We start from the raw sequence: 72089 nt of genomic DNA on the forward strand, positions 1-72089 counted from the left end.
ATAGTATTCATGAGCTGAATAAGTGGAGTACGCCTTTCTTACTGGGATCAGTTCGTCATTTCTCCATATAATGACTACTTATCCACCCTCGTAGTAAGAAAGAACCCATAGAAACATTACCCTCGGAGATACTTTCCGCAAAGTTCTCTGAACAAAATTTTTGGAATTTAGAGTCAAAATTTCCTGAGACACACTTTTAGTGTTGTAGGAATTCTTGAGTACTCTGTCAAATTATCCAAAACCGTTGGGAATTTGTCAGCACCGTAGTCACTGACATAAAGTTCGCCAAATTCCAGGTCTTACAGACCTACTATCATAGTCCATTCGGATCTCCCCACAAATTTCATAAACCCTTTCGACTTTGACCCAGCAAGGGATGGCCCTTGACTGGGAAGTAAACGAGAGGAAGAACATTTGGAATTCCAAGTGAGAGACCAAATTCTTTAGGAAACCTCACTCTGGGAACTTGAAACAGTATCCTTTAATTAGGACGTCCGTAATCCCTCTCGACGAGATCAAGGCTTACGAGATCCTTGCCTTCGTATTAGCACCGTAGTGACCCTCAACCGAGTGGTCAAGCGGAAGAAGCAACGTCGTCGCCCGATAGTGAAGGTTCGTTGGGATTCCAACCGAGAACCCGATTTCACTTAAGTGCGCTATAACAAATCGATTAGGAAGTTTCCTCCTCACGTCTCAATCATTCGTACATACTTCCTTGACTAAATTCTAATTTCGGGACGACATTCCTTCTAACGGGGGATGATGTGACAACCTGAAATTTCCTTTTGTACGAGCAATATCTATTCAATAGAAGCCAGTCTAGTTTCAGTGATTTTCAGACTTTTCCGAACAAGTTTGTGTACATTAGGGTTTACACTTCAGGAAATATCAGGAGAGTGGATGCTCTTGGGTTTGTGAAATTTGAACATTTCAAGTTTCATAATGTTTCAGTCCAAGTTCGAGAATAGAAATATTTTCTGTCAAAATATTTCAGGACTATAAATAGTTTTCTGAATTAAATTAATTCATTATTCACAATTCCAACTAGAGAAAAGCCATTTTCTCTCTGACGGATCTTTGGGTTTTTATCCCAGATTATGAGTACCCTTTTCTAGTAGTATCAGAATGCTTATTAGATGCTTATAACATGATTTAGATGGCTAAATCATTAGATCTAGGAGTTTACTCCCCAAGGTGTTCTTGGGCGGTAAACTCCCGAAACGAAGCCAAAACCGAAACTTGTGTTATGTTAAGGCCTAAGACTCTTATGTATGCATGTTAGGGACAAGAAAACATACACAAATCCACCCAATATTGGGAGTTTACGGCCCAGAACTCTCTTAGGCCGTAAACTCCATTTCCAAACACCAAATGGTGATTTGAGGACTCTAGGACTTTAAGGCTTGTATCTAGGCTATTTTCCCAAGTGGTATAAGGTCTTAAACACATCAAAAGACACAAACAAAAGGGATTTTACGGCCCAGAACTCTCATAGGCCGTAAACTCCATATAAATGGACATAAAGGGTGTTTTCATTGCACCTAAAGCCCTAGACCTTTACAAGAAATTTTTCCACTTAAAATGTAGGACCAAACCACATCAAAACCACTTAACCAAGTGAGTTTATGGCCAAGACATAGTTCTTGGGCCGTAAACTCCTAAAAAGGGCACTAAGGTGTGCCTAATGCCTTCATATGATAGGAATAAAAGTCTAGAACATATCCCACAAGTGCAAGATGCTTGAAAGCAACAAAAATAACACCCCAAGGGAGTTTACGGCCGTAAACTCCAAGGGGAATGGCCTTGATGCCGTAAACTCCTATTTGGAGTACTTCTAGACCTTAAACCCTTCCAAGGACTTAGCCACTAAGTTAGAGTAATTCTAGAAAGCATTTGGGACTTTAAAACACACCAAACACACATGTTTGGGAGTTTACGGCCGTAAAATCAAGAGTTTACAACCGTAAACTCCATGTGTGATGGTTAATGGAGAGTAAACTCTCATATAGGGTCCTTTGGAAACCCTAAACACAAATACCCTGTCCCACAATAGCTTAGATGAAATCCTTACGGCTTAAAACACTTATATAAAGTGTTAATTATGTCTAGGATGTCTTGACCATTATCAATTAGTCATTTGAGTCTAATTGAGTGCATATATGTGTGATTATATGTTCATTAGGATCATAGTGTGTGTACAAGTCCTCGCTTGACACCTAGCCATCTGATACCGCTCCGTTCATCCCAATCACCAACTACAGGTGAGTTCATACCCCTTAATCAATGTTTTAAAGGATTTTAAATGCTTTAATGGGGGGAATACAAGTAGAAAACAACATATTATTAAATCAATTTTATGTATTTTATAATTGTGTTTTCACTCAGTAGATTTCACATATTTCAAAAAGGTGTCACATGAAATGGTTTTCTATCTTAAAATACTTGGATAATAGAAGTATTAGTTTTGAAATGTATAATGACTTCAAGTCACTTTAAATTATTGTTCAAAACTCCTAGATATCTTGCAAAACCAGTATTTTTACCTTTTTGAATCAATCAAACTCTACTTATGCGCATATGTTCATATTTATGTTAAGAGATTATAGTTTTCATCCTTCGTTCAGTTGCCCACACCCTAGTGTAACGAGAGTGTATAAATCTACGTGAACAACCACTTACTTTCCAGTAAATTATCATAGGGATAGTTAGAAGATATCAAACTTTATTACTACTACAAGGAATCACACGAGAGTCAGTTCATTCATGAGTCTATACTAATACCTTACATGATACATGAGTACACGTACTTAGGATTACATGATACATGAATATGTTTATATATATACTTACATGATGCATGATCACACTTACATGAACACACTTACATGAATACCATACATGAAGACTGTTACTTAGGTGCATTATCCTGTATTTACTTACCTGGATACTTGTACTTAGAATTACGAGGATGATTTATTAGTATATACTGTGTAAATTATCTTTCCTGTCCCAGTTCAAAGGGATGTTTCGGCGGGACTTACCATTCCGAATCTCACTGATTAGCACCAGTGGTCGATGACGTCTACGGATGTCTAAGGTAGTCACTTGTTTAGTAGTCAGTGACGGGACTAACCATCCCACTGTCCACTGTTGCAACAGTGGATGAGATGTGAATCTTCGAAGGATCATTAGGTTGACGATCTGCATTAAGAGATCGATACAGGGACTAACCCTCCTTCCACCCTGCTGCTGCTACTACAGAGGATGAGGGGACACTCTTCGGATGTTCCATAGGGTCTAACGTTCGCTTCAGCGATGTCGTGTTTGTCCTGGTAACCCCATACAGTAACACTTACCTGATTATATTTTCCTGTTTACTTTATTTTGTGATACTTTCACATAAACGATGAGTTAGACTAAGTACTCTAGTACTAGTCAATAGAAAGCAAAAGTTATCATAGTACTTACAGAACATACGAGTCTTGGTAGAAGACTACTTAGCCATAACAGAAAGTACGAGTCTTGGTAGAAGACTACTTAGCCATAACAGAACATACGAGTCTTGGTAGAAGACTACTTAGCCATAACAGAACATATGAGTCTTGGTAGAAGACTACTTAGCCATAACAGAACATTCGAGTCTTGGTAGAAGACTACTTAGTCATAACAGAACATTCGAGTCTTGGTAGAAGATTACTTAGCCATAACAGAATATTCGGGTATTGGTAGAAGACTATCATATCATCTTCCTATTTTACTTTATTTTGTGATATATTCACATAAACGATGAGTTAGACTAAGTATTCTTAGTACTAGTCGATAGAAAGGAAAACTATCATTTTACTTACAGAACATTAGGATCTTAGTAGAAGACCATCATATCATCTTCCTAGTTTACTTTATTTTGTGATATATTCACATAAACGATGAGTTAGACTAAGTACTCTTAGTACTAGTCAATAGAAGGGAAAACCTGTCATTTTACTTGGTCATAACAAAATATCGGGTCTTGGTAGAAGATCGCATTTCATACTTATATCAACTGTTCTATTTGAGGATTTATACGACATTCTTAACAACATTCCAAAACAGGACAATATCACATAAATACTTATGAATTCACTAGCTTTAAAGCTGATACTCGCTTTCAAAATAACTTGTATTCTCAGGTCATCAGTTAGACAGGTGCGGTGGTCAGGTTTTTGAGAAGATGGAGCACAGACAAGACTCGCCTTATTTTGATTATTCATATTATTGTTGTACATTATGAAATAACACACATGTATTAAAACTCTACTGTTAATGCAATGGATGATGTTGTTGCTCGTTTATTATATTACACTGTTGTGATACTGTACATGACGTCCTCCACCCCCGAACGTTTCCGCCGTTCGTGGTTTTGGGGTGTGACACGGTTACACATTGATTATGTGAAAACGAACCAGTAACTTGGTGTTATAAAACACATATTTGCGTGTGATTTGATAAGTATATAGAGCAAACATATGAGTCGAACTTTATTCATTCTTTTTACCCTTGGAGGGATAAAAGCGATATATGTGGGCCCCTCGATGATTTAGTGATGACAAACGTAAGTGCTCGGTCGGGCCTGGACTGATTCGAATTTGTTCAATTACTCGGTCGTCATAAATTGGAAATCAGGAAACAACGAATGGACAAAGATAATGATTATAATCCATGTCTCAATCCATATGATATCTAGAATGGAGGAATATACGATCCCTTATCTAATCGACATGTCATTGACTAGGTCAGAGTTCGACAGCGGCTTTTAAGAGCTACGGTTGCTAGTCGGGATCTTGGAGTCATACTCAATAACAGTTTTAGACTTATCCGAATGGGAGACTGTTGGATTAGATGTCTAAGCCCATAACTATTATTGGTATGTATTCGACCCGAGAGTAGCATGGTCCATTTGGGTTGCATATCATCAGGAAAATTTGTTAGGATGGACTTTTGATAGAAGAGCTTATATATGATTTATTAATATATTATAAGTTTTAATATAATAATATGCAATCATATGTTTTAATTAGTGTTGATCAAGAATTAATTTGGAATTAATTTAGTGATTAAAAGATACTAATTAAATCTATGGGGACTAATTATGGTAACTAGTTATATTTATATGTGTTGGGCTTACGATCCATGTTGGACCAAGTTTATGTATGGATAGATAGAGAGTTGGGCCACATGAACCATGGATCATAAAACCCATGGGTATAGGTTTGGGTTATACCCATGACTCATAGAATTCAACACATATAGATACAAGGATCTTGACCTAAAACCGCGAGTCTCTTGTGTGTGTGCATGTTCTTGAAGTTCATGAAGGCTTAGAGTGCATGGAGATTCTCTCTCAAGTCCTACCTTTGTCCTTGATGTGTTGTGACTTCATTTGAGGCTTCCACGCTATTGGGGCTTAGCTCTTCAGGCCAAATGCATCAAGACTTCCAGCCACATAAAAGGTATGTTACACTAACCAGCATCTTGTGTAGTTTACATTTGTGCATGCTAGTTATAGGCTTAATACCTTGGAAAAACCTTTGCATGTATAATTAGTGAAAACATAGATCCAATGTATTTAGGGTTGTATGTGAACCATAGGATGTTGTATTATACCTAAACCCATCAGGATGCCACACTTGTTACTTTTCGGTAGAGTTCCAGCATATCAAATGGTTGGTATTGGAGTGACAGATGTTGTGGCTGCAAGGGCTACCACAGGTTGTTGTCTCTTGAAAAGCCTTTGAGATAATTTGCGCTCCTTTTTGTTCTAGAACTTTGGTTTCTTGCTCTTAGATTTGTGGTCTAGGGTGCCCTTGTTGACTACCACTCGTTGATTTCCTTGGTTGTTGCTATGGTTTGAATAGGCGACACTGTTCTCCATTCTCACTAGCGTTATTTGCATTGAGATGCGCCATGACGGCTGAAACTGCGGTTGTGACCCGTAACTTGAACAGTACCAGAGTCTATTTGCAGAAATGGCATTTCGCCAGCTGGCTGGTTACTTCCTTTTGGAGGCGTGATTCTTTTGCATGATATGAAATCATAAGTAACTATGGTCATTACTAGTTGTACTTTATCTATATATACATATAAATTTTTATGTTTCGTTGAACTATTCTCAAGGTTTTGCCACCATTTCTAAGATGTATTTATTGCAGTGAGTAGAAGTAGATATTGTACAAGTGTTAAGTTCCCTCATCCTAGTATTAATCTTGCCAAAGCACGCTTAAGTGTGTAGTTCTGATGGGATCCAGTGCATTAATGTTGGTATGATCGCACTCTATAAGTCTATGGGGAGGCATCTTTCTATAAGATGAAACTGTGGTAAATCTTTAGTAGTGGCTATAAGTCGTGTGTGGATTGAACTATATTTTCCTTGTTCTTTGCATATAATGTTTCTGACTTTTATAGAATTTTGTAAACAATTCATAATAAAGTTCTATACAAAATAAAATTATGAATTTTTAATAGTGATTGCCCTTATATGAAATTATGCGACTTAATGTACTAGTATTTGTTATTATGAAAAGAAGTGATAAAGTCTAACACATATTGCGAGTAATGAAATCACCAACTCACTAGGTTATATCAGTTTATAAATTACTAGTGTGACGCATAGAGTGCTTTCTAGTTTGTTCCTGATAGAGTAAGGTTCGTTAATGATCTCTCTAGTGTTTTTCATTTCGCTTGGTCCTTTCTCGGGATTCTCCTCTTGAACCCTCATTTGGTTCTTTCTTAACTCCTTTGTTGGCTATTGTGGTGAAGTGGTTACCTCTACCTATGGTTCTCGTGCAAGAATGGAAGTGTCTAAAGAGTTTATGAGATTAATAAAACATTTTTAAGAATAAATTTTAACGAAAATGATCCTTACCGGGTCTTTCTATAATCACTTAGTGTGTACAGATTATATATAACTAAGATCAAATAGACCTTCAAATATGTGATCCTACTCTAAAACCACAACCAAACAAGGAACAGGAAGTAGAGTGAAAATCACAAATTCTATGGCTATAAAATCTCAATTATATATAACCTTAATGTATACACTCAGTAATTATAAACTTACCAGTAAAGGTCTTTTAGTTTTCACATGAGTTAGTTATTGTGCCTAAAATACTCCTATAATATTTTAATTATATGTTTGATTATAGAAGTTATTGGTATACTAAGTTGATAAGTTTCTAGTCTTGTTGTTATTATATAGTATCATAAAATACTCCTATAGCATATTATACTTTAACTTTGATTCTAGAATTCCTTTGTATATGGAGTTGGTAAGTTTTAGACTTGTTGCAACACCACTATCACTCCCAAACACATGTTTTTTATCTCAAATAAATATAGTTGATCAGGATATATTTATCCTAGATATGATTACATAACAATCTAGGTTTGACTGTAGTGTCCAACATCTAAATGCTTTTGTTTTTTTCTTCTTGTGATACTTGGTCTAGTATGTAAGCATGTATTTATAGTTTTATATCTTTTATAGGTTGATATACTTAGTTCACTATAAACAATGCTCTGATACCAATCTGTCACACCCCCAAACCGGAACGGCGGAAACGTTCGAGGGCGGAGGACATCATGTACAGTATCACATTCATTTCATAATTGTAATCAAGTCAAAAACAACCATTGTTTTAATAACATATTATTTACATTGTGTTGAAAACATTTCTTGTATAACATTAAAACTATAGAAAAAGATAAGATGTAATTCCACTATGCTCCGTCTGCGTAACGCCTGAGTGGGTACCTATCTACAAACTTTCCTGAGAATACAAGTGGTTTGAAAAAGTGTCAACATTTAAGTTGGTGAGTTCGTAAGTATTTTGTTGGAAATGATATGTTATTTGTTATTAAAATCCGTGATTCGAGGTTCTGATTATTGTAATTAGTATGACCCATACTGTTACCTCCAATGATTACTTAGTGTATACAAATTATATATAATTAAGATCGAACGGACGTTCGATTGGTTAATTCTGCCTTAAGCCCACAACCTAACAAGGAACATGAAGTAATGCAAAAATCACATATTCCACTGCCTATCAGATATTATTTATATATAACCCTGATGTATACGCTAAAGAATCATAGAACTAACAATTAAGGGTCCTTTCTGTGATACTAGTTCATAAATAAGAAATGAATCTTTTGTAAAAATGTTCCTAGTTCTACTCACTCTATTGTAATGCATTGTTTTTGGTATGTAATCATATTTATTTTCAGAAAGTTGAATTGTAAACCTTTTGCTTATAAATAATGATGTTTATCCTGGAAAATTCTGTATTTTTCCATAAAACCGATTTGTAGTCTTAAGCGTTCCAAGACCGAAAAGTATAAGTATAATGGTCATACATATTTTAAAGATACCTAGTTTTATTCATAAGTAAAACTAGCTTAAATTGTATTTGCTCTGATATCCGAACACTACTTGAAAAACAGCCTTTTATGACGTGCAATGCTTGTCGTAAAACGCTCAGACGACGCGCAAATGCGTGTCAAGAAAGGCTCTGTCATAACGAGAGACGACAAGTTTTTGTGCATCGTCTATAGACGAGACGCATTTACGACGCTCATTTACAACACGCAATGCGTATTAAGGAAGGCCCTGTCATAAAGGAAGATGACGCACATTTGCGTGTCGTAACCTTGCGACACGCATTTACGACTCGCATTGCGTATCATTAAAACCCCTGTCAAGAAAGGTCATGTCATAAATGAAGATGACACACATTTTTGCGTATCGTAATTTTAAATGTTTAAAAAAATATTATTTATAGATTTACTAATTTTCAAATTAACTTCGCATTTAATATCTCATAATAGAAAATAAAATATCATATACAAAAAAATCCAATCCATTGCATAAAATTTAATGTCATACAAATAATCGTTGCATGGAAAGATAAAACAAATCAATAGAAGTTGTAACATAAATTTTTAAACTAATTAGATACAAGAAATATGAAAAAATTGAAATCCTTGAGATTAATAGTTCTAACAGAAGCCTCATGTGAGATGCATACAGTTGGACCACTAAGCAAGGATGTTCCCAAATCCACAATAGCGGCAAAAGAACACGTACACTATATCTTATGCTGGAAGGTGTCGATCCAAAACTAATGTTGAAGGTTGCAATGATAGCTGTGAAGATTTAAGCATAACAAAAAACCAATCAATGACTATAAGAAGTTAGATAGCAACAAATCCAACTTCTCAAAATTATCACAATGATAAATAAAAGATTCTTACATGCTAATCTTTGTGATGCAGAATGCACTTTAGGTTGATGCATATAACTCAAAGAATTTGACATTTTATAACTGACTGAAACATAGAAAAGATTATTACGTGCTAATCTTTGTGATGCAGTTTTCATGAATGGCCTTGCTAAGCAGCTTTCAATAAGAATGTTTCCTGAAGTATCAAGTGTTGCTCATGTCATAGAAGTGAATGATAGGATAAAACCTCTACAAATCAAGCATGGAACTTCAATGGAATGGTCATGCTTGGAAAGGGAACAAAGAGTAAATGAATTTTTAGAAAGGGGTTTAACCACTTTTATGAGAAAAAGATTTCATATTGGAAGCCATTGTTTCATCGAGCACTGATAACTATCCTTAATAAAGCATCCATCACACATTCGACCCAGGTGATGCTATTGGTCATGTATGAATCTTTTCCACCTCTGTCAAGCTCTGAAACAATTTTTAAACATTTGAAAATCTCAAAATGGTTAAAAAAAAGTAAAAGACCTCATATGTTTATAAAATATGAACCTCGCAGTTATCAACGATTAAGGATTTTAGCATGGGGCATCCACTGCCATCGCTAAAAACTTCACAGATTGAATTGGTCAAAGACTCACAGTCTATGAGGTCAACTTCTTGTAGACGTTGACATTGCAGCTCTAAGGAAGTCAAGCTTTCTTGTTTTTGTAAAACTAGTTTCTGCATACAAATAACAAAAATTAAAGCAATTACAATAACATTATATAAAAAACTAGAAATCCAAAAGGCAATGCACTTTGCATCAAAATTCCAACAACAACAGTACAGATACTGCTAAAGTGATAACTACAACAATTTAAATTGAATAAAAAAATAGCAACTTTGAGTTTCAAGAAACAAACCAATGACGTATGTACGTGTGTGTGTATGTATTTTAATCCCTTCCAATCTGTTCGAAGTAAGCTTTACCTACATTTGCAAGTCGGTCTTGGAACAATGCCTACTCCCTTCCAATCTGTGTCTGTATTTTAGTCCCTTCCAATCTGTTTGAAGTACTTACCCTGAATCACTTGAGTCTGCAAGGGAGGAAGGAAAATATAAATAGTAGAGTCATTTACAAAATTCGTCCCTGTGTTTTACTCAAAATCAAAAGTTCAGTACAAGTATTGAAATCGTCTCAATGTGGTCCTTTAATCTACATTACGTTGTCGATATGGTCCTTGTGCTTTACTCAAAATCACAAGTTCAGTCCAAATTTTGAAGTCATTTTATATGTGTCAGGGACCATATCCGCAAAGATATGCAAACTTGACGACGATATTGAGACAATTTCAAATTTTTGCAATTTTGGGTAGTGCATAAGGAGCAAATCTATAATTTACTACTCTAAATGTTAAGATGTAGAAGGTCTACCTGAGTCTGCAGCTCCCTAGCATCAAATTCCAGCAACCCACATAAGCGCCTTCTTTTAAAGATGTGCAATCATTCCTCACGTCTGTCAAATTAACAAATATTAGAGAAGTTAATTACATGAAGCAGCATTACATATAGTCATTCATATGTAAAAGTGTATGTGTGTGTTTGTAGTGAATGGAATGGTATACCTTTTGCGTTGTTCTCCTATGCTAGATCCACCTACCATAGAAAGCCACGTGGAAGAAGAACAAGGTTTCTATATGTAAAAATATGTTTTGGAACTTGCTTCAAGTAGGATTCTTAATAGACTTTCAAAGCACACTTTTTCCCTATTATGATCCACGGGCATCATTTTATTTATTAGAGAGGCTTAAATTAGTTGTAAATTGTTGGTTTTAATCCTTTTAGTGTTATGTTAATGAATTTAAGTTGTTGACTGCATGTTCTAATTTAGTTTCATGTTTTACCTCACATAACATGTTACAACAATGATATACTTATTAGGTTACTAATCACCATCTTTGCATCTTCCCTTCATTTCTGGCAAATTTGCAGTTAACAAAATCCATCATTACCAGTGAGTTAACATACACACGAAAGTCGCCATTTGTAAGTGGTTGTATATCATTTGATGCCTGAAGCACTTTGAAGGTTGTTCTGATGAAGTAACTGGATTTGTGAAGTTATATACTGATAGAACAACCATGTTGCCTTGTTGGAAGGAATTTAAATTTAAGTCGACTCATACCTATATGTCTTTAGAGCTTATGTTAAATATGGATTTACTTTTATAATAATCTAGAAGACATGGAAGATCCAAAAAAGAAGTTCCCTCTCGATGCAAAGGATTACAAGTTATATGAGGAAATTGGTGAAGGAGTCAGTGCATCTATGTACAGAGCTCTCTGTGTTCCACTAAATGAGACGGTTGCAATCAAGGTTCTTCATCTGGAGAAGTGTAATAATGACCTGGAATGTTAGTTCCTCTCTATGTCTTTCATTTCACCATTTGGTCATGTTTTATGTATTACATGCACAAACACATATATGTTGATGTATCTGTACATCTAGGACTCTAAAATGGAATGGTATAAAAGAATGTTGAAATTGTAGTTACATCTAGGACTCTAAAATAGGAACACCCTACAATCTGTACCTGTTGAACCAGTCACCAAAATTGTAAGAATCAAGATCCAAGGATGTGGAACGCTGGATGTCATCTCCACAATGGAAAAATGGAACATCCTATAATTTGTCATATGGATTAAAACAACTATGTTTATACAAGAAAAAATCACAACCTGGGAAAGTGCTATTACACTTGTTGCTAAATGGTTTATCACCACCTCTAGGCCATTTAAAGATCAAATCCACTAAAGCTTTTATGCCACCAGCTTCTGCAATAGCTCCCTAAAACAAAATTATCCATGTTCTTGAGATATGAAATAAATAAATAAGAAGTCAAAGGTTTGACATTTGACAAACAAATATAACCAAAAACCAACCTTGTGTTCTTCCCCAACAGAAAGATTCCAAAGCCCTCCGGCGGCCTCTTCTGCCACCAGTCTGTTCATAGATCTTGCTAAGTCTGCAAGAATGGTGATGCCGCCACCTGCCGCCATAGCTTTTGCAAAAGCATGATTCGCTGAAAGATTTGCTATTGCCTACAGAATTTAAAATTAAATGTTAAACATTTATGTTCTAACTGCAATAAACTTATCAAAAAGACAACATTTTATTCAAGAAAACATGAAAAAGGGTTTAAAGATTCAACCTTTGTGGCTTCAGATTGAAGACCCTATTTCCAAGATCTTGCAAGCCCTAAAAGAAGATGAATTCCACCACCTTTCATCACTGCTTCAGCTCTCCCCACATCAACATTAGCATTTATGAAATGGACATTTTAAGCATTGTAAATAAGCATACAAAGCCAAATTGCTTACATGTAAAAAGTAGTTTAAGCTAAAACATAATTAAGGTGATTAAACTGTCTTTTAATCTATTTTTTTCTTTTAAGAACTTTGGAAAAGTTCAGCTTTTTTCTATTTTTGATTAAATAGAAGCTATTTTTCCTGTTAATCACTTAAATATTAAGTTGTTTCTTTCTAGCAAGCACTTAAATTTTAAGACGGTTTTTCTATTAAGCTATATTTTAAACGATTAAGATATTATTTAACAATTAATTTGTGTTTTAACTACTATTACAACCAATCAATGAGCATGTCAAACCTATCAAGACACCCCTAATAATGTGTGAAGCCAAATCAATCTGCACCACCATAAACTGACAGTTTAATATTAGTAGAAAAACATCAGCTGAAATACATCACAAAATTTTGATCCCAAAATGCAGCACATCAAAGTCCTATGCAAACTGCAAAGGGGGGCATCAGTTTAGTTAGAAAATGCAAGCCTAGATATGAAATCCATGTAGTCCTTCTCACATTCAACTTTCAACCTCGTCATTGCTCTTTTGTTTCCATTCACATCCAAGTCCCATGTCCTCTTAAAATCATCAATACAATAAGTCACCATACGACACTACTAGAAAAACAGCCTTCAGATATATTAGAAGGCAAGGGTACATCAAGCCAATAAAAGAAAGATTGAAAAATACAATATGTAATAAAAAGAAATGAAAGAGTTATTTAGCCCTAAATAATATTTTGAGTACTTGTCGTGTATACATACCTTCAGATATATAAGAAGGCAAGGCTACATCAAGCCAATCATAGGATTTAACTTGCATTGATCCATAAAGAAGCTTGCTTAACACAGTCATTCTAGGATGATTGTGAAGGGGAATGATAGAGGAAGATGGCATGCAGAATATCCTCATCTACAAATTTACATAATTCATAATTTCTCATAATGGAAAACAATGTCAATGAGTCTATGTTAATATGTTATTATAGCTTTTAACTTACAGAAAAGATTTCAGATTCATGAACATGAATATACTTAATTGGTGGAAAAGATTGGAGGCCACCATTGCGCTCATTAACAGGCCCAGTCCAACTACGCACTAATTGGGCTTCCTGCTCAAGCCTAAAATTAGAAGGCTTAATTTTATCTACAACAACAAAATAAAAAATCAAAATGCATCAAGAGATTGAAAGTAGAAATATAATTCAAGAGGAAAATAATGGAAACATAATTCAAATTGATAAGTCACAATGAAAAGGAAATCCATGGAGGTTGATAATGAGATCTTCAACCCTCATGCACCTAAATAATCAACATCCATGCAAAGTAAAAGAAGTAGATTATACAGATATAAACATAGAGGTTCTTCAATTTTCCAATGAAAGCCAAATAAGTGAAGAAAATTATAGAGTTCTGTTTCAAATTTGGTACTTTACCACGAACCAGAAACCCTTACAGAGTAAGCACAAATAGAATCTTAATTTGTCGATTTGGAAATTTAAGATTTATCATTTTTGAGCCCTTTAAATCAAACATCATCAATTTTGCATTCTGACTCGAACGTCATCCACTGAGCGACCTAAATTATATATTTAAGATAACCAATTTTGGAAATTCCAATTTGGATGTACAACAAGAAACATTCATCCAGAGTTGAACAAGCGTCTAATCTATATCAAATAACAGAATTCATCTAAAGAGAATCTTACCAGCTTCTCTACATTGTCTGAAGAAGTGCATTTAAGGTTGGGTCGTGTTGATTAGGGAGTTAAGTCGCAGAAAATGAAATGAAGCCATTAGGAATGTCGGCTGGGTAGCTCTGCATTAGCAGATATAATTGATTAGAAAAAGGAATCAATCAGCAAATCGAAGTGCATATACACATCTTTTATGAAAAAACCCTAAGTCGTCGGCGTCTTAGTCGATACCTTGTACCAAAAGACCCTAAATCGTTATGAGAGAGGAATGAGGCCTGAATCGCTTTCGTGAGAATCACCGAGAACAAAACTGAGAAGAACCCTAAATCTTCGAGGAGTCGCAGTCTCCATAACATCCGCCGCACACTATAACAGATTCATGACAGACGGATTTTGTATGTTGATCAGGGCGACATTGGATGGTGAGACGTTGTTTCTCATGGAGAGATTTTATTTTGAGAACATGTTGAAGGCGGTGGAGATGGTATCGTCTTCGTGCACGCCTGAAGAGTCAGTGTGGGTTGGAGGTAGTGGAGGTGTGTGAGGGGCGGAGATGAAAGAGAAGAAGAAAGCGGTGTTTAAAATATTTGGGGATTTCATTTTCCCTTTACGAGGAGAGACGCGCGTTTCTTAAAAAAATATAAAACGACATTCATATAGGACGCACGTTTTAGATAAAGTGCCCTCCATGTTTTTAATTTTTTTACATGAGACACTGATTTAAGGGCACGCAATAATGCGTGACCTAAATCCTTAAATTTTTTGAAGAGATGACACTTTTTTAATGTGACTCTCTTTTGCGTAACATAAATCAATGAGTGTCGTGGTTTGCGCGTCGTAAAAGTGTCTTTTTCTTGTAGTGTAATGTAAAGTTAATATTCAAATAAAAATATTTCATATTATATTATTCGTAAATATGTCGTTGTTTTCTCATTGTGAGCTTTCATAACCATACTTGATGACATCGGAATATCTAAACACGGCGTTCTTTAGGCGTTGTGAATGCTACGACATTTGTCAACATAGGTCTGCCGACCTAGCTGTTGCATGCAGCTTTGGTACGGGATTGTCAGTCCCGTATAGATCTATACACAAGTGACACGCTCTCCTTCGAGGAGACTCTGGTTATAAATCAGGACTTTTACCTGTACTTAGATAAGTACACAAAGACGTCTCACAAATTGCTTCAACATGTTTATGAGTAATAATTGAAAACCCTTTAGTAAATAACATGTAACTTTGTAAAAATAGTATGTTTGTTCCATAAACTATACCTATAATAGTTTATAAGTTTATTTTCGTGTTATAACCTAAACTTCGTAAAATAGTATCTTTGTTCCATAAACTATACCTATTATAGTTTATATGTTTGTTTCCGTGTTGTGTGAAAATCGTTGAATCTTAATATGTTATCTATATCATTTGTAATTTCAATAGTAAAAATATTTTACGTATTTAGTAAATTTCATGTTTAACAATATGTTACGGTAACAAAATATAATAAACAATTTATATTTTTAAAATACAAGATTTCTTGTGTTTTACTTGTATTCCCCCCCCCCCCTAAAATAATTTAAAAAATCGTGAAAACATAGGGGTATGAACTCACATAATAGTAGTGGTGATTTGGACAACACTTCGTTGCTAGAAAAGACTTTATTGGTAAAAACTGGGCTTTGTGAGGGTTGGGTTAGAAACCGAAAGACTCTTTTCTTGTGGACTTCAGGTGCTTCGGGATGTTCTTCAGGTGTTAGATATGTTCTCTGGGCTTCGGGGGGTGGGGGTTGTAAGGAAGTTTAAGGAATTCAGAAATGTTAAAAAGGTGTGAAAATGGTGTAAAATTAGCAAAGGAGACGGGAGGGTTCGCACATATTATATTGGGTGCGTTGTCTCAGCCGAAAAGGGGAGGAGGGACACGCGTTGCCTCGCATGCGAAGGGGAGCGACAGGTGGCACACATCAGACTTCAGACGCGATACGCGTCGGAACCGGATTGGACCTCGCTGCGGATGTGTCATTAGGTCGGGCATGGGGTATGCTTGCGGGGAATGGGGCGATGTGGTCGAACCCGGGCCTAGTATATGCGAAAATTCTCGGTTTTTGTGTTCAAAAATTTAAAAATTCATAAATTTTGCATACGAGCTCAGTTTTCGACGTTCTTTCTATCCACGCATTCGTGGGATTATACTCTACAGCTTTCGTTTAGACTCCGTCGGCTAATTTTGAATTTATTTTTAGTATTATATTTTAACAGGTTGGGACAGGAAAATTCCTTAAAAATTCATAACTTCTTCATCCGACGTCCGTTTTCTTCTGTCTTTTTACCGTTAATCTACTATCGATAAGATCTTGAATTCTCGTTTAGGTTGTGTCAGCTAATAATCATTCGATCTTTAATTCGAATTTCAGGTTGTGTACTGCTATGTCGGATCTTAGAAAAATAACAACTTCTCATACGAAGTCAGATTTGGATGTTCTTTTTATGGTTAACCTAGACTATTACATTGTGAATTTAGAATTACAAGGGTGAAGTTTAGACCTTGATTGATCTAGAATTTTTCCAGTTCTGACAAAATGGTGTCATGACCACCCGTTGTCTTGGGCAACTTGGTTATGAAATCCATATTTATCTGCTCACACTTCTATTCGGGTATTTCTGGTTGTTTTAGTAAACTCGAAGGCTTCTGGTATTATACCTTGACTTTGGCGCAATTCAAGCACTTTCCTACATAGGTAGCAATTTCTGCTTTTTTGTTTGGCCACCAATAAAGTTTCTTGAGGTCCATGTACATCTTGTCTGATCAGGATGAACAGAGTATCGAGTCTTATGTGCTTCGTTCATGAAAACGTCTTTGTACCCACCGAACTTCGGTGTCCAGATTCGATTCATGAGGTAATGAACTTCGTCACCCTTAAGTTCCAGGGTTTTATCAATTCCTCTTAAGGCTTCACCTGCCACGTTCTCAGGTTTCATGGCTTCCAGCTGAGCCTCTTTGATCTGTATGGACAGGTGTGAATCGATGGTCATAGTTAAAGACTTGTCGTCCTAAGTACTCTTTTCAACTAAGGGCATCTGCTACTACATTGGCTTTTCCTGGATGATAGTAAATCTCGCATTCATAATCATTGAGTGGTTCTACCCATCGTCGTTGCCTCATGTTGAGTTATTTTTGATCGAAGATGTGCTGGATGCTCTTATGATCCATGAAGATTGTGCATTTCGTACCATAAAGTTAATGTCTCCATATCTTTAGAGCAAAATCCACTGCTCCCAATTCGAGGTCGTGCGTAGTATAGCTGACCTCGTGATTCTTAAGTTGTCTTGAGGCATAGGATATGACCTTTGCTAGTTGCATAAGAACGCAACCTAGCCCTTGCTTGGACGCATCACAGTAAACTACAAAATCTTTCGTCCCTTCTGGGAGAGACAATATTGGAGCGATGCATAGTGCTCGCTTTAGTGTTTGGAAAGTAGTCTCTTGTTTCTCTTCCCATCTGAAATTTTCACCTTTCTGATTCAAGGAGGTGAGTGGTTTTGCGATTTTAGAGAAGTTTTGAATAAATCTTCTGTAGTAGCCAGCGAGTCCTGGAAATTGACGAATCTTTGTTGGAGTTCTTTGGGTCGCCAAGTTTTCAATAGCTTTGATTTTGGAGGGATCCACGTGTATCCCTTCCTCGCTCACCACATGACCTAAGAAGTACACCTTTCGAATCTAGAATTCACACTTCGAGAACTTCACATACAACTTCTTTTCTCTTAATGTTTCTAGGACTTGTCGTAAGTGTTGGTTGTGTTCTTCCTTACTTCGGGAGTAGAGTAGTATGTCGCCGATGAAAACTATTACGAACTTTTCTAAGTAAGGCCGACACACACGGTTCATCAGGTCCATGAACATTGCAGGGGAATTCGTTAAACCGAAGCGCATGACTACAAAATCATAGTGACCGTAGCGAGTTCTGAATGTGGTCTTAGGAATATCCTCCTCCTGGACTAGTAGCTGATGGTATCCTGATCTTAGGTCGATCTTTGAGAAGAAACTTGCTCCTTGAAGCTGATCGAAGAGATCGTCGATTCAAGGTAAAGGGTAACGGTTTCTGATGGTAAGTTTATTTAATTCACGGTAATCTATGCACATGCAGAATGATCCATCCTTTTTCTTCACGAACAACACAGATGCTCCCCAATACAAGAAGATTCGTCTAATGAATCCCTTGCTAAGCAGCTCGTTTAGTTGACTGGATAGTTCCTGCAATTCTTCTGGTGCTAAACGGTATGGGGATTTGGCTACGCGGGTAGCTCCAGGAATCAAGTCGATTCTGAACTCGACTTGGCGTTCAGGAGGAACTCCTGGGAGATCTTCAAGGAAAATGTCGGGGAAGTTACAAACTTCGGAGATATCCTTGATATCTTTACCTCTTGTTTCTTATCTACCACGTGAGTTAAGAAGGCACATTATTCTTTGCGAAGATACTTCTGGGATTTCACGCAAGAAATGATTTGAAGGTTCATGTTGGGTTTGTCGCCATAAATGACGAGAGGTTTCGCTACTTGGCAGATTAAGATGAATGGCTTTTCGTAACATAGGATATCAGCACGCTGAGGACTTAACCAATCCACGCCGATGATAACGTCAAAGCATTTTATTGAGATCGGCATAAGGTCGATTTGAAAGGAATAATTGTTTAGAGTGAGGGTACATCGTATGTATATGTCATTAGTACTCTTTGTCTTTCCATTTTCCATTTCTACGGTGAATGTGTCTTTTAGTGATTTCGGATTTTGTTTAAGTAGGTGTTTAAACTTTGGCTCACAAAAATTTTCTCCGCACCACAATCGAATAGAATGCATGCATGTGAATTGTTGAGGAGAAACGTACCTATAACCATGGTAAGATCTGCTATTGCTTCTTTGTCACCTATTGCCAATACTGTTCCTACACCGCCAAGATTCTTTGTTTTAGGAAAATCTCTCTTGAAGTGTCCTGTTTCACCACAACCATAACAAGCCTGGCTTACTCCAACGACGAGGACTTGGGTGATTGGTTGTGCCGGCGACTTACAGAAACGGGCGGTGTGCCCTTTTCTGTTGCAGTTTTTGCAATGCATTTCCCTGAAAATTCTGGTATGATGGAAATTGTACTTATTACACTTTTACAGGGTTCCAGCATATCAGCTCGGAGGTGCTGTTGTAGCAGTAAGAATAGTAATAGGAACAGTAACAGCGTAGACTGCCACAGTTTATTGCTTCTTTGCGTAGACTGCCACAGTTTATTACGAAAATATTCCTTTGTTTAACATGTTGAAATAATTTGAATAATTATATATATATATATATATATATATATATATATATATATATATATATATATATATATATATATATAATTACGAGTTAAAAGACTGTCGAGTAAATCATTCTACCCTAAGCCCACAACCAAACAAGGAACAAGAAGTAAAGCAGAATCACCAATTCCAAGCCTGTTAAATCTCTTATATATATATATATATATATATATATATATATATATATATATATATATATATATATATATATATATATATATATATATATATATATATATATATATATATATATATATATTGGTAAAAACGATAATTAAAATTATTTAAACCAGTTTAGATATGAACACAATATTTCTTGTGTTTTACTTGTATTCCCCCCCCCCCCCCCCAAAAAAAAAAAAACAATGAAAAATCGTGAAAACGTAGGGGGTATGAACTCACGTTGAGCGTGATTGCGGTTAGATTACGAGATAGAAACGGTAATCTTCGAGTTTAGAATACATGAAGGGTGTTGTATCCTAATGGTTTTAAACACAAAATGATGTGTAAATATAATGAACTAACATAAATATGATTGCATAACACCAGTTTATAAGAACTTACAATGATTTCTTTGAGGAAATATTTTGAAGAAATGAAGTTCCAGGAGGTGTTTGATCTTTAAACTTTGAAAGGAAATGAGTTTGGGTTTGAGAGCAATTGTGGAGAACTTAACTGTCATGGTTTTGAAGAATGATTTCTAAATTATGTATTATATATGGCAAATAAGGGATAAGAGTGTAAGAGAAGTGACACTTACGTAGGTAAGTGAAATATATCACTTTTGGGAACTTAAATCAAGTGGTAAAATATCCAGATATTTAGGGAGCTTGCGGCCATAAGGAAGTAGATTTTGGTCCTAGTATGACCGAAATCATCTAATATCTCTCACACAAGGTAGTTTTCGGTTCTAGCTTCCGCTAATAGGAGTTTTCGGTCTTGTTATGTTCCCATGAAGTGTTTTCGGCCTTAGTGGGCCTTAGGGAGGTGATTTTGGTCATATTATACTTCTATGAAGGAGATTTCGGTCCTAACATCAAGTTTTGGTCCCCACAGAACCGAAATCCTAAGGCTTCATTGATTCCAAAAACCGAAATCACTATGGTGATGTGTAGTTCATGCTTTTTGATTTATTCCTTTGACTTGTGTTCACTTGATTTAGCTTATATAAGCATGGTTTTCAATATATATATATATATATATATATATATATATATATATATATATATATACATATATATATATATATATATATATATATATATATATACATATATTAACATATGAGCTTATATAAAAATGTATTCTTGGCATCCAAAACTCTTATTGTATTAATGTTATGATGTGAATTCACTTGTACACGGTTACAGTTTAGACTTGATGTAACATCCTGGTTCCGGGTATATCATTTCTATTTTTATAATGAGTTTCATGGGCGACTCGACGAGTTGGTGCCTCAACTCTTCGAGTAGGGTCGCAGTGGGTGATGAGGATTAATGAGCTAACTCGACGAGTGTGTGTTTCGACTCGCCGAGTCAGCGTTGGTAAAGGAAACCCTAAACTTTCGGGCCTATGACCTATTTAAAGGCACTTATAGCCACGTTTGCTGCTCATCTTCTATTCAACTCTCTTGTGTAAAACCCTAGGCGGCCATGGAAGCTAAGAGAGAGTGCTTGAGCTTGCATCAAGTGTTTTGATGTACCTTTTTGGAAGAAGAGGAGTGAGCTTCAAGAAAGGAGTGGCATGAGGCTGTGGGATCTAGCATTTCTTCTCTAAGAGCTTCCCTGGAAGGTAAAAAGCCCACACCTTTCTCATTTATTTAGTTGGATTTCATGTCTATGAAGATTTAGGCTTTTTGTCATTTTGGTTGGGTTCTTGGGTAGCATGGGTTATCAAGAAGTCTAGACCTCAGATCTGGACTTTGTGAGGTCCTTCGACTTTAAATGTCCCAGCTTTATTCATCCATATGAGGGTTTTTTGGCTTAATCATTCATGAAAGGAATGTATTAGCACTTTGGAGCAATAACATCATGTATGAACGTAAATGTCGAAGGTTTACGTGATTATTAATACTTGAGATGATAGATCTAGTGTTTGGAGTGATAGATCTGACTGAAATCGTCTAAATGAACATTTGGACTGAATTAACTCACCGAGTCAATGAGCCGACTCGACGAGAGTGTTAGGGTTTGTCCCGAAGAGCTATATCATGCGATAGCTGGACGAGTTGGGGCTCAACTTGACGAGCTGAGCTGGACTTTCACGAGACTTCTAAGGAAATAAGTGGACTCGACGAGTCACAAGGGTGCACTCGGCGAGTCGAGTCAAACAAGGACTGTTGACTCGATTTTGACTTCTGTTGACTTTGGGGCTTTGGTCAACATGAGTAATAGAGACCATGGAGGGGTAAAATGGTCTTTTATCCGTCGGTGATTAGAGTTGTGATTAGAGTATTACTTAGAGATATTTATCCATTGTGTTAGGCTGAGGCTAGTTCGAGATTCGGGAGCGAGGTTTTTACTTGCTGCTTGTCAGGTGAGTCTTCTCTCTATACCTTACCTATAGTGGTATCTATGTGCAGACCGGAGGGTCTTAGGTGTCATGTGTTTACTTGAGATTATGTGCATTGTGATTTATGTATCCTATGTGATATTTAGACCGGACCGTAGGGTCCAACGACTTACGAGGCCAGAGGGTCCTCATCCAGACCGGACCGGAGGGTCCAACGATTTAGAACGGACCAAAGGGTCTAACGAGCTAGACCGGACCGGAGGGTCCAACGAGCTACGGGACTAGAGGGTCCTGCTGAGATACACTGACCATAGGGTCTTACCAAGTTATAGCCTCAAGTCGCTTATGTGTTGAATGTGGTATTTTGGGGAACTCACTAAGCTTCGTGCTTACCGTGTTATGTGTTATGTGTTATGTGTTATGTGTTTCAGGTTTTCTCAGGATCGCGGGACGGCACCGGCTTGATTGTACACACCAGAGAAGGAATGATGTTCGAGGATCCCGGATTATTAATTAATTAAACATGGAGTGCGTTTGGTATATTAAACAAATGAGATTTTATGAAATGTGTCATGAAGGTTATATGATTTAGAATGAAAATTTTGTTTTGAAAATTTATGTCATTACAAGTTGGTATCAGACCCTTGGTTTGAGGGATTCGGATGCACCTCCAGGTGTGTTTAAACTCAAACTGAGGAATTGAGAAATATTTTCAAAAGTGAGAAATTTTTTTTAAAAAATGAGAAAGAGTTTAAGGGAAAACGAGTTGGAGCAGTGTGTACAATCAGCCAGAGCCCGAACAGTGATTTCCCAAAATACCCTTACTTTTGTATTATGAGACATTTATGAGATATGTTATGAGATATTATGCATGCTAGAGATAGGCTAGGTATTTCATATTTCAGGACTAGAGTGGCCTGATTTTGTGATGCCTTAGCCTAGGAGTTGTTGTTGTCTGTGATGTGCTTTCGAGTATGTGTTGAGTAAGAGTATCCAGTATGAATCCTTTTAGAGAAGGATTTGAGTAGAGGAGTAATCTAGGAGTGATTCCTAGATGAGCATTTGTGGAGCCTATTGAGAGAGTATTTAGATACCCACGAGGGGTAGAGTTGCTGAGTTCGGTGATATCTTTTAAGTATGAATTGAGCAAGTGGAGTTTATCACCTAGAGTGGGTTTTACGTGCTTATTCGATGCCCGAATGTTGCTTGCTTCATGCTTTGTGGAACTCCCAATGATGGGAGTCAGCTACCAATTGAATGTGACGATATCAGGAGGTAGATGACTGGCATCATAAGGAGTTTCTCAACAGCTGATGTCGGAGAAGTGTGAGAACCTAGGAAGAGCCTAGGACGTGACCTTACTTAGATGAGTACGCTGACAGAGTAGATCATTTCGTTGGGAAGCGAGCATGCGAGTTGGGATTGGTGATTGAGAAGGTTGAGCAGCTACTTAGGGACTCTGGGATGGTCCGTGTAGAGAGTATGGGTAGATGTGGCAGGTAGTATGGGCCCGTACTACTGAAAGCAGAGGACCCACACTCGATGCAGGGAGTATTCCGGAGGATCTAAGTAGCAGATCGAGAGGTGACGTCATGGTTCGAGTACCATGATTTGTAGCAGATCGATAGGTGACGTCATGGTTCGAGTACCATGATTTGTAGCAGATCGAGAGGTGATGTCATGGTTTGAGTACCATGATTTGAGGCGGATTGAGAACAGAGAACATGGTTCGAGTACCATGATTCGTAGCAGATTAAGAGAAGATAACATGGTTTGGGTACCATGATTCATAGCAGATCGAGAGGTGGTCACATGGTTTGAGTACCATGACACGTGGCGGTTAGTGCTTCTGGTTTTACCGGTTATTCCGTGGTGATTGTCTAAACTGAGATCAGATGTGAAAGAATATAGGGCCAAAGGGCAATGATGAACGAGTTTTAGTGGAGCATCCCTTGAGAGGGAAATCGAGTTAGATCCAAGGGATTGTTGGTGAAATGCCATTTGGAGTCGCAAGACTCAGGGATGAATAGGGATAGTGCATTATGGGAGAATACGGTCCGGGCTGAACGACTGACCGATAGTGGAGATGTCACTTTCTGTGACCTGAGTGGTGCTATTTAAGTTTTCTGTAGAAGCAAGAGAGATACTAAGTTTCTGATTCAGAGTGGAAGGTAAACCCTGTGGGGTAGCAAGCATGGTGACCTTTTCACCAGAATATGTGGGCAGTATGTTGGCTGCGAGGTATTCTTATACCAGGAGAGAGTCATTAGTGGGACTAAGTCGGATGAGAACAAAGAGGTGCCTTGTGGGGAAAATGTGCGTTTAGTAGTAGTTTCCGTTGGTTAAAAAGGAGTATATCGGGGCAGTGGCCCTCGGGGTCTACATTGTGTATCGACAATGAGAATGAGGTATGTGCTTTTATGATTATTCCCGATTTGGGAGGTGGGTCAAGGAGTTAGAGTCAAAGTGCGTGATAGGGCACTATTTCCGAATTAGAAACATATTGGATTCGGAACAGTGCGGTTTTTGGTGGTGTGTCAGTCTGATTCTTCAAGGTGACTAGATGCAGTCATGTGGGGAGGATTCCAAGATTTTGCCAGGAACAGGAAACTGGGGGAGTGTTTGGTTCCCTTTGGGAAGGCCCTGGGATGATCGCGTAATATTGTTCAGAGTCAAGTGTGTCATGACTGGTGAGACAATCTTCTGAGTAGGTTGTGGATGTGCCAATTAGTGATTGTTCGAACCCTGAGTGGGGGAGAACTGGTTTTCCAGTTAGGGGACCAGTGATCCATTCATGTGCGGTTAGAGAAATGGTTAAGGGAATTTACAGTGCAACCACATATTCCCGAGGATTTGGCGAGGTGTATGAAGGGAAGATGTATGAGTTTGTGTTTAAGAAAGGATGAATGGATTGGAAAATCCATTGTGGCCTGTGATTTTCGGGGATATCATATGTCGAGTTCGAGTGTGATCGGGTCGCTGGATTGAGGCTGCAATTGCTGAGATTTGCTAGTGAAGGTATAGATTGTAATCTATACCCCTGGAAGGGCAGCAGTTGATTCGTCAACCAATTTTAGGGTCGATATGAGTAGTTCCGTATGGGTAGTGACCAGTAGAGGGGATTTTTGGGTTTTCGACAACATGTTATAAGCCATTGATGATGCCTAGGTGTTTCAAATTAGGGGATGGAATACGCTGAGGTTACAAGTGGTGCGAGAGGAATATCAGTTGAGACATTCTGAAAGAGCAATGCGGTATCCAAGCATGGGGTCGTAAGTATGAGATAAGTGGATTGGGCAAAACATCGTGAGATTCTGTGTTGGTGTACCAAGGTATCCAGGTATGATGTCCTTATTTCTAGATTATTTCTGAGTTCTGAGTTGGGAGCTGGCAAGTGGTGTAGCAAGTATCTATGGTTCCAGTAAAGCACCTCGGCTAACTGATGCTAAACGAGATTATTTAAGAATGAGGATTGCAGTGAGAAAAGGAGTTTGTCATGTCGGTTGCCGTCAGGAGTAGTGACACTTACTTTTGGATGGGTATGTGTGCATCTATCTATGTTGGGCCGTGGAACGTGGGTTAATGGATGTAGTGTGTGGCGTCGACTTGAGGATGAGACCGTGGGTGGTAAGAGAAAGTGATGTAAGGCTGCAGGCAGCTGTAGCATCCATGAGTTAGCAAAGAGGTGTGGTGATACTATGAGGAGCCGTAGTATTCACTAACTAGTCAGTGAGAGGTTATTGTGATGCTGCGGGGATCCGTAGTACTCACTAGTCAGTGAAAGGTTGTTGTGATGCTGTGGTGAGCTATAGTAATCACTAGTCAGTGAAGGTTATTGTGATGCTGCGGGGAGCGGTAGTACTCACTAGTCAGTGAGAGGTTGTTGTGATGCTGCGGGGAGCCGTAGTACTCACTAGTTAGTGAGAGGTTGTTGTGATGCTGCGGAGAGTCGTAGTACTCACTAGTCAGTGAGAGGTTATTGTGATGTTGCGGGGAGCCGTAGTACTCACTAGTCAGTGAGAGGTTGTTGTGATGATGCGGGGAGCCGTAGTACTCACTAGCCAGTGAGAGGGTGTTGTGATGAGTACTCTCTGGTCAGAGCAAGACGCATAAGACTTTTAGGCTTGGGTAGCCCTAATATTTGAGTTTTTGGGAGCCTGGTGGTCGAAACTGGGGTTTCCATATTTGTCAAGAATCGTTATACTCTAAATTGAGTTGTGGTTGTCGCAACCCAAGGGAAGTGGAGAAGTGGTATACACGCGGGTTGCGGGTCATGAGTCATGATTTGGGTGCTTCGTTGGGTCGAGTGATTCGAACTCAGGGTCATACCAAACTCTCGAGTTTGAGTTTGGCTTTGGTGGTGCGTTGGGTAAACGAGATTAGATTTTGGATTCTGAGTTAGGTTCCATGTTGAGGGGTATTGTTTATCATATGACGTCTTAGACCTGTGTAGGTCAGTACTCGGGTACGAGAGGTACCGCGAGATACATGGAACTATGAGCAGAAGATGACAGAGGTCGTGGTTGAGTTGATCTCAGTTAGGAGTGTAGCATTCACTTGGGGTAAGGCGAACTTCGTGACTTGTGTGTCACAATGGGTTGATGTAGTTATGGTGAGAAGCAAACCATTGAGACGGTTGGGATGATGCATTGGATAACCTTGAAGGTTCAACTGTTGGGTCGAGATCAGACCTGGTACTCAGTGTTAAAAAGGGATATGAGGAATGGAGTTGAGGCTTATGATTTTTAGATGTTTGAGGACATTTCTGAGCGAGCATGATTATTCTCTTGTGTCTGAGGGCAGAGTGTTGAGAATTCATTGTTCGGATGGGTTCTGATAGCAGTTCAGTGGATGAGCCCTGGTGGGATGTGAACCCTACCGTTTCTTGGGGTGTGATTTAGATCGTTACTATGTTGGTATGAGTGATCGGTAGCCGATTGATGGATTATGTATGGGGAGAATCAGAGGAGCAGTGAGTTATCGGGATTGTTATTCGAGGAGCAAATAACGTAGTGATATCTTGAGTGGGCGGTCTGGCAGCAGGCCAGGCCACTAGAGCTTCCAGATTTTTGGGAGGTCAGAAATGGGGTATCTTAGCGACAGAAGGGTCGATTTTGTTCCGGATTTGGGAGTTCCTGTTTGGAATCAGGTTTCCATAGAAAGGATATCGGTGGGGTATGACGCCCTCTTCAGTGGTGCTTTCCGAGTTATAGGTTCGAGCTATGTGTGGATGAAGAGCGATTTCGAGGGCAAAATCAAATTAAGTGGGGGAGAATTGTAACATCCTGGTTCAAGGGTATATCATTTCTATTGTTATAATGAGTTTCATGGGTGACTCGATGAGTTGGTGCCTCAACTCGTCGAGTAGGGTCGCATTGGGTGACGAGGATTAATGAGCTAACTCGACAAATTTGTGTTTCGACTTGCCGGGTCAGCGTTGGTAAAGGAAACCCTAAACTTTCGGGCATGTGACCAATTTAAAGGCACTTATAGACACATTTGCGGCTCATCTTCTGTTCAACTCTCCTGTGTGAAACCCTAGGCGGCCATGGAAGCTAAGAGAGAGTCCTTAAGCTTGCATCAAGTGTTTTGATGGACCTTTTTGGAAGAATAGGAGTCAGCTTCAAGCAAGGACTGGGATGAGGCTGTGGGATCTAACATTTCTTCTCTAAGAGCTTCTCTGGAAGGTAAAAAGCCCACACCTTCTCATTTATTTAGTTACATTTCATGTCTATGAAGATTTAGGGCTTTTTGTCATTTTGGTTGGGTTCTTGTGTAGCATGGGTTATCAAGAAGTCTAGACCACAGATCTAGACCTTGTGAGGTCCTTAATCATTCATGAAAGGCATGTACTAGCATTTTGGAGCAATAACCTCATGTATGAACGTAACGATCGAAGCTTTACGTGATTATTGAGCCTTGATATGATAGATCTAGTGTTTGGAGTGATAGTTCCGAATGAAATAGTTTGAATGAACATTTGGACTGAATGAACTCGTCGAGTCAATGAGCCGACTCGACGAGAGTGTTAAGGTTTGTCCCAAAGAGCTAAATCATGCGATAGCTCGACGAGTTGGGGCTCAACTCGACAAGCTGTGATGGACATTCATGGGACTTCTAAGGAAATAAGTGGACTCGACGAGTCACAAGGGTGCACTCAGCTAGTCAGGTCCAACATGGACTGTTGAGTCGAGTTTGACTTTTGTTGACTTTGGGGCTTTGGTCAACATGAGTAATGGTGACCATGGAAGGCTAAAATGGTCTTTTATCCACTTCAAAGAGTTAAAGAGAGGAAGAATATTCATCAGCGATTAGAGTTGTGATTAGAGTATTACTTAGAGATATTCATCTATTTTGTTAGGCAGAGGCTAGTTCGAGATTCGGGAGCAAGGTCTTTAATTGCTGCTTCTCAGGTGAGTCTTCTCACTATACTTTACCTAGAGTGGTATCTATGTGCAAACCGAAGGGTCATAGGTGTTACGTGTTTACTTGAGATTATGTGCATTGTGATTTATGTGTGCTATGTGATATTTAGACCGGACCGGAGGGTCCAACGACTTACGAGGCCAGAGGGTCCTCATCCATACCGGACCGGAGAGTCCAACGATTTAGACCGGACTAGAGGGTCCAACGAGCTAGACCGGACTAGAGGGTCCAACGAACTACGGGACTGGAGGGTCCGGCTGAGACACACTGACCAAAGGGTCTTACCGAGCCATAGCCTCGAGTTGCTTATGTGCTGAATGTAGTATTTTGGGGAACTCACTAAGCTTCGTGCTTACCGTGTTATGTGTTATGTGTTTCAGGTTTTCTCAGGATAGCGGAACGGCACCGACTTGATTGTACACACTAGAGAAGGAATTATGTTCGAGGATCCTGGATTTTTAATTAATTAAACATGGAGTGCGTTTGGTAAATTAAACAAATGAGATTTTATGAAATGTGTCATGAAGATTATATGATTTAGAATGAAAATTTTGTTTTGAAAATTTACGTCGTTACACTTGATTGTTTTTGAATTTTTCCAGTTGTCACAGATAATCAGTTGTCAGTAGCTGATTATTATCCAGTCTTAGAAATGTATCCAAGTGTGTACGATGTTCCTCCTTAAATAGTTGAGTTGATAATATCATCATCTAATCAATACATAAAAATTTTTTGTCAAAATCTCAAAACTTATTATTAAAAACTTAATTATAAACACTAAATATTGTGTATTATTTATATAAAAATATTTTTGTAAGGCTGACTTATTTAATAAAAACATTTAATTTTAATACTTATAATAAATACATGTTTTTATTTTTTACTAATTCAATTGTATTAATTATAAATGTCATTTTTTATATTTTACTCAAATGCTTTTTCAGCTTCTTTTTGAAAAAAAAATAAATCATACTATTGCGCCAAAACTCAAATTTGTATTAAAACCAATTTTTATATTAAAACCATATACAAATTACTAATGTGTCACTATATTAAAGTTTTATTTTAATAGTATAACTCTTCAAATTCCAAACAGGATATATTTAAAATTAAATTGTTATAACTAATTATTTTATTAACGGTGCTTACTTTATATTTATTAGTCATAATTAAATATGATTAAATTGTTAAATTGTTTTTAATCAATTAAATAAAGAACATGATTATCTGATGTTTATATCAAAAGTTATTTAAAAAACCTCCTAAGTACTACTAAAAACATAATTATAATCATATAATATTATATGTGCATTATTTAAATAAAAAAAATTATATAAGACTATGAGATGTTATATTAAAATATTCTATTTTAAGCCTAAAATTTATAAAAATACTAATTTTACATTAACTCAACTATATTAATAATTAAATGGTGTATTATAACTAAAATGTTGGTTTAGACTATTTATTTGATAACTCATTGCCATTTGTTTTTGTATTTTACTTTAATATTTTTTATTTTCTTTTTTTTTTAAAAGTCATACTATTTTTTCCATAACTATAATTTCTATTAAAATCATATATGAGTATTAATATGTTACAATAGTGAAATTTAATTTAATATAAAGCTCTTTACATTCCAAATAAGAGTTATATAGAATTAAACCACGAAAACTCAAATATTTTGCTTTTGCTTATGATACTTTATTGATATATGAGATTTATTTAAATGAGATTTAATTATAAGACTCTAACATTTTGTGTGTATTATTTGTATAAAATAAATTATATAAAATTATGAGTTATTATATAAAATTGGTATGTCTTAAGCATGGAAATAAATATAAGTTTCCATTTGCTATTTATTCAAATATATTAATAATAAAATGACTCATTTACAACTAAAAAATATTAGTTTAGATTACTTATTTCACAACTCATTACCATTTTCTTCTTTTCCATTTCACTTGAATGTTGTTTTTATTTTGTTTTTAAAAAATGTCAATATTGATTTTTCATAACATATTGTTATTATCAGTCTTTACTATTATTGTGACAAAGCTTAAATTTTTTTTAAAACCAAATTTTTGTTAAAATTATATATAAATATTAATGTGTTTCAACTTATCATTAGTGATTTTTTAAAAATATGTTCTAATCACAATGGTGTTCATAAAAAACAAAATATTAAAAAGGCGTTTATGTATATGATCCAAAAAAGTTTTTTTAATGGGAAAATTAAATATTTAAAATAACATTTAATATTCATGTCAATATCTTAATATTTCCTAGCTAATTCATGTTATGTTATAAAATGGTAAAAGTTAAAGATTACATGTTTTAATAAAAAAAGATACATTTGAAGCGACAAATCATAATTTTTCAATAATTCACAAAGGTTAAAGTATATCCTTAATAATAACAATCGATTCATGATACAATTACCCCTAACATCTCTAACCTTTTCGCTACAATTATAACATTGTAGTACAAATAACAAATCATTGAGTTGATTGACAAACAAGACCGTTATACTCAAAGAATGATTCATCATCATGAAATATACATCAATGTTGATTGTTGGTTACTCTAAAATATTTCATGCCTACAATATAACACAACAATGCATTTATAGTATATGTTTATAATATATGAAACAAAAATATATCATCCAAATTAAACTTAAAAAAACATAAAAAAAAATATAGAAAGAAACTTGTGAAAGTGATTTTTATCATTTCCTTGACTTTGAGTCTTTCATATTATTTGCTTTAAATCGATCAAACGGCTTGATTCTTTGAACCTTTTATATACCCAAATAAGATCATATTACCACATCGTATTTCATCAATGAACTTTTTCTTTAAGACATATAACAACTACAACATTCTTCTCTATTTTTAATATTCTACATAACAAAATTTGAAAAAGAAAGAAATCAAGTATGACTAACCAAACATGATAAATCATGCTCTTATAAAGGTGCACTACTTCAATTGATATATCATTTAATTAGAAAAAGTTTGAAGGGTTTGGATGTTATCTTGAACCATATTCATTTGAATGACATCATTTATAAGATATAGATAGATACAAACTGATGTTTGTGTGACATCCGCATTTTCATGGCCAGAAAAAACCAATCTATGCTTATTTTAAAATCATAGTTTTAATTTACAAATGCAGAATTTTTCATTAATTTATTAAAAAATCAGGATGTCATAACTAATACGAAACATAATTATAAACGAAGACTTACAATATCTTAATATAGTCTAAAGTTCCTCAAAATTTCTCAAGCATCATCATTATTGTTTCCTGTGATAAAAAAAACATTGAGGGGGTCAGGTTTGGAAACCTGGTGAGATACATAGGGTTTTCGAGACACAATATTATAATTTTTAATTATATAACCATCAGCATTCAAATAACGCAATTAGCCCATTTCTCATCACACTCACTTACTAATTCTATTATGATGATCTTGAGGGATCTTTCCTAAAGGATCTTTATCCGTGGACAACTATAATTCATAGGTGATTAGGCACGACGGTACGATAATACTTGCGATATCACGACCATACATTAGTATTTTTTTGTATAATCATGGTAGCCACGACAATAAAAAGTACTTGGGTTTGACACGATAGTACAAAAGTACTTGGGCCTAGCACAACAGTACAAAATTACTTGGGTTTAGCACGACAATACAAAAGTACTTGGGTTTTGCACAACAAAACAAAAGTACTTGGGCTTAGCACGACAGTACAAAAGTACATGATGTAACGCCCGCAAATCCAGGCTAGTCAAATTAGAAGCAATAGGGGTCGAAAACGACTTTTCGACAAAAGATTATTTAGAATAAATAATCTTAACCAAGTTGTAGAATATGTCACAAGGTTTCCATACATATAAAGAACGCCGAAATCTGAGTTATAACGAAGAAGTTATGACCCGTCGAAGTTTCGCGACGGAACCGGCACGGCACCGGGAAGCATATATAGTGAATTTACGATAGAGCGAGATTTAGCCTTAGCGATATAAACGAAAGTCGTAGAATATGTTAAACTAAGAACAACGATAAAAAGAAGGCCCAAATCTGACTTCGTATGAAGAAGTTATGATTTTTCGAAGTTTCGAGCTAGTAGTTTACAACCCGAAATTCGAATATTAGATCGAGCGGTTTTTCGCCGACACGACCTGAACGAGAATCGAAGATCTCGTTAAGGGTAACGTAAAGAGAAAAAGATGGGCGAAAACGGATGTCGGATGAAGAAGTTATGAGGATTTAACGAACTAATCCTGTCCCGGCCCGTTAATAATATAAAATTTAAAATCGAGCCAAAATTAGCCGACGGAGTCTAAACGAAAGTTGTAGAGTACATTCCCGCCTTCGCGTGGATATAAATAACGTCGAAAACGGAGCTCGTATGCGAAAGTTACGAATTTTTAAAGTTTGTAGTCAAATTTGCGAAGCCTGTTGCTCTATTGATGATGTGGCAAAATCCTGACCGTTGCTTGCTGATCACGCCTCGCATCCGATGATCGCCACGAAGTCTCGCTTACGCCCCGCGTCCGAAGCTGGGTACGCCCAGCGTACTTTATCTTGTCCGGGTCCGAGAAGGGGTGCGACCCAGCTGGTGCGAAGCTTGCATTCTTATCCGAGGACTACGCCCCGCGTAGCCTCCCTACGCCCAGCATAATGACCGAAGCCTGGCACTATAAATAGAGGTGCGAAGTGCTCCGGATTTCACACACATTTCTCATATCTTTCTCTCACTAGTTTCTCTCTCTAGCTCATCTAAACCCCCCTAATCCCTAGTTAAACTCCTTAGCTCCCGAGGGAAGCCCCGAGGCTCCCGGAGTCCCGAGAAAAAGAGCCTTTCGGTTTCGAAACGATGCTCCAATTAAGTTCCGGTTTTCAATAAAATTCGTTGTAAGTGTGCTACGCTTACGCAATTTTTAATATAGTTTTCAAATAATTATAGGAATGTTATTAGGTCCTTAAAATAATTATTTAGGCTATTATTATGAGTTATATTGAGTGTTATTAACACTTAATAATAGTCAGACTAATTAATTTGTCGCGGTTATCGTTAGACTAAACCCTAATGGTATTGATACTAGGTTTTATCGAAGGAAAATCGTTTTGAGAGTATCGAAGCGCTGTCCAAGTGCTGAGTCGTCACCTTTCAAGTGAGTGCATGGTCCCTTTCATCTTACACATAGATATGAAGTATTTTATTATAAATTACGTGCTATGTGTGCATATTGTCTGAATACTTGCTGTCTATGCTGGTGAAAGATTTTTATACATGTTTTAAATGATGTAAACTGTATATATATTTTATATCTACGAAAATGTTGGGGTAAGACATGGGTAGATATAATAGATGAAATATGAGTTGGATGATGAGTTGAGAGGTAAAATAGACCGTGAGGTGAGGGTGAGAGGTGGACGATATGAGAAGCCTTTTTCCCAAATGATGGCCCCGTCATTCAGTAGAGTATGGATGACAACCACGGACTATTCTAGACAGTCCAGTGGAACACTAGCAGGCTCGCAACCTGTAGGTGTTTTGAACGACGTGTTCACTGGTGTACTCTAAAACCCTATTGATATGTATTGCGAGTGGACTCTCGAAAACGATACTGTCAATAAAACCCGACAGAAGTGCCTAAAGGACTCTATCGGCAGGAGCGCATAATAGAGAACCTCATAACCCCGGCAGATGCGCCTGAAGGACTATTTCGGCAGATGCGCCCCATAGAGAATGTCACAATTTTGGAAAATGCGCCCTAGTGATAGAATTAGTAGTTGTGTTTGACAGATGGGTCATTTACAACGATGGAATTCGTGTCTATTCCTTAGGATACTCCTTAGGAATAAATGAACGAGAAATAGCTGGTTCTTAGGGTAGACCCTAAGGATAAAGAAGATAATGGGGATGGGTAATTGGGTTGATTATTTGATTGTTTAAACATAATAATTATATTATTGTGGGTTGAAAACCCTATGTACTCACCAGGTTTCCCAACCTGAACCACTCAGTTTATTTATATCATAGGTGACGATATGAAGTGACATTACACTAAAGATTTAAAGAGATGTAGATCACTAGTGTAAATAGTTGTAAGTTCTGTTTATGCTTATGTTTCTATATTAACGATGACATCCCAAACGTTTTAAAATGAAATAAATATGTTCCTTCGAAAATGTTTTAATAACGTATTTATCATGTTTTTCTGGGAACAAATTCCGCAACATTTTTATTAAAAGAAGTACTCTGATTTTTATAAAGTATAAACAAAATCGGTCTTTTCTGGCCGTGAAAATCGTGATGTCACAGTTGGTATCAGAGCATTAGTTTAAGCGAACTAGGAATATGGATTTATTTCTAGACTTAAACTTAGAATGCTAAGCGATGATTGTGAGGTGTGAGCACTAGATTATTTTAGGAATTGTGCCTAAAATGCTTTTATGTGCTAAATGTGTGTGCCTGATATGCTGTTATTTGTTCGGATCTAGGCTCTATTGCCGACCGGATCTGGAAACCTTATGTGTTTCGGATTCTAAACGTACAAATACGATATTAGAACTAGCATGTAAACGTTTTGGGGTGATAAGGATGATTTAAACGTCAAATAAAGATCTAGATTCACCTTATTCGGTGTATAGATCATGATGGCAAGAACCCGTAGCGGAAACATGAATGCAAATGGAAACCGAGATCAACCCCCAGTGATTAAGCAAATACCGGTTGTGGTAGCCGCTGCTGAGCCAATAACAATGGTCGGAGTGCAAGCAATGATCCAGGTGATGTTGGATCGTCAAATGGACGAAACCAGATGTTTGCTCCAGCAAAATCAAAAGGAAGCGACCATTCAGATCGAACAGCCTGAGTTGAACGAAGGGCAGACTGAGGAAGGAAACCACAGTGGGACTGTTGGTCAAGCCAACCCACCGATAGTTAGGCAAAACCACCAGGATGGAGGAAATGATGGACGTGGATGCAAATACAAGGATTTCATGGCGTCCAAACCACCGAGCCTATCAGGAAGCCCGACGCCGGTGGAAGTCATGAACTGGATCTCTGAGATGGAGACGATGTTTGAGAGTTTCGAGTGTAGCAACAGGCAGAAGACCGCTCTCGCGGTTCCTTTGTTGAAATCTGAAGTACTAAGCTGGTGGAAGCTTCTAGCCGATTCAATGCCCAAAGGAGAAGCGAGCAAGATGTCATGGGAGGATTTTCTGGTGCAGTTAAAAATGCAGTACTGCTCTAAGCAGGATCTTCTGGAGATCAACAACGAATTCCAGAATCTGAAGAAGGGAAAAATGAGCGTCACCGAGTACGCTGCAAGTTTTACGGAGAAGATGAAGCTTGTTCCTTATCTAGTTCCAATAGAACTTTCCAAGCTCAACAGGTTTGCCAATGGATTACCAGCGGACTTTGGTCCAATCGTCAAACAAGCAACCACTTTGAAAGCCGCCATCTGGGCAGCTAAGAATTTTAAGACCCAAATAAGAGAAAAGGGTCTGGAGAAAGTTGAAGTTGGCGAGAAGAGGAAGTTGGAAGGATCCTCAAGACCTGATAATAAGGGAAAGTTCTCAAAGTCTAACCTGGACGATCGAAGGAATGGAGCCAAATGGTGTGAGAAGTGCAAGAAGAACCACTTCGGAAGATGCGATGGTGAAGTGACGTGCTATAAGTGTGGTAGGACCGGTCACTATTCCAGAGATTGTACATTCGACAACAAGAAGTGATACGAATATGGAAATGATGGGCATATTTCAAAGAACTGTCCAAAGAAAAACGAAGCTGCAAGACTAATGCACTGCCGAAACCAAGGGCATTCCACATGATCCTCGATGAAGCAGACAACATCGCGAGGAATCAAGAACGAGGACTTCTTACCCGAAGATCGGATTATGCAGTAGCCGTAGTTTCGTATGATGTAGCCTAGTAGAGGCATAGTCTAGGGTGAACTTGAACACCTACGTAATTGTTTCAAGAAATAATATAAAACCTTCGTTTTGTTATCTGATGTGTTGAATGATTGTGTGATTTGCTGCATGGTGACTTGGGAAACTACGAGACAATACTTGGGACGAGTATGAGTAGGTGTGAATGGTAGTAGAGGCCTATACTACCGGAAGCACAGGACTCACACTTGGATCAGGGAAAGTCACAAGGTTACCAAGAAGCTAGTAATTGATTTCGTTTTATTCAAGTATGTCGTTACCATTGTTTCGGTAATGACTAAGAAGATTGTTGTTATCCCGACCCTAGTGGTCATATCACATAGAGTCCGACTACGCTGAGTAGGTTACATGGTTTAGAGAACCAAGTTTGATGTAGCGTCCGACTTAAACCAAACGATAGAAATCAAAGCGATCAATAGAAGTATCGCGCTCTTTTTTAAAGAAGTTGGTAGCTAGAAATGCTACATGTTAAAATGAGATTATATCACATTAGACCATGAAGGAAGGCATATTCCATTCCAGAATTTGACTCTAACAGACCTGAGTCTAAATGTGCATCGCATGATGGTAGGTCATAATTTGGAGTCTAACCTGAGGTAGAGAGCAGGTGCACAATCGAGTACTGCTTACAGTCAATAAGTCTAAGAGATAGACTTGAAGGAATATAGAAGTTATAATTATTACCTAGGATGAAGAGATGACGTATGGAGCCATTATACGAGCCCTGTTTCGTTGACGATTCCGGAACGTAATCATCATAAGTGGGAGATAATTGTAATGCCCGCAAATCCGGGCTAGTCAAATTAGAGGCAATAGGGGTCGAAAACGACTTTTTGACAAAAGATTATTTAGAATAAATAATCTTAACCAAGTTGTAGAATATGCCACACGGTTTCCGTACATATAAAGAACGCCGAAATCCGAGTTATAACGAAGAAGTTATGACTCGTCGAAGTTTCGCGACGGAACCAGCACGGTACCGGGAAGCGTAAATAGTGAATTTACGAGCGAGATTTAGCCTTAGCGATCTAAAAGAAAGTCGTAGAATATGTTAAACTCAGAACATCGATAAAAAGAAGGCCCAAATCTGACTTCGTATGAAGAAGTTACGATTTTTCGAAGTTTCGAGCTAGCAGTGTAAGCCCGAAATTCGAATATTAGATCGAGCGGTTTTTAGCCGACATGACCTGAACGAGAATCGAAGATCTCGTTAAGGGTAGCATAACAAGAAAAAGATGGGTGAAAACGGATGTCGGATGAAGAAGTTATGACGATTTAACGGAGGAATCCTGTCCCATCCCATTAATAATATAAAATTTAAAATCAAGCCAAAATTAGCCGACGGAGTCTAAACGAAAGTTGTAGAGTACATTCCCGCCTTCGCGTACATATAAAGAACATCGAAAACGGAGCTCGTATGCGAAAGTTACGAATTTTTAAAGTTTGTAGTCAAATTTACGAAGCCTGTTGCTCTATTGATGACGTGGCAAAATCCTGACAGTTGCTTGCTGATCACGCCTCGCATCCGATGATCGTCACGAAGTCTCGCTTACGCCCCGCGTCCGAAGCTGGGTACGTCCAGCGTACTTGATCTTGTCCGGGTCCGAGAAGGGGTGCGACCCAACTGGTGCGAAGCTGGCATTCTTATGCGAGGACTACGCCCCGCGTAGCCTCCTTACGCCTAGCGTAATGACCAAAGCCTGGCACTATAAATAGAGGTGCGAAGTGCTCCGGATTTCACACACATTTCTCATATCTTTCTTTCACTAGTTTCTCTCTCTAGCTTATCTAAACCCCCCTAAGCCCTAGTTAAACTCCTTAGCTCCCGAGGGAAGCCCCGAGGCTCCCGGAGTCCCGAGAAAAAGAGCCATTCGGTTTCGAAACGCTACTCCAATTAAGTTCCGATTTTCGATAAAATTCGCTGTAAGTGTGCTACGCTTATGCAATTTTTAATATAGCTTTCAAATAATTATAGGAATGTTATTAGGTCCTTAAAATAATTATTTAGGCTATTATTATGAGTTATATTGAGTGTTATTAACGCTTAATAATAGTCAGACTAATTAATTTGTCGTGGTTATCGTTAGACTAAACCCTAGTGGTATTGATACTAGGTTTTATCGAAGGAAAATCGTTTTGAGAGTATCGAAGCGCTGTCCGAGTGCTGAGTCATCACCTTTCAAGTGAGTGCATGGTCCCTTTCATCTTACACATAGATATGAAGTATTTTATTATAAATTACGTGCTATGTGTGCATATTGTCTGAATACTTGTTGTCTATGCTGGTGAAAGATTTTTATACATGTTTTAAATGATGTAAACTGTATATATATTTTATATCTACGAAAATGTTGGGGTAAGACATGGGTAGATATAATAGATGAAATATGAGTTGGATGATGAGTTGAGAGGTAAATTAGACCGTTAGGTGAGGGTGAGAGGTGGACGATGTGAGAAGCCTTTTTCCCAAATGATGGCCCCGTCATTTAGCAGAGTATGGATGACAACCACGGACTATTCTAGACAGTCCAGTGGAACACTAGCAGGCTCGCAACCTGTAGGTGTTGTGAACGACGTGTTCACTGGTGTACTCTAAAAACCCATTGATAAGTATTGCGAGTGGACTCTCGAAAACGATACTGTCAATAAAACCCGGCAGAAGCGCCTAAAGGACTCTATCGGCAGGAGCGCCTAATACAGAACCTCATAATCCCGGCAGATGCGCCTAAAGGACTATTTCGGCAGATGCGCCCCATAGAGAATGTCACAATTTTGGCAACTGCGCCCTAGTGACAGAATTAGTAGTTGTGTTTGACAGATGGGTCATTTACAACGATGGAATTCGTGCCTATTCCTTAGTATACTCCTTAGGAATAAATGAACGAGAAATAGTTGATTCTTAGGGTAGACCTTAAGGATAAAGAAGATAATGGGGATGGGTAATTGGGTTGATTATTTGATTTTTTAAACATAATAATTATATTATTGTGGGTTGAAAACCCTATGTACTCACCAGGTTTCCCAACCTGACCCACTCAGTTTATTTATATTACAGGTGACGATATGAAGTGACATTACACTGAGAGATTTAAAGAGATGTAGATCACTAGTGTAAATAATTGTAAGTTCTGTTTATGCTTATGTTTCTACATTAACGATGACATCCCAAACGTTTTAAAATGAAATAAATACGTTTCTTCGAAAATGTTTTAATAACGTATTTATCATGTTTTTCTGGGAACAAATTCTGCAACATTTTTATTAAAAGAAGTACTCTGATTTTTATAAAGCATAAACAAAATCGGTCTTTTCTGGCCGTGAAAATGGGGATGTCACACTTGAGATAGACACGACAGACACTAATTATTATCCCTCATGGCTCTCTCTCTCTCTCTCTCTCTCTCTCTAACCGATCACAATCATTATTCACACAACCCTATCATAATCTCTCATTTATTATTTTGCACAGCCCCCACTACCCGATCATATTATTAAGTATGTTAAACATACTAATAAATCAAGTAGTAATCATATTTGTACAACTACATTAAACACAACAAAGATAGTGCACATAACAGTTAAGCATTTAGAATACTTATATCTATGTGTAAGCTTGAAAGTAACTATGCACTCACTTGTTAAAGTGATGACTCGAAATTTGGGCAGTGCTTCGTTTCTAGCAACTGGCCTTTCCTTTAACGTGACCTAGGATCATTAAAACTAAGTCTAAGTCTAGAATCCTATGAGATTGAACATAATCCAGACCTATAAATCATTCCAATGAATACTGATCTCTCTATCAAATAAGGATCAACTAGGTAGGACAGTTGGGAGGCAATACCATTTTAACATAATAGCTTTTCTGAAATCCAACAACCAAGCCAACGTGACCATTCTAGACACCTCTATTTTAAGTAGATTAATTAGTATTTTGACTTTGCATTATTGATAAATGTTATTTATAGGTCCATAACAACAACGTATGACTATAAATATAAGTTACACTGAAAATGGGAGAGTGTGGCTTAACTTACAGAGATTTAAGCGGAAACCGGAAGATTAAGCGGACATATTCCCGAACTATAAAATCCATCTGGTCAGCCTCTCAAATATTCTATAGCCTTACTAAACTATCCTAAAACTAAGGTAATGTCGGACCTTAAAGGACTAGAATGATTGCAGGGAGAGTGGAGTGAAAATGACTGAGGAATGAAGGAATTCGGGGGGACTATTTATAGGAGAAGTGCGTGAAGAACTAGAATGATTATAGTGTTGGAATAGTGTCTAAGGCTGCAACTATATTAGGCGAGTATTTGATCCGGTTGTGCATGGTCCTTTTGGGTTGCCTTCACCATAGCAACTTGATAGGATGATTTATTAAGAGAGAGTAAATATTATTAATATATTATGTGAATAATATAATGAATAATATATTTGTTATTTGATTAATATAAGTCATAGAATTAATTAGAATTAATTTGGTGACTTAAAGAGATTAATTAAATAAAGGGGTATAAACTGTCAATTGTTTGATAGTCAAGCTTTAGACTGTAAATCCATTTGGATATGGTATGGAAAAATTCTAAGAGGTTTAGGATAGCTAAAATCGTCCATATGATTAGCTTAGGAATGGATTTGGATAGCCTTAAGAGAAGATTATCCAATTAGGGTTTAGGTTGTAACCCTTAAGGAGTCTACAAGTATAAATAGACCCTATGGCATGGGGAATTCGACACTTGACCTAAAGCAAGGAACCTCTGGTCGAATTCCTCCCCTCTCCTCTCTCCTAAATCATTCTTGTTGCTGTTGGTGTTTGTAAGCCATTAAAGGAGTGACACTTGTGACTCTAGAAGCTCCAAGACCTCAAGATCAACAAGGAACTCAAAGGTATGATTCTAGATCTGTTTCAATGTTGTTATTTAGCCTAATTAGTCATTAGAAGTCTTGGATTCAAAGCATGTTTATTAGAAAGCCTAGATCCAAGCATTAGGGTTTTGCATGCGCACATAGGAAAGTTCTTATGGCTAAAACCCATCAGTGGTATCAGAGCCTAGCTTGGTTTTCTTTAAATTGTTGCTTGATTAACTGAAACAAACCTGCAAAATTCGTTTTTTTTTTGGTTTCTGTGTCACTGACTCGGCGAGTCCCAAGGTGGACTCGGCGAGTAGGCCTGACTCGGCGAGTCCCCTTGTGCACTCGGCGAGTCCAGGCGTCAGGAATGACCAGATTCGGGATTTCTTTGTGTTTATCTTATGGAAACTTACCTTAATGATAATAGATCAACCTAAATCCGATTTTATGATATATATGACTGTTATCTTGATCTAGAAAAGGATATTTATCAACTAATTAAATATTTAATTTCCTTATATGATAATTAATTAATTATTTAACTATTTTGGTAATTATCTTTCAAAGAAATCTTGAGTAAATCAAATATAGATAATTAGGATATTAATTGTTAATTGGAATTATTTGTTATTTGATCCTCCATGTTTTAAATGTTTAAAACCTACCCTCATGTTTTGAAATTTACTTTTATGATTAAAAGCTTTAATTTAGACAACTTAAATTTCAAACCCTAGATTTTAAAAGTTTTAAAATACAACACTATACAAATATGATATTACTAGAATAATATATATATGTATAATTAAATGCTAGTCTTACCGTTAGTAGGCCTCATTCACGAAGCCAATCTATAAGGTGGGTATAAGGTTGCGGCCTATAAAATGGCGCTTAATGGGTGTACACTCACACCCACCGCTTGCTTGATTGGTGGAGGGTCGTTAGCCGAACGGGTAGGATAGGGCAACCTCATTCTCTCATTAAAAGTATAATAAGAAATACAAAGTAACTACACATATTTTTTCAAAAAATTTCCCAATCCTAGTTACTTTAGGAAAAGTGAATTGATGCAATCCCATGAAATTACACTTTGCACCTTGCTAAGATGTTAGTGGAGCGTGTGTGGTTTACCGGCACACTAATTGGTTCTAAGAGAAGGTGGCAAAGGGTGATTCATTCTTTATCATAGTTCGATGGAGCGTGTGTGGTTTACCGGCACATCGAATAGGTGATTGTTACAATGAAGGCACCATGTGAATTTGCATGGTAATTCACACCCGCTTTGTGATCCTCGGCATCCCAGTCACAAACGAGAGGGGCATATCGAGATTTAAACATGCCATTGAATAGTTTCAATGAATCTCATCCGAACCTAGGAATTCTCAAAAACACTTAGGACTAATAGTTTAGGCTTTTGTGATGGAGAATTAGTGAATCGTCATTCACTTACCTTCAATTTATTTGCATGTTAGGTTACGGCATCCCTTTTCTAATATGTAAATGTTATTGTTGGATCCTAGCCCTAATTTTCTTATTGGGTGATAATTAGGGATTCTTATTCTAATCTATCTTTGTCCTTTTCTAATTGTAGATGTCAAACGCAAACAACGCTGCTGCTAGTTCTTTCACGTTGATGAGCCTTTGCCAGAAGGTCACCTTCGATGGAACGAACTTTAGCGAATGGATAAGATACATTCGCACCATTGCTCGCTATGAGGATAAGGAGTACGTCCTCGATGAGAAGCTCGAGAAAATCAACCCCGAAATTGCTACTCCCGCCGAAATCACCGCCTTTGAAACTCATGAGCGAGATGCAACGAAGGTACATTGCATCATGATCGCCACCATGAACTCCGAATTCCAAAAGTCCTACGAGGAAATGTACCCATACGAGATGCATCAAGACTTATTGGAGAGGTACCACCAAAACGCGAGACAAGAGAGGTATGAGATTTTCACTAACATGATTTCCGCGAAGATGGGTCATGGAGAATCTCTTACCGTGCACTTGCAAAAGATGCAAAGGTATGTCGACCGCCTTCGCAAGTTAAATGTTGACTTCGGGGAAGACTTGGCGATCGACATGGTGCTTCACTCTTTACCTCCGATGTACAACCAATTTAGGATGACCTACCACATGAACAAAGAAGAGGTCACCCTAAGCAAGCTCCAAGGTCTCTTGAGGGTTGCTGAGAGCAATTTCAAGGACAAGTCTGTTGCACCTACTCCCAATCCGCCCGCTGCTCCTGTCTTGGCTATTGGTCAAGGAAAGGGAAAGAAGAGGAAAGCTTCATCGAAGAACTATCGCAAGGTGAAAGCCCGAGATGGTGCCTCTTCTAGTGGGACCAAAGTTGATCCCGCTAAGCCCTGCTCTAACCCGAAGGAGGCAGAGTGCCACCACTGCCACAAGATAGGACATTGGAAGAGAAGCTGCCCGGATTACCTGCAAGCAATCAAAGAAGGAAAGATCAAGCCATCTTTCGCAGGTATATATACAATCAAATCTAACGATTCTAATCATGCTATTTCTTGGGTTCTTGATACCGGTTGTGGTTATCACATTTGTTCTAATGTGCAGGGACTAAGAAGAAGTAGGGATGTGGAGCAAGGAAGGATCAATCTAATCATGGGGAACAGAAGATCGTTGCCTGTGACCAAGATTGGAGTGTATTCCTTAGTGCTTAGGAATAGTTTAGTTTTAGATTTGAACAATTGTTGCTATTCGCCAGAAATGGCAAGAAACATCATTTCATTTCATGGTTTATATAGACAAGGATTTAGATTTTCTTTTAATAATGAGAATGGTTCTATTTTGGCTTATCTAAATGGTGTCTTTTACTTTGAAGCTATACCATGTAATGGAATATATGAAACCGTTATGATTGTTGATAACTTAGGAAATGATGTTTTGAATATTGATTCTTCCACTAGTATGGATAAAGCATCCTTGTGGCATTGTCGTCTTGGACATGTCAACAAGAAACGCATAGCCCAACTCCAAAAGGATGGAGTGTTGGAGTCGTTCGACCTTAGGGAAGATGACACATGCGAGTCTTGTTTGCTTGGAAAGATGACCAAGTCGCCCTTCACGAGTACATGTGAAAGGGGCGAGGGTCTATTGGACCTAATACATACCGATGTGTGTGGACCGTTTAGATCAACCACGAAGGATGGGAACCGCTTCTATGTGACTTTTACCGATGACTATAGTAGATATGGGTATATCTACTTAATCAAGCAAAAGTCAGACACCTTTGAAAAGTTCAAAGAGTTCAAGAATTCCACGATTATCTCAAGGAGGAGAGTACCTAAGTCTTGAATTCCACGATTATCTCAAGGAGTGTGGAATAGTTTCACAATTGACGCCTCCTAGGACACTGCAGTTGAATGGTGTGGCAGAAAGGCGTAATCGAACCTTATTGGATATGGTTCGCTCCATGATGAGTCGTGCTTCGCTACCAATCACTTTTTGGGGGTATGCCTTAGAGACTGCCTCCCATATCCTTAACCGAGTCCCTACTAAGAAGGTTGCCAAAACACCTCACGAGATGTGGACAGGGAAAGCTCCCTCATTGGCACATATCAAGGTTTGGGGTTGCGAGGCTTTCGTAAGACGAGATACTCACGACAAGCTTGAACCTCGAAGTGAGCGATGTATTTTCATCGGCTACCCGCAGACATCCTTTGGATATCTCTTCTATAGACCGAAAGACAATGTTGTCTTCGTTGCGAGGAGAGGAGTTTTCCGAGAGCGAGAACTCATAAGCCAAGGAGACAGTGGGAGGCAAATCGAGCTTGAAGAGATTCAAGAGTCGATAGATGAAGGAACCTCTACCGCTGGCACTCAACCCGAGGAGGAAACTCCGGTTGAACCGATTGACGAATCTTTACCTCTTAGACGTTCCGATAGAGTTAGAGTTCTACCCCAGTTTTATGGTTTTCATATTACTACCGAAGGGGACACGTATATTAGTGATGGTACACTAGTAAACCTTGATGAACCTAATAGCTATAAGGAAGCCATGGCAGGCCCGGAGTCTACAAAATGGAAAGAGGAAATGGATAGCGAGATCCAATCCATGTATGATAACCAAGTTTGGAATTTGGTTGATTATGTGCCCGAACGTAAGACCGTTGGGTGCAAATGGATCTTCAAGAAGAAGACCGACGTGGATGGAAACGTGCACACATATAAAGCGTGATTGGTTGCGAAGGGCTTTACTCAAACTCCCGGAGTTGACTATGATGAGACCTTCTCACCGGTTGCGAAGATTAAATCTATTAGAGTGATGCTAGCTATTGCCGCATTTCATGATTATGAGATTTGGCAAATGGATGTCAAGACCGCTTTCCTTAATGGAAAGTTGGCCGAGGATGTTTACATGGCTCAGCCAGAGGGGTTTGTGGATCCGAAGCATCCGGATAGAGTGTGTAAGCTTGAGAAGTCCATTTATGGACTTAAGCAAGCGTCTCGCAGATGGAATCTTGGCTTCGATGAGAAAGTCAAAGAGTTTGGATTTGTACGAAGCGAAGACGAATCTTGTGTATATGTCAAAGCCAGTGGGAGTATAGTAAGCTTCCTCGTTCTATATGTCGATGACATTTTACTCATAGGAAACAACATCCCGACTCTGCAGGAAGTTAAGTCCTGGCTCGGGAAGTGCTTCGCTATGAAGGACCTCGGAGAGGCTTCTTACATTTTGGGAATAAGGATAGTAAGAGAAAGAAGTAAGAGACTAATTGGACTTAGTCAGAATACTTACTTAGAGAAAGTACTAAAACGCTTTAGTAAGGAAAACTCAAAGAAGGGAAAATTACCAATACAAAGTAATGCCAAGATGAGTAAGACTCAAAGTCCAAGTACCGAAGCTGAGATAGCAGAAATGAGCCGAGTACCATACGCTTCCGCAGTTGGCTCAATCATGTACGCTATGACTTGTACTCGCCCTGATGTAGCCTTCGCTTTGAGCATGGTTAGCAGATATCAAGGGAATCCTGGCAAAGCACATTGGATTGCGATGAAGAATATCCTTAAGTACCTTCGGAGGACAAAGGAATGGTTCTTAGTCCTCGGAGGGAGTGATGACTTGAAGGTGCGAGGGTATAGTGACGCCAGTTTTCAGACCGACAGGGACAACTACCGATCGCAGTCGGGCTGGGTCTTTACCCTAAATGGAGGAGCAGTGACCTGGAAGAGTTCCAAGCAAGAGACAGTAGCTGATTCAACATGCGAATCAGAGTACATTGCAGCGAGCGAAGCGTCGAAGGAGGCAATATGGCTAAAGAACTTCATCGGTGATCTTGGAGTCGTACCTGCCATAAAGGAGCCCTTGGAGATTTTCTGTGATAACGAAGGTGCGGTTGCCTTAACCAAGGAACCGAGGGATCATGGTAGATCAAGACATATCGACAGAAAATATCACTTCATCAGACATCGTGTAGAAGAAGGACAACTCGTAGTGAAGAGGATATCATCAGAAGATAACCCAGCAGATCCGCTTACGAAGGGACTGAGTAGGGTTAAGCACTTACAGCATGCTAGGAGTATTGGGCTGAAGGATGATATTAGCATAGATTAGATAGTATTAGAAACGTGTAATAGATAAATGTAATTGACATTTGATGATTAAATAAAGGAGTTTTATTTATGAGTAATGATACTATCTTATGTTAGTTGTTTAGCTATTGTTTCACTTTGCATGTTTTGACTTCCAGAATAATTGAGTTTATTAGGAATAATCGAATTATTCAAATGGTCCACAATCGTTCATATGTTGGGAGTAGATATGAAAGAAGATTGTCATGAATTGGTGTGTAGAGTGTCTAAATGGTGTTAGACATAGCAAAGGATTGCTGCAATGTTCATGAGTGCTTATGAACTAGTTTTGAGCATTGGAATAAACCCGCGCTTGCTGGAATCACCTTATGGAATACGATATAAAAGGTGATCGCAAGACGATAATATCATATAGTCTTAAAACCTAGATATATGGTTTATTATTTGTTAATTGATTGTACATTGATAATACGAAAATGCATCAGTAACTTGGTGTTATAAAACGTATTGTTGTGTATAGTTGGTTAATGAATAAGTAAATGCATATAAGTCGAAGTTTATCTATAAATTTTATCTAAGAAGGTAAAAGCGATATCTCGGCCGCTCGATGATTTGATTTGACTTATGTGTCGGGCCCGGTCAGAACTGAATTGATGTGTTCGATTAAGTTCTATGTCAAATAAATTAGAGATCGAGAAACCTAAATGCTTGACTAACCATTCCATAGGATTGTCAGCATGATATCTAACAGAGGACTGTACGTTCCCTTATCATTAGAGGAGTGACACTTGTGACTCTAGAAGCTCCAAGACCTCAAGATCAACAAGGAACTCAAAGGTATGATTCTAGATCTGTTTCAATGTTGTTATTTAGCCTAATTAGTCATTAGAAGTCTTGGATTCAAAGCATGTTTATTAGAAACCCTAGATCCAAGCATTAGGGTTTTGCATGCGCACATAGGAAAGTTCTTATGGCTAAAACCCATCATATAGGGAGCTGGAAAATGAAACCCTAATTTTCAGGGTTTTGCACCCTATTTAAAGGGTCTTTAGCCTCCCTTATCGTCCCCCTTGAGCTCAGAAAACCCTAACCGCGCCTACTCTCGCTTTTTGTGTGTTAAGAAGCTTGGAAGGTGGATATTGTAAAGAGAACTTGAAGTTTAAGGAGCTTGAAGCAAGGAGAACCTTGTGGATCTGATTCTACTTCATCTTGGCATCATCTTGAAGGTAACAAGTCGTTGACTTCTCCCTAGCTATATCTCTTAATGTATAGGTTTAGGTCCGTTTTTAGCACATTTGTGGATCATTTCGGGTATTGGGCATGATTTGAAGTTGTAACTTCAGATATAGACTCCTTTAAGTCCTTATTGTCATAAAGTTAACGAATTTAGCATGGTTTAGCCCTTCTCTTTGGCTTAAACCTCTCCCTTAGCTTGGTTTTGGCATTTAGGACCTTCCATGTACCTAAAGTTTTTAACTTTACGTGGAAACCATGCCCTAGGAGGATAGATCTGGAATATGGAGCTTTAGGGTATCTTAAAAACATCTAGATGAGAAATAGACTGAAGGGACTCGATGAGTTGCATGGCCAACTCGACGGGTCTGATGAAGATTGCATGTATTGGTTTTCCATGGACTCAGTGAGTCAGTGAGATGACTCGACGGGTTAGTTAGGGTTTTTCCCGACATTTGGACATCGCATGTACTCGACGATTTGTCTGGAAACTCGGCGAGTCAACTAGGGTTTTCACAATTTCTCGAGTTCTGGAAGAACTGACGATTCAGTGGGCTACACTTGACGAGTTGGGTCAACATGGATTGTTGACCTTCACCGTTGACTTTGACTTTCACCAAGGGTTGACTAGTTTGACTTTTGGCTGTATTTTAGTAATTTGGGAATTTATGGAAGTGGATCATTGGTGGATGTAGGTGTTTGAGTTGGAGCTGTATCTGGAGGAGTTGACATTATCATCCCGAGCTACTTGTGACGTGAGTTCAACTCACTATTTTAACAGGGTCTAAGGCACCAAGGCCGACCTCTTTCGGATTTGTATACGGTTTTATTGCATGATATGCTTATTGATTTGCATCCTAGTAGTTGGGATGGTAATATGTCAGTGACCGGTTAGGTATGTATCCTGGTTATAGGATGTTGCTATGATTAGTGATTTGTTAGATCGGTTTAACTGTTATATATGCTAGCTTATGATATTTATGTGGCATGTTTGTTTCATCTGGGGGTTGCGTTGAGTCGGATCTGCTTTGTGCTGAAGGCCAACATACACAGGGCGGACCGAATACGATGTTGCTATGATTAGTGATCTGTTATCATCCCTTACTGCCCCCTGGAGCTCAGAAAACCCTAACCGCGCCTGCTCTCCATTTGTGTGTGTTAAGAAGCTTGGAAGGTGGATCTTGTAAAGAAAACTTGAAGTCTAAGAAGCTTGAAGCAAGGAGAAGCTTGTGGATCTGATTCTACTTCATCTAGGCATCATCTTGAAGGTAACAAGTCGTTACCATGACTTTTTCCTAGCTATATCTCTTCATGCATAGGTTTAGGGCCATTTTTAGCACATTTGTGGATCATTTCGGGTATTGGGCATGATCTGAAGTTTTAACATCAAATACGGACTCCTCTAAATCCTTATAGTCATAAAGTTATCGAATTTAGCAAGGTTTGGCCCTTCTCCTTGGCTTCAACCTCTCCTTTAGCTTGGTTTTGGCATTTAGGACCTTCCATGTACGTATAGTTTGCAACTTTACGTGGAAACCATACCCTAGGAGGTTAGATCTGCAATTTGTAGCATTGGGGTAGCTTAAAACCGTCTGGATGAGAAATGAATTGAAGGGACTCGACGAGTTACAAGGCCAACTCGACGGGTCGGATGAAGATTGCCTGTATTGATTCTGCATGGACTCAGCGAGTAAATGAGATGACTCGACGAGTTAGTTAGGGTTTTTCCCAACATTTGGACATCGCATGTACTCGACGACTTGTCTGGAAACTCGGCGAGTCAACTAGGGTTTTCACGATTTCTCAAGTTCTGGAAGAACTCAACGAGTAAGTGGGCTACACTCGACGAGTTGGATCAACATGGATTGTTGACCTTGACTGTTGACTTTGAATTTGACTAAGGGTTGAACAGTTTGACTTCTGGGGGGGGTATTTTAGTAATTTGGGAATTTATGGAAGTGGATCATTGGTGGATGTAGGTGTTTGAGTAGGAGTTGTATCTGGAGAAGTTGACATTATCATCCCGAGCTACTTGTGACGTGAGTTCAACTCACTATATCAACAGGGTCTAAGGCACCAAGGCCAACCCTTTTTGGATTTGTATCCGGGTTTATTGCATGATATGCTTATTGATTTGCATCCTAGTAGTTAGGATGGTGATATGTTAGTGACCGGTTAGGTCTGTATCCTGGTTATAGGATGTTGCTATGATTAGTGATCTGTTAGATCAGTTTAACCATTATATATGCTAGCTTATGATATTTATGTGCCATGTTTGTTTGATTTGGGGATTGGGTTGAGTCGGATCTGCTTTGTGCTAAAGGCCAACATACACTGGACGGACCGAATAGACTGCAGACCTGGGAGGGCATATTTTTCTGGCCGAAGGCCCGACGAGTGGTCCGGATAGGCTGAAGGCCCTGAGAGGCGGTCCAGACGTACCGAAGGCTTCGAGAGCGGTCCAAATAGACTGAAGCCTCTGAGAGGCGGTCCATATGTACCGAAGGCTCGGAGAGCGGTCCAGATAGACTGATGGCCCTATGAGGCGGTCCAGTCAGGATGATGGGGTATTATGCATCGTGTTTGTTTATATGATATTGATATGATTGGTATGGCATTGGTATTTTTGGGGAAACTGACTAAGCTTCGGGCTTACAGTTGTTGATTATGTTTCAGGTACTTCTGATGATCGCGGGAAGGCAAAGGCGTGACCATGCACCTCCATATGTTTTTATGAATTGATTATGGGATACTATGACACTAAACCATTTTGAAAACAAATTTGTAATAATAATTTGTTTTTGAATGATTTAAAAAGTAGACCCCAAAATACCTTACACATTATTTGATTTTGTGATATGTTAGAACAGCATGCTAGTACTAGGCTAGGGATCTTCAGGAATTTCATGATAGAATTTTCTGATTATATGATGTTTGATAGCCTAGGGATTTCCTTATATGAAAGTGACATCATTACTATAGTTGCTTAGTGTATGCATCATAGTTGTACATAATTACGATCTTATAGCCTGAGAATGTTTGGTTTGGCCTTATTTCCTATTCTTGTCTGATTAAGGGATTAGGATAGGATCAGATATTCGAAATTCTGTAGGGTCCAGCGTTATGTATGGCTAGCATACACGAGTGTTGCAAGATTGGTGGAAGTTTCATGGGTGGGTTGTGTGAGGTCAGTAGGCTAGTTATGAGATATTTAGCATTCCTCTAGGAGTGAGGATTGAACGCTCGCCATGCATATGTATCTAGGGTGTTGTGATGTTACTTGAGACAAATATGGGTAGGTTTCGCAGGTAGTATAGGCTCGTGCTAATGAAAGAACATGACCCATACGCATAGCAAGGAAGTCACAACCCCAAGGGTTTAGTTGGAAATAGGTTCCCCGTTGTTTATGCGGATTATATGATATCTTCCTAGTATATTTTCAGCATGGTGGTTAGTAGACGATTTGTGACTGGATCCGGATCGGGATCAGTAGATGGCGGTCAGGAGGAACCAGCAGTACCCGAGACTATCGGTCAGATGAGACCAGATGAGATGGACGCCAGGATTAAGGAGATCCTGCAGGATGAGGTTACTACACTGTTCCAATCACATTTTTCGGAGATGTTTGGGTCTATTAAGACCGCCATGGGTGAGTACTTTGACGAGCGCTATGCAGCTACTGCTGAGACTGCTGTTGCAGCAGCTGTAACGGCGGCAGGGGGAGGAGCTAGTCGGGCTTTTCAATACCAGGACATCGACAACATGAATCCCCCCACTTTTTAAGGGGATTCAGGACCCAATTATAGCCATGAGGTGGCTGTATGACGTGGAGGGGTGTTTCTTTACATGCTCATGTCCTGCTGACCAGAAGGTCAGGTGTGCCCTGAACCTGCTGAGGTCCGGGGCAAAGGACTGGTGGAGGTTGATGACAGGGTCGTACACTGATGACCTGAGAGTTGTAGTTACTTGGGAGCAATTCAGGGATATATTCCACGCTCTCTACATTTCATGGGTCGAGCAGGAGTAGTTAGCTCACGAGTTCTTGGAGTTGATACAGGATCCTGAGACAGTGACGGAGATCACCCATATGTTTACGGAGAAGGCGATGTTCTACCCAGAGTTCGCTTCTGAGCAGGCTCAGATGAAACGTTATCTGAGCATGCTCAAGACTGAAATCTGTCAATTTGTTGCTACCCAACGTTGTGATACACTGCTGGAGTTACAGGAGGTCGCTAGGCGACGTGAGCTTGAGATCGAGTTATAGTTATGGGAGCAGAGGCAGGCCCCGACGTAGTCGCAGCCAGCACCAAAGCGGTCTTAGACCACTAATTCCCGGACAGGAGGACAGCAGGGTTGCACTTGTGGCAAGTGCGGGAACGGTCACTCGGGGGTTTACAAATCTGGTATTGCATGCCGCAAATGCGGAAAGGAGGGGCACTTTGCGAGGGATTGCTGCCAGCCAACCCCGGTTTAGGATACGGGGATTTGCTACCACTGCCATCAGGTTGGTCACATGAAGACCAACTGTCCACAGCTTGTTGCCAGGCCGGCGCAGGCTCAAGCGCCGGCTACACTAAGGATTATGGACAAGAGTTAAGGTAGAGCAGAGCCTCCGAGGGCTCAGGGACGCACCTTCCAACTTACAACAGAGGAGGTCAGGGCAACACCAAAGGTGGTTGCTGGTATGTTTCTTCCTATTATCTTACTACTTATGATTATATTGTGAACTTTCCATTACCTTCTACATAAGACGTTAGGACATACGAGGGTTTGGGGAATTTAGTACCGAAGGGTTGTGGAAGGTTGGGATTCAGGGATGCATTGTGGATGAGAAGTTAGGATAGAGAATCACCATTCCAGGGTCGGTAGTTGTGATTTGGAGATTCAGAAGTATTCAGCTGGGATTCAGGTTTCTCTTGAAGTTCAGTTGCTCCGTGTTGGGAGGGTTGTTCTGCGAAGGTTATTCATTCCAGGGTTAATCATTCCATGGTTAAATGTAGTAATACCTAGTAGGCACGGTTAATTTTTGTTTTGGTTTCACCGCCAATAGCTAGTGGTTAGTGTCCCAAGTGGGGGAGAATTGGGAATTTTCAGATGGAGCATCATCCATTTAAGGTTTTGTTTAACTGCCCGGGCTCGGTAGTACATTCAGCACGGGTGTGTGGGTTATTTAGCATATGTGGTGGATACACGGGTCAGGGATCAAACCATGGTTTCACGAGAGGGTGGGTGATCAACATGAGTCTAGAGTTAGGCCAGGATTATAGTCTACAGATTTGATCAAAAGTTCGAACCCCGAGTGGAGGAGAACTAGTTATTCATCAACAGGGCACCAGGATGGGTTCAAGGTTTTGCTCAACAGACTTAGGGCAGCCCGGATAAACTAAAGGCCAACGGGGCATACCAGTCAAGTCGAAGGCCCGGAGAGGTGGTCAAGACATGATGAAGGTTCTGAGAGTAGTATAGATAGGCTGAAGGCCCGGTGAGACGGTCCAGTCATGCTGAAGACTTTGTATGTATTTTGTTAGATCTACGTTCTAGTATTAGGCATGCAGCTTTGTGATAATAACATGTGGAAGTGTATGTTATCTGTGCTTGCTTTTATCACCTATGGAGTGCCCTTACAAACCGTCGGTGGTCATGTAGAAGAGCCTAGAAACTTTTGAGTAGCAACTTGCTCTAAGATGGGAATCATGTGTGGTAGAGTTTCAGTATTATGATGCTTGTTTGGTGATGTGAGGAACATTGATTAGGCCCTTCGGGTAGCGGAGGAAAGTGGATACCTGCAGGCCAAAGGAATGAGCCACTGACGAGAAGACGAAAACGTCGTTAGGTTATCGGAAGCAGTTTGGATTGAGGGGAGTATCAGTTAGATATCAGAATGAATCCAAGTAAATGTTTTCCTAGTATTCATACATATTCTCAAGCTATTGTTAGGGAGCGGATGTAATGTGGAAGTTCTTGGTTGATCACCTTCTTTTCTCACTCCGAAGACTGGTAACGGCATGGTAAAGAGTCAGAGTTTATACTAAGGTTTTGGGTATCATATGGATTCGAATTGTGAAAGGTTCGCTATTGACCTGTTTGAGGGTCTTCTCTGCATAATTGAGGTTGTTATAGTAAGGTAAATAGAGGAAACATTTGGTTCGTGGGGTGAACCGCAAGTTACAGGAGAAAGGTATAATGTCGTCAATGGAAAGATGAGGGTTTCTGGGTTAGAGCATCCCTGTTTGTCAGGTTCTGAGAACCGGGTTAGATCTTTCTCCCAATTATCTATGGCAACACATTGTGTTGGGAGGGTTGAGGTGGTCCTGCTCGATGCAGTAAGCCAATATACCCGGTGCGGGCCAACCGTAAGTCGTAGGCACGGAGACTCGAGAGTAGCAGTAGGGTTGCGACAGTAGGCCAAGATACTCGGTGCGGGACGACTCTAATTCGTAGGCACAAATGCCAGGGAGAGCGGTAGGGTTAAGGCAGTAGGCCGACAAACCTTGAGAATTTCAATATGGTGGTTGATCGGATTTGACATATTGATCGGGCCAGTCATAGGTAATGTGGTTATGCATTAGCAGTTGACAACTATTGTATGTAGATTCGGGAGTTGAAGGAAGCATTATCCTGTTAGCACAAAAAGGGGTCTTCTCCTAGTTTGTCTCCCGTAGTCCGTGTTACTCCTGGAAATTCGGCCATGGGATGAGTTTCCCTTGAAAGAATATGTAATCTCTTCTCCAGCAAAGAATTATCGGCAGCCGCGTATGATCTATGATTGTGTTTTGGCAAGGACTCCAGGTTTTCAAGGTGTGATCCATTTCAGGAAGAAGGAAATTGGATTCCCGACATTTCAGACGATTTTGGGTTTTGCCAAGGTTGGTAGGGCAACGTATCGACTGGGACCCAAAGGAGCTCAGTCAGGTTCATAACACTTCCTATTTCTTGCAGTTGTGGAAGTTCATGTCGGACGAGGATTTTGTGGCATCATTGGGTGATCTTCATGGCGAGGAGCGCCTAAACTACGTTGAGAGGCCAATGGCCATCTTGGAAAGAAAGGTAAAGGTTCTGCGTACTAAGGAGGTACCTTTGGTAAAGGTATAAGTGGCAGCATCGTAGGGGATCCGAGTAGGTTTGGGAGACAGAGGTTGGAATGCAAAAGCATTGTCTAGATTTTTCCACTGTAGCAGGCCTCGAGGACGAAACCTAGTTCAAGTGGGGGAGTGTTGTAACATCCCGATTTCTAGGAATGAGAATTTTGGGATTTCAAGCAATTAAAGAAGCCAAATCGACGAGTTGGAGGCCCCAACTCGTCGTGTAGGGATTAGCCAAGCTGCATGATTTATGAGGTTTACTCGACGAGTTGGAGGACCCCAACTCAACGAGTAGGAGCTGGAAAATGAAACCCTAATTTTCAGGGTTTTGCACCCTATTTAAATGGTCTTTATCCTCCCTTATCCTCCCTTACTGCCCCCCTGGAGCTCAGAAAACCCTAACCGCGCCTGCTCTCCATTTTTGTGTGTTAAGAAGCTTGGAAGGTGGATCTTGTAAAGAAAACTTGAAGTCTAAGAAGCTTGAAGAAAGGAGAAGCTTGTGGATCCGATTCTACTTCATCTAGGCATCATCTTGAAGGTAACAAGTCGTTACCATGACTTTTTCCTAGCTATATCTCTTCATGCATAGGTTTAGGGCCATTTTTAGCACATTTGTGGATCATTTCGGGTATTGGGCATGATCTGAAGTTTTAACTTCAAATATGGACTCCTCTAAATCCTTATAGTCATAAAGTTATTGAATTTAGCAAGGTCTGGCCCTTCTCCTTGGCTTAAACCTCTCCCTTAGCTTGGTTTTGGCATTTAGGACCTTCCATGTACGTATAGTTTGCAACTTTACGTGGAAACCATGCCCTAGGAGGTTAGATATGCAGTTTGTAGCATTGGGGTAGCTTAAAACCGTCTGGATGAGAAATGAACTGAAGGGACTCGACGAGTTACAAGGCCAACTCGACGGGTCGGATGAAGATTGCCTGTATTGATTCTGCATGGACTCAGCGAGTAAATGAGATGACTCGACGAGTTAGTTAGGGTTTTCCCCAACATTTTGACATCGCATGTACTCGACGACTTGTCTGGAAACTCGGCGAGTCAACTAGGGTTTTCACGATTTCTCAAGTTCCGGAAGAACTCAACGAGTCAGTGGGCTACACTCGACGAGTTGGGTCAACATGGATTGTTGACCTTGACTGTTGACTTTGACTTTGACTAAGGGTTGAACAGTTTGACTTCTGGGGGGTATTTTAGTAATTTTGGAATATATGGAAGTGGATCATTGGTGGATGTAGGTGTTTGAGTAGGAGTTGTATCTGTAGGAGTTGACATTATCATCCCGAGCTACTTGTGACGTGAGTTCAACTCACTATATCAACAGGGTCTAAGGCACCAAGACCGACCCTTTTCGGATTTGTATCTGGGTTTATTGCATGATATGCTTATTGATTTGCATCCTAGTAGTTAGGATGGTGATATGTTACTGACCGGTTAGGTCTGTATCCTGGTTATAGGATGTTGCTAGGATTGGTGATCTGTTAGATCGGTTTGATTGTTATATATGCTAGCATATGATATTTATGTGCACATGTTTATTTGATTTGGGGGTTGGGTTGAGTCGGACTTGGTTTATGATGAAGGCCAACATACCATGGGCGGGCCGGATAGACTGCAGACCAGGGAGGGCATACTTGTCTGGTTGATGGCCCGACAAGCGGTCCGAATAGGCTAAAGGCCCTGAGAGGCGGTCCAGACGTGCCGAAGGCTCAGAGAGCGGTCCAGATAGACAGATGGCCCTACGAGGCGGTCCAGTCAGGATGATGGCGCATTATGCATGTTGTTTGTTTATATGATATTGATATGGTTGGTATGGCATTGGTATTTTGGGGGAGGCTAATTAAGCTTCGGGCTTACAGTTGTTGATTATGTTTCAAGTACTTCTAATGATCATGGGAAGGCGAAAGCGTGATCGTGCACCTCCTTATGTTTTTATGAATTGATTTTGGGATACTATGATCGTTGGGTATTGATGTTGCATAACTGGGTTGTTTTGTTAGTCCATTTTGTATACGGTTTGGGCCTGTCCAGTCGTCTTATTCATTAGGTTTTAAGTATTAATAATTCATGCGTGCACCGTAGGAGGTTAACGTTTTTATCTTTGAAAATCATTGTAAACCCTAAACACGCCTCTATTGTTGAAATTCTTCATCGAAATCAACTGAGGCGTGAATTTTAATCATTCGACATCTGTTTGATTATCGTTTTGTTTTGCATTACCTGTTTGAATCTTTTCGATCTTTTATATTTTAAACTCTTAAATTGGTATCAGAGTAGGAGACTGTGTAATCTATATGCATTTCGTCTGTCAAAAGAAGCTATTAGGGTTTCCGATAATATTCGATCTTGTTCAGTCGTCATCTCTGTGTTCTCGACGCTGTCATTGTGATCTGAATATTACCCTAAGTTTTTACACGTCTGATTTTTAAACAGGTTTCGAAGATCTTGTTAAAATGTCGCACGACGATTCTCAAATCAAATCCATCAGCAGTATTGGGTCAACAACAAGGATTCCCATTCTCTTTGCCAACGACTATGAAGTTTGGGTACTTCACTTTGAAGATTATGTTCTACGCTTAGAAGGTAATGGTGACTTGATCTGGCAAGCCATTACTATTGGAAATTTTGTTCATTCTGGAACAAGAAGGGAGATTAAAAGTCAGTCCGATTTTAATCTACTTCTTCTTGATGTCAAAGATGTTCCTCAAGATGAGAGAGACAAGCTACATAGCAACATCATAGCAATGAGAATCATTAGATTCGCATAACAGGCTGATACGTTTCGTCTTGTTAGTTCCTGTGATAATGCTAAAGCAATATGGGACAGGCTTAAAGAGCTTTATTCAACAGACGCGGATCTGGAGCACTCTACTCAAACACTCGTGTTGTCTGAATTTGGTGCTTTCACACAAAAGGCTAACGAAAATCTGAGTCAAACATTCAATCGCTTCAATCATCTCTTGAGCAAGATGATGAAACATGGGATTGGAAGAGAAAACATCAAGCAGAAGGTAACATTCATGAATGGATTAAGGTCGGAGTGGATGGCAATAGTTTCAACGGTGAATGCTCACGAGCAGTTTAAAAATTTCACCTTATCATAGCTAATGGAGATTTTGAAATCGCACGAAAGTGAAGTAACTAAAGAGACAAAAGTTGTGCCTGGCATGGGTTCGTTAGCTCTGGTTGCAAAGGGGAAACAAGTTACTGAGGACGATGCTGAATCTGATCTTTCTGGTTGCAAAGGGTTCGTTAGCTCTGGTTGCAAAGGGGAAACAAGTTACTGAGGACGATGCTGAATCTGATCTTTCTGGCAGTGAACTCACAAATGAAGAGTTCGCTCTAATGGTGTCGAATCCTAGAAGATTCACAAAGAAAAAGTTTCCATCCAATAAAAATCGAAACTGGCAGGGAAGTTACAGTTCAAAGAAGGTGAAAGAGGATAAAGTGAATAGTTTTCAGAAAGAAGAAGATAAGAAAGAGAAAAAGGTTGTAGGTGATTCTTGTTATGATTGCAACTATTGTCACGGCAAGAATTACTTGGCTAAGAAATGCATGCTGAGAAGAATGAACGAGAAGAAGGAGGGAGAAGATGATGAGGCGTACTATCTTCGCAAGCTTGAAGAAATCAAGCAGAAATAGAAAACTGACAATGTTATGCCTGCTTTGGTTTGGCAGGGAAATAATGATGAAGACGAGTTTGGTGGAGTGGAAGTATGGTCCATTGATTCAAAGGATGAAGAAGTTATAAAACCAACTCATGGAAAGAACTTTGTGGCGAATGAAAGGAATTCGCATACAGGAGGAAGGTGCTTTGTGGTGACAAATGGTGTGTCACAAATGTGAGGATATGCAACAGATGAAGGATAAGGAGAAGCGAATGAAAGAAGGAATGATAACTGCTTCGTTGCGAAGCCAATTCTTTAACAAATTAGCGAATATGATCCGTTGATTAATAAGGTACATTCCATTCTTGAGTCGCTTAATGTTCTAGTATCTAATTATGAAACCGAATTAGACGATTTAAAATTCACCTTTTTAAGTATAAGTGAAAGTTTGAAACAAACTCGTCTATCAAACGCTAACATAATCGATCAAATGAGCAGGGTGTCATCAAAAAGTGAGGATCGGAGAATGTGGATTGAGAAGATCGGGTCCAAGCTTTTTAGGTCTAGGGATGAGTCTATTTATTTACAACGGGACAATTTAAAGCTTTTAAAACAACTAAACATTTGTTGTTTGATTGCTAAGAGGATTTACTTTAATATCACTCAATTACATTTAGATTGTGAAATTGGAAAGAAAATTCATAAAATGATCTTGCAATTTTTGGAATTAAAGGATGATGAAATTGATGCTGATCGTTTTCAATGTGAATCTATCGTTTCATCAGATGAAACCTCAGATACCTATAGAATTGGAGTTGACAAGATTGAATCATATATTCAGTCCAAAGACCACAAGGACATGCTGAGAAAGTTACTCGATGAAAATGACCGGTTAAAGGTTAAAACCGAAACTGTATAGAAATTTGATTCATTGAGTTCAAAATTGAGTTCAGAAAATAAATTAAATATTGAAAATGTTTCTGAATTCGATGAGGACAGTGAAATGAGTGAAATATCTGTAGAAGATGAGGTTGACTGTTCGCAATTCCTTAAAAACATACATGAAAAAGCAAAAGCTCTCATTTCAGAAAATTCAGTTTAATTTGTACAACTTTCTCAAAATAATCTAACAGTTCTAAAGGAAAATGTGACTGTCTTTCCAAAGGTTGAAACGACACCTAACCAATTCTTCGCAGTTAATGGTGTAACTAAGTGTCAAACTGTTGAACTAACAAACTTGGTCGATGTTGATAATGCCGATGGGTGTGATGAGAACTTTTGGTCTGCCCCAATTGACAACGCAGACGAAAGACTGGGACTCTCTGAAGAGACCTCTTGGAGAGTTAAAGGAAGGTATGTAGCCGAAACTTTAAACAATGTCAATACCACCTACGAAAAGGGAAGTTCAAGTGGAACCAAGGAGAATCCCACTGACAATTCCTCAGTTCATGCAGATACTCCCGAACGAAAGGCAAGGCTAAAAATGAATTTTCACAAATCCGTTGAACAGTTCGCAACACAAAAATATCAACGAAATGCCAGGTACAAGAATAATCTGTGAAAACGAAAGCAATTCTGGAAGTAAAGAAATCCTAACTATGTTCACCATGAAAAACGTTTCAATCCTCAAACGAACGGTGGATCAAATGCCAATTCCAAAAGCCAAAAAAGTCTCTTCACATGAAAATCCAAAATTTTTCTCACCTCATAAGTCGCTCAAACCTCAGGACCCGAAGCACACAGTTCATCATAGATCTGCTGTCTCAAAATCCAACTCTTGTTCAAATCTCAAATCATCTACCAAAACCACCTTCGTGTCTAAACTATGAGTTTCGCATTCCTCCAAATTCTCGCGACAACATAAAGGGAGGGCGAAGCTTGCTTCAGAACCTAACATTCCTTTTGAATCTAAGGAGGCATAGCGAAAGTTTGTTAAAAATCAAATAAGAAACAAACAAAATCAAAAGAAAACTAACTCCGAAGAAATGAACCAGAAAGATAATCGTATAAAGGTTTTCACAATAAAAAAGAAAGATCAAACAACCTTAATAAAACGAACTTATATGATTGATACCGATATCGCTAATCCAGTTACTGTAAAGGCTCATGAGGACCCAAACATCTTTGGGTTCCTAAATCTACTTAATTTTTGCAAATTATGAGTGACGAACAGTTCGACACTGAATGGTACATCTACAGTGGTTGTTTACGTCACATGATGGGAAGAAAGGAGGAGCTGAGAGAATACAGGGAACTAAAGAATGGTGGTCTCGTAAAATTTAGTAATAATGCACTTGGGGAAATCAAAGGTTACCGCATGATAACCAATGGAGAATTCTCTATTCGGAAAGTGGCGTATGTTGAAGGACTGCAACACAATTTAATAATTGTTTAGCAGTTGGTTGTTGGTACAAGATTAAAGGTCTCGTTTGACGATGGAGGATCTGAAATTATTGAGAAGAAGACGAAAGCAGTGCTACTTAAATCAAAACGCAAGGGTGAGATGTCCATTGAACATCAATCCAATACGAGGAAATCCTTCTATTTGTCTACTTTCTAAGGTTGCTTTAGACGATAGTTGGCTGTGGCACAGGAGACTTTCGCACCTCAATTTCAAAGACATTACCAAACTTGTTCTTGGTGATCATGTGTGAGGTCTTCCCCTCTTGATATATGAAAAGGATCATCTTTGTGCCGCCTGTGAATTGGGAAAGCAAAGCAAGAAAATTCATCCAACTATAGTGAACACGAAGGTTATTAAGCCACTTGAACTACTTCACATTGATATATGTGGCCCATATTCAATCGAAAGTATTGGCGGTAATAAGTACACTCTCGTAATTGTAGATGATTTTTCTCGTTTCACTTGGGTGTTTTTTCTTAAGTAGAAGTCCAAAGCAACTCTTAAGCTCAAAGATTTTATAAAGCAAATAGAGTTACAACTGCAAAAGGTGGTTCGCAATGTTCGAAGTGACAATGGTCTGGAGTTCAAAAATCAAGCGTTTGACGAATTTCTTGCTGATAAGGGAGTTTCTCACAATTCCTTTGCTCCTTATACTCCACAGCAAAACAGGGTTGTTGAAAGATGAAACTGTTCACTATGAGAAGTTGCTAGGACCATGCTTTCGTTCGCAAACCTGCCTTTATACTTCTGGGCTGACGCTGTTGCCACTACTTGTTTTACTCAAAATAGATCTCTTCTTAATAAAAGATTTTTTGTAACTCCCTATGAAATCATCAATAAATGAAAACCTAACGTCAAATTCTTCCATGTTTTCGGTTCCAGGTGTTTTATTTTTAATTCCAAGGAACATCGAAACAAGTTTGATGAAAAGGCTGGCGAAGGCATTTTTCTGGGATATTCGCTGACATCGAAAGCATATAGGGTTCTCAACAAAAAATCCAAAAGCATTGAAGAAACCTATTATGTCACATTTGATGATAATTACTTGAAGAAAACTCAAGCGAATGATTGTCAAGCAAAAGAGATCTTTCCTCAAACGAACCAAGTGACCATTCCATTGGCTAATCTTTATGAAGAATTCATGCTTCTCTCTGATGGACCAGAGAAGGTTATCTCTTCTGAAGCGAAAGTAGCCGACAACAAGGTCGATGAATTGAAGAAAATAATTGATGAAGCTATAAATGACATGGACCATCAGTCATCAACTACGAACGTGCCTTACGAAACGAGTATTCCAGTCCAGGGGGAGCAATCTACTCCACAGGAGACGAACACTCCACTGCAAGGGGAGGGTTTTGCTTCAAATTTTTCTTCTGAACCTCCTTTTGATGAGGATTGTTCACCTCCCATAATGAATTACGAACATCCGTTCGCAGGCGACGATTCTATACCTGATGCTAATGAGTTCGCATCATTCGAGGGGGAGAATAAGGAAACGAATGATGATTCGGACGTTCTTGTTAGGAGTGTCAAACCCAACAAATAATAGGGGTACAATAGACTCCAAATACACTGCTTTAATGCACTAAAAAGTAGTACAAGGCAAGCAGCGTCGAACCACAGAGACACGGGACAAAAGTCTATACCTTTTTGCACAAGGTACTTTAGTCACAAAGGGGGGGGGGTTTGTTTGCAAAAGTAAATAACTAAATAACAATCTACTTTAAAAGCATGCACAAAATGAAATAGATTTGTAAACAAATTGATTGAATGGTTCTAGTTCTAGTTCTCAATGTTGTTGTTCAACTTTATTATGACTTGATGTAATTCAAGATTGCTATTCTATGTTGGTACTGAAAGATATTAACACGCTCTAATAACTCTCGCTTGCCAAATTATCTAACCAAAACACGCTCTTTGATTAGACCTAGCTTTACTAATTCAACCTAAACACGCTCTTAGATTGTATTGAAAAACCGCATTAAGTTTTGTACAAGCTTCCCAACAATGTTCATTTCTTCTCATATGCTCGGAAGTGTGAAAACATGTGATATATGTTTCACAATAATAAAACTTATTGCTTGTTACCAATTATTAACTCAATAGAACGATTAGGTGCCCTGAAAGTTAATTAACTACACAAAAATTCAATTCATGAAAGTGGCCAATCAAACACAAATCAAATTCAAGGATTCTAGTTAAACAAAAACATAATCACTAGAATAGAATCACAAATCAAACATCAAATCATATGCTTCAAGTCAAGCAATCAACATGTTTTGAACAAGAACTAGAAACTAGGGTTTCTTAGCCACACATGGCTAAGAACAAATCAAACAAGAATAAAGATGGAATTGGAATGTTTAATCCTTACAAAAATGAAATCCAAATGTTTGCAATGATTAAGTCTTCTCAAAAGCTCCAAGAATTCTCCCAAAATTGCCCTAGATCGCCAGAAACTACTCCCAAAACCGTTCCTCCTTCAAGATGGCGTCTCCTCCTGTTTTATTAAAGTTCATGTGACTTGCCATAAGGCCATGCGTTTTTGGCATGGCCATGCCTTTTGCCCATGTGTTTTTGGCATGGCCATTTGTCTTGACCATGTGTTTTTAGCATGACCCATGCTTTTTGCTAAAATTCCAAAAAGTCTTCACTGTTAGCTCCATCTTCATGTTTTCTGTCATGGAATGACCGGTTCATCTTCTCTTTATGTTCCAAAGCTCTACGCTCCAAGCATCCAAGCATCCATGCATCCAAGCTCCACGTTCCATGCTCCATAATGCCTGCAAAATAAATCAAAAATAGTGAAGTACCAGGCATTCTTAATGAAATATGTAATTGCCCTAATAATCAACTAAATGCAAGAATTATGAAGTAGAATGCTATAAAAAGACGGAAATAAACATGCAAAATAGGTGCATAAAATGCACCTATCAAACCTCCCCAAGCTTAGACCTTTCTTGTCCTCAAGAAAGAACAAAATTGAGAATCAACCTAGAGAAGACGATAGGCGACTAAAAAGAAACTAAGGTGAAAAGAATGGAAGGAACGAAAAGGACTAAATGGAATTAAGAGTGCATGCATGCAATAAAAGAAGAACTAATGAAAATAACATATGTACAAAAGATCTTTTTTTTCAAACATTAATGCAGTGAACAAAACAAACGAACATATTCAATCCAATTAACCTCATTATGTCATACAATCGAAGGTGTACATGTCGGGCCTTGAGATAACTTGACATTAACCCCACAAAGCTATATAACATGTAAAGCCAGGTTTTTAGCCATTCCCTAACGCAACTCAACAAAATCAAAAGTTACAATACTTGTTCACTTTTACAGGTATTGGGTTAGCACATGGAACAAATTATGGTCTTACTCTTGTGAAAACATGTGATGCAAAATATGCTCAATCATTTTCATTTTACAAAGCATGACAATGACCGACTCTAGCTATTTGTTGACTAACAACAATCTTTTTCTAAAAAATATTTTCTAAAAATTCCCTAATATTTACCCAGATTGGTTACCTATTTCAAACCACTTAAACCAGTCAAAGTAGTTTACAGTCAGTCCCAATGTTTACAGCCAAAGATTTTTCTTTCAAACACATTATTCAATTAAACTATAAACATAAATATATACAAACTATCTAATTATATTTCTCTACAAATAAAGCTCATGGCTTTCTTTGAAATCCGTGTAACGGGCTTCCAACCAACACATCCAAATCAGATGACCTTAGTGTGCTAGATTTAAAGATATCCCTTGGGTTTACTTGCTCGAACCTCAAAGGCCACATATTAGCTTTATTTGTTATTATTAAGTTCATGACTTTCTATGGAACCCATGTAACAAATTTTCAACTCAATCAGTCCCAAACTGCTCAGCTTTAGGCGATTAGGTGTAAAACACCCCTCAGAGTTTACTTGTTCGAATCCCAAAGGTCACAGATTAACTTAATAATATTTTTTATTTATTTATTTATTTATTTTTTATTATTATTATTTTTATTTTTTTTCTTGTTTGCCAGATTTGTTTCCTTATATTTTAATCCTGACTCTTTTATGGGGACTGATGTAAACGCGCAAAGACCCGTAAGTATAGTTGGAAACAATGTCCCCAAGCAGGGTATTTAGAAGGGAGCAGGTAGAAAAGACTTTTTAGAGCGCTGGAGGATTCGATTCACTGAAATTTTATATTCATTTTATGACTCTTTTGAACTTGGAGTTTGGATATGAAAGAGCTATACTATTCATAACATCAATCATGTGTTCCAAGGGCTAAACTATATCTATCGTTATGCTTCGGTGTTGATAACCTTATCATTTTTTTGTTTTGCACGAGTAGCTTCGGGACATGTGTTCGTGTGAGATTAGGTTGCTTCAAGATTTTTAATGAAAAACGAACAAGTTCTAATCTCAAGTCACGACTAATTTACCACTTCAACTTATTCAAGAAGATTAGGTTTCTTTAGATTGAATTTTTTTTAATAATCCAAAAAGATAAAAATGCTAAAAAAATCTTTTTTATTTTTTTTATATGCTTTGAAATGAATGCATGAAAAAATGAAAATAAGAAAAGCAATTTTTTTTGGTTTTTTTTGATGAAATGCATGTGGAAACTAGAGGCTAATGTACAAAGACCCCTCCCCAAGCTTAAGATTAAGCATCGTCCGCGATGCTCGGAGAGGGTAGGGTAACCTACTTACCATGAATGTATAACTATATAGAGCATATGAACGAATTCTCAACAATTATAGTCAAACAATCTTAGGATTCATGCATCAAACTTGAGATATGGAAGGAATGTACCATTCAAATGCTTGAATTTGTAATGTGTGCTTGACTTTTTCCACTTCATCTTCAACCTCAAGAAAAGTTGAGCTCTTCAATGGTGGAATGCACAAACGGAGGTAAAAGCTTCCATTCTTCTTTACAAAATTCTTCCCCAAGCTTGCTCTTGAAACCCTACAAAAGAATTTTGAAACCTAGATGAAGGAGAAGATGGAGTTAGGAACTTAAAACAACAAACCATTGAGCTTTAATGTTGGAGTGATTGATGAAAGTCAAAAGTTTATGAGTGTTTAGGGGGAGAGAGTGCACGGTCGTGAGTTGTTAGGAGGAAGAATGACACAAAACACATGGTCCAAGCCAGGCCGTGCTTTTTTATGATAGCCCATGTTTTTTTAGCATGGGCCGTGAGATTTTTTTTTCTTGAAAACCTCGATGGTAGTGCATGGTCCAAGGCTTAGGCCGTGCGTTTTTCTTCTAGCCCGTGCTTTTTCAAGTTTGCCCATGCCAAATTTTTTTTTTATTAAAAACCTCTACTTCCTCGCATGGGGCAAAAATTGGACCATGCCTTTTATGCCTATCCCATGTGTTTTTTTTTGTGAGACCATGCATTTTTCTTTCTGTGAACATCAAAAGCTCGTTTTTTTTTGTAACCTCACAAAAACGTTTTTTTTTAACACATGACTCCCTCTCAATCTTCTTTCTCCTTTCTTTTTTTTGCATTAAACTCTAAAAAGACTTAAAAACATTGCAACACAACAAAATAAAGTAAATAAAAAAAGAATGGAAAGAAAATACTCCCCGAGTTGCCTCTCGGTTAGCCGCCCTTATTTCAAGTCTTTGGCTCGACTTGACCCTTGGAATATGTTATTCTTTGAATGTTGGGGCTTTCCAACTCAATGAACTTTTTTCCGCCTCTTTCAATGGAACACGTATCTTGTACTTGACTTTCTTTTTGTGTGGGAACCATGTTCGACTTAGACCCTTAATGACAACAATCGTCCAACCGACCCCTTTCTTGTACTTGTTAAGTAAGGTTGTCAAATCTTCCTTCTTTGATAAGGTGGTCGATTTGATGATTGGTTGGGAGTCTTCCTTCTCGGGGTACATATCCCGTGTGGTTGGTGTACCGGTGAAAGGAGTTTCTCATTGGTAGTGGGTGGCTCAGCCTCTTTTTTTTCAACCTCCAACTCCTCCTCTACAACTTCCATGTCAACATTCTTAATTTCTACTTCTTCCTCGACAACCTTTTCCACTTCTACTTCTTCCTCCTCTTCCTCATCTTTAAATTGCAATGTTGGGTCATCAAAAATTTTCCCATTGTTCAAGGTGATGGCAGAAACCGTATGCCTTGGGTCATCTTCAGTCTGCGATGGTAATTTTCCTTGAGTTTCCAATATACTCACAGATTGAGCAAGTTGTGCAATTTGTTCCTTTAAGCTTTTGAGGCTAGCTTTGGTTGTTTCCTGGAATATTTGGTTAGTAGTGGCAATGCTTTTCACAATGTCTTCCAAGGACATGCTCGAACTTTCAGTTTGTTGAAGAGGTGGAGGATATTGTTGTTAGAACTCTGGAGTTGGTAGGTATTGGTCATCTCCCCAATCTTGGTATGGGTTTTGGATTTGGTTTTTTCCCCAAGCTTGGTTGTTTCCCCAAGCTTGGTTGTTTTCCCACCTTTGATCATATTGAGGTTGATCATAACTCCATCGATTTGGCCAGTAGTAGCTTCCCCTTACCTGCATTTCCTCCCATCCCCCTTGTAAATATGGACACATGTTGGTGTCATGTCCATTTTGAGTGCAAAAATCACAAGGAATAGGTGTGGGCTGCATACTTTGGTCATTTTCAATCATCATAACAATCTGGGCTAGCTCAGAAAGTTGGTCTTTATTATAAGGAGTGTTCATCTCCAAGCCACACTTCTTTTTTGATAGAGATGTACCTGCTCACAAAAATCTTGGTATAAACAATTCGTAACACCGTTTCCCCGGCAACGGCACCAATTTGTTAGGAGTGTCAAACCCAACAAATAATAGGGGTACAATAGACTCCAAATACACTACTTTAATGCACTAAAAAGTAGTACAAGGCAAGAAGCGTCGAACCACAGAGACACGGGACAAAAGTCTATACCTTTTTGCACAAGGTACTTTGGTCACAAAGGGGGGGGGGGTTTGTTTGCAAAAGTAAATAACTAAATAACAATCTACTTTAAAAGCATGCACAAAATGAAATAGATTTGTAAACAAATTGATTGAATGGTTCTAGTTCTAGTTCTCAATGTTGTTGTTCAACTTTATTATGACTTGATGTAATTCAAGATTGCTATTCTATGTTGGTACTGAAAGATATTAACACGCTCTAATAACTCTCGCTTGCCAAATTATCTAACCAAAACACGCTCTTTGATTAGACCTAGCTTTACTAATTCAACCTAAACACGCTCTTAGATTGTATTGAAAAACCGCATTAAGTTTTGTACAAGCTTCCCAACAATGTTCATTTCTTCTCATATGCTCGGAAGTGTGAAAACATGTGATATATGTTTCACAATAAGAAAACTTATTGCTTGTTACCAATTATTAACTCAATAGAACGATTAGGTGCCCTGAAAGTTATATAACTGCACAAAAATTCAATTCATGAAAGTGGCCAATCAAACACAAATCAAATTCAAGGATTCTAGTTAAACAAAAACATAATCACTAGAATAGAATCACAAATCAAACATCAAATCATATGCTTCAAGTCAAGCAATCAACATGTTTTGAACAAGAACTAGAAACTAGGGTTTCTTAGCCACACATGGCTAAGAACAAATCAAACAAGAATAAAGATGGAATTGGAATGTTTAATCCTTACAAAAATGAAATCCAAATGTTTGCAATGATTAAGTCTTCTCAAAAGCTCCAAGAATTCTCCCAAAATTGCCCTAGATCGCCAGAAACTACTCCCAAAACCGTTCCTCCTTCAAGATGGCGTCTCCTCCTGTTTTATTAAAGTTCACGTGACTTGCCATAAGGCCATGCGTTTTTGGCATGGCCATGCCTTTTGCCCATGTGTTTTTGGCATGGCCATTTGTCTTGACCATGTGTTTTTAGCATGACCCATGCTTTTTGCTAAAATTCCAAAAAGTCTTCACTGTTAGCTCCATCTTCATGTTTTCTGTCATGGAATGACCGGTTCATCTTCTCTTTATGTTCCAAAGCTCTACGCTCCAAGCATCCAAGCATCCATGCATCCAAGCTCCACGTTCCATGCTCCATAATGCCTGCAAAATAAATCAAAAATAGTGAAGTACCAGGCATTCTTAATGAAATATGTAATTGCCCTAATAATCAACTAAATGCAAGAATTATGAAGTAGAATGCTATAAAAAGACGGAAATAAACATGCAAAATAGGTGCATAAAATGCACCTATCAGTTCTATCAGTTCAATCTGAATTTGAGGAAGTGAATGTTGAACTTGATCCATCCTATGATCCAATTTATCCTCCACTAGTCAAACGGACCAGAGATCACCCTAAAACCCAAGTCATTAGTGAATCTTTTGCAGGGGTTCTTACGAGATCTCAAATAAAACCGAAACAATTTGGTTTACTTTCCAAAGTAGAGTTATGTATGTTCAATTCATTCGTGTCCAAGATCGAACCCAAAACCATCAATACTGCTCTTGATCATTCGGATTGGGTGCACACAATGCAAGACGAACTCAATGAGTTCGAACGAAACAAAGTTTGGACGTTAATTCCTACTCCACCTGAAGCATCAGTTGTTGGTTTGAAATGGGTGTTCCGTAATAAGTTGGATAAAGAATGGAATGTAATAAGAAATAAGGTGAGACTCGTGGTTAAGGGTCACTGTTAAGAAGAGGGTATCGACTACGAAGAGACCTTCGCTCCTGTAGCAAGGTTGCAATCTGTTCACATCTTCTTAGCATATGTTGCGCATAAGAACTTTGAAGTGTTTCAAACGGACGTTAAGTGCACCTTATTAAAAAAAGAATTAGAAGAGACTGTATATGTGGAACAACCACCTAGATTCGTGAATGAAAGGTATCCCGATCACTGCTATATCTTGGACATGGCATTCTATGGTCTGAATCAAGCTCCAAGAGCCTGGTACGAAACTCTCACTCACTTCCTTAAAATGTCTAAATTTAAATAAGGTTCAGTTGACCCAACCTTCTTCCGTGAGAAAGAGGGTGATCACCTAATGATCGTTCGGATTTACGTTGATGACATCATCTTCGGTTCTACTAATCCCAGCTTAACAGCTAAATTCCGAAAGTTGATGGAAACTAAATTTGAAATGAGTTTTTTAGGTTCGATTAACTTTTTCCTTGGCTTGAATATAAGATAGGGACCAGAAGGTATTTTCATAAATCATGAAGCATACACGAAGACCTTGCTGACTAAGCTCGGCATGATGGAGACTCCAAAGTGAAGGTTCCAATTGCACTCGGGACGAAACTAACTCAATCTCTGGAAAAACCGGCTGCTGATATGACTCTTTAATTTTATCGCCAAATGATAGGCTCTTTAATGTGTCTAACAGCTAGTAGGCCAGATATTATGTTTTCTGTTTCTTATTGTGCTAGGTTCCAAGCAAATCCACGCGAACCTCATATGGTGGTAGTCAAGAATATCTTCAGGTACCTGAAACAAACCTCTTCACTCGGTATATGGTATCCTGCGAAATTATGTTTCTTTGTACAAGCGTTTTAAAATGCTGATCTAGGCGGATGCAGGTTAGATAGAAAAAGCACAACTGGAGGATGCCAATTTCTTGATGGCAAACTTGTCAGCTGGGAGTCCAAGAAGCAAACATGTGTCTCTTTGTCAACAGCTGAAGTAGAATATTGTTGTTGCATCTTGTACATCTCAGGTCATTTGGATTAAAAGTCAATTACGAGACTATGGCCTGAATATGAAGCGAATCCCACTCTATTGTGATTTTGAAAGTGCGATTCGCATCTGTCACAACCCAGTGTAACACTTAAAGACGAAACACATAGCACTGAGGTATCACTTCATCAAGGATCATGTAGAAGATGGTAATGTTGAGGTTCATTTCATCCGATTTGCAGACCAATTGGGTGACATATTCAAAAAATCCTTGCCGGAAGCCTCCTTCAATAGAATTGTCCAAGGACTAGGTATAATGGAAGTTGAGTCAGTTCCTAAACCACTTTCGTTTTTGAAGTAACCCTTTCGCTTTAGGGTTACCTGGTCTCTATCGCTTTTCTTTTCTGACAAGCGAAATAGAACGAACGTTCGCTCTATTTCGTTCTCGTTTTTTTCCGGAACACAATTTGAGACGCACGATCGTCCTATCTCGCCACTAATTTTTTTTTAAAGCGAACACTTGTGTTCTGATCTTTTTGTATACTCTGTATATTAGGCTATCATCTATCGTTTCATTTCATTCTAACTCTTTCAAAATACAAAAATATTTTATTTTTCTTTCTTTTAAGAAAATTTCAAAATACAAAAATATTTTATTTTTCTTTTTTTTTCAGAAAATTTCAAACTACAAAAATATTTTATTTTTCTTTCTTTTTAGAAAATTTAAAAATACAAAAATATTTTATTTTTCTATCTTTTCAGAAAATTTCAAAATACAAAAATATTTTCTTTTGTTTTTAATTTCGTTTGTTTTTAAGAAGTATTGCAGGTTAGATTTGTAGGGTTTCAAAGCACTCCATGGATGATGGCAATGGGCCCCTTTGATGAATTCTAGGTTAAAAGCCCAAGACTTGTCTTTTCCCTATAAATAGTCATGTATTATTCATTATTATGGTTAAGAGGGTGAGGCAAAATGTAGCCGCCACGTGAGGTTTCTTGTAGAGTTAGATTCTTATTTCTTAAGTGTAATTCGTTCCTCACAATTCAATAAATCGAGTGATCATTCGACATAATCTTCATTATTTGTGTTTGTTTTTATTTTCCGCATCTTGTTCATCAAATCACAATTAGGGT

Source organism: Lactuca serriola, chromosome 6 (genome assembly GCF_051521515.1).
Source record: "Lactuca serriola cultivar US96UC23 chromosome 6, Lser_US96UC23_V15, whole genome shotgun sequence".
Taxonomy (NCBI): Eukaryota; Viridiplantae; Streptophyta; class Magnoliopsida; order Asterales; family Asteraceae; genus Lactuca; species Lactuca serriola.